This window comes from Manacus vitellinus, unplaced genomic scaffold (genome assembly GCF_001715985.3).
Source record: "Manacus vitellinus isolate BGI_N305 unplaced genomic scaffold, ASM171598v3 scaffold_81_pilon, whole genome shotgun sequence".
NCBI classification, from domain to species: Eukaryota; Metazoa; Chordata; class Aves; order Passeriformes; family Pipridae; genus Manacus; species Manacus vitellinus.
The window spans coordinates 1,981,935-2,037,556 of NW_021940822.1; the positions used below are offsets into that span (position 1 = coordinate 1,981,935).

A 55,622-nucleotide genomic window follows, 5' to 3' on the forward strand; every position below is an offset into this window, starting at 1 on the left:
ATGCACTTCCATGGCCTTGTCTGAGCTTTGATACTTCACAACCAGGAAGCAGCCTGCTGTAGTCACCTTATTGTGCCCATTCATCTGCTATAGCTGAGCTGGGTAAATACTCAGATCATTCTGCATAGTAGTCATTAATTTTGTTGAAGTAATACTTTGCAGTTTACTTTGAAAGAGAAGTCCTGAGTGTCCTGACGTTGCACAAGTGTCAAATGCTTCTTTTCAGACTTCAGATCCAGACTGGGGGCTGAAACAAAAGTCTGCTTGGTCCATTCATTGCCACCTATAGTGTGAGGATGTGCTGCTTTGCAGACCCACCTGCTTGTGATTATAAGCTCTTCGTGAGTGGTTGAGCTAAGCCATCTTTATCACTTGTCTCTGCCAACCTGGTCCACAGAGTTGCTTCCCTCTAGCCCTTGCGTTCTTTCTGGAGGAGACACTGAGCAAACACTGCCTGCTGCATCACACAGCTCAGGAATCTTGAGCTCCCGCTGCTGTGACGGATGAGTAGCCAGGTCGTCCCTGCAAAACCAGCGAGACAAGAGTGCTTCGTCCTGCTTTCTTCTCCAGACAGGCAGCGTTAGCCAGGCAGGGACAGTGAGCTCAGCCGCTCCCGCTGCCCGCGGGAGTGGAAAGGCGGATGCCTGGGGCCAGGAACAAGCAGCCACTGTCGCGGAGGAGCGGGAGCATCCCTGAGCGGGCTTTGCCTCAACAGGAGGGTTGAGGAAAGAGAGTTTCCTGTTGAGGAAGCTGTGCTTCTCTACCAGCTCTGTCAGCACAAAAACCCATGGCACCTTCCTAGGAGTGTAATTAAAAAAAAAAAAAAAAAATCGATCTGGCAAACTTATCCTTCTTCCCCTTGGATTTGTGCTGGGGGCTTTAAAAACCCCACAGAAAACAAAACATTCTTTTTCCTCCTGGCTCATGCTCTCGGACTCTTCGGAATTTCCAAGGCTGCCGCTGGCGCTGGAGGGCGGCAGAACCGCCCCGCTCCCGCCCTGCTCCGCGCCCGCCGCCGTTTGAACAGGGACATGGCGGCCGGCGCGGGGCAGGCGGTGCTGCCCGAGGAATGGCGGCTGTACCTCGTCTCCTCCCGAGTCGCCACCTTCCGCAACTGGCCCTTCACCGAGGGCTGCGCCTGCACGCCCGAGCGGGTGAGCCGGGAGCGGGAGCGCGGGGCCGAGGGAGCGGGGCGGGCAGGCGCTGACGGGACCTTCCCGCCTTCCTTGTGCCCGCAGATGGCGGCAGCGGGTTTCGTGCACTGCCCCAGCGAGAACAGCCCCGACGTGGCGCAGTGCTTCTTCTGCCTCAAGGAGCTGGAGGGGTGGGAGCCCGACGACGATCCCCTGTGAGTACGGGGTGGTTTCCCTGGCCCCCTCTCCGATCGGCGCCGCTCCCGATGGCGGCGCCGCTCCGGCAGCGGGAAGCGCTGCTGGCAACCGAGGTGCTCGGCAGGGGAGAACAGCTGCGTGTGGCTTGTTGGGAGCTACTGTCTTCTATTTTCTCTTTCCCCCCCCCCCGTCTTTTCAGGGAGGAACACAAAAAGCACTCTGCGGGCTGTGGTTTTCTTTCCCTTCCAAAAGAGCCTGCTAACCTGACACTACAGGAGTTCCTGAAGCTGGACAAAATGCGAATAATAAAGGCAATTGTACGTACACAGCGTACACAGAGACCGTAATGTATCTCTAACCCCCTGTAATGTTGGAAGAGTTACTTAGTTTCTAGTCTTGGGATTGTTTAGCTGGACTCCTTGTTCCTTATCACTGCGTTGCCAAAGTGCTTTGTTGCCCCCAGACTGGGGCTGGATGAGGTGGACCATTCCTGGTCCTCAGTCTCTGCTCTGTGCGAGACGTAGCCTGATTTCCCCTTGAAGCTCGACGATACTAAGTCTTCTACTTAGTAGTAGGCAGTAATGTACTATTTTCACTTTCTGCAGAAAAAAGAGATTTCTCAGAAGATGACCGAGGTTGAAGATGCAGCCAAGAGCACACGTTCTAAAATAAAGAATCTGGCCTAGACTGCTGCAGCTTCACACTTGCTAGTGACATCTTTCTTGTAAATGTACTGTGGCACTGCCACTGTGCCTGAATGGCTGTGTTTCCCAAGGCTGCTTCCAGACTTGAGAAGCAGGCTGAATTCTGCTTCACTCACCTGAGTCTGTCTAGGAAGTACCTGTGGTTTGATATATTGCATACATAATCTTTCTCTGCACGGATTCTCCTAATCTTTCTGTTGGTTTTATTAAGGATTACTACTTGTAGGTTTACTTGTTCTCTTTTTTCTTTTTTTGAAACCCAGCTGTTTAGAGATATTGCTGTATTGTAGAGATCCTGGTAGCTCTGGTGTTAAAACATATTTCTGGCAAGAATTGACAGGCATTTCCATTTTTGTACTGGATATACCAATGCTTTAGGATACTTTGGGACATGAAAAGGGGAAGGATTTTTAAAAATCCTTCAGGGATTTAGGATTGTGGCTAATAACATTGCTGTTCTGCCTTCAACTTTTATCTATACATAGATCAACACGAGGCAGCAGCCAACTACAAGTAGAAGTTTACAAGGATACCAGGCACACTAAGCTTTGGTATAATTCAAAGTAGTTTTACTCGATTTTCTGGAGGAAAGGAATCTGACCTTCAATGCAATGGGCTGCACTGAATGCAGTTTTAACATCAAAAGGGAAAATAAGATCATCAGCCTCAGTGCTGTTGCCCAAGTGTCAAACTTTTTTAAGCAGCATTCATTAGGCATTAAAGACATTTCAAAGACATTCAAATTTATTTGTGCCTGGGAAGGTTTGGTTTGTCCCTTTCCTTGCACAAGTTTGGAAAGGAAAAGAAATTTGCAAAACAGAGTGAAGTCAGTCAGAAACTGCTCTGACCTGCTGGAAAGGAATGGGGGGAATCTTGGAGAAAATATTTGACTGTTACAGGGCCCAATCTGATTGTACAGGGTTGTGAATTTTGTGACAGAACTGAACACACATGATTACATGCTCCCAAAGTCAAGGAACCTCCAGCTCTATTTTGGGAAAAAGGTTGTTGTAGTAACACGTTGACGACACCAATGCTCCTGAGTTTCATAAGTTTGTTCACTGTTCTCTGTCCAACCTTACTTGGAACAATGAAATAACCTCATTATTTCCAGTTGTAACAGCCAAATCATATGCTGATTGCCCTTCTGCGTTCTTCTTTTGTATGTTTGCATTGCAGCTGTAAATAAAGAACAAATTGGTTTCAAATACTTAAATTCATTTCAAGTTACTGGACTTTGTGAAGTGGCTTGTAGGTAAATGTTGATGCGGAGTAACTTCAGAATTTCTGCACTTCCTGCAGGGACAGTGATAAGACCACTGAGCCTTGGACAGGCTCTGGCCCTTCAGTAGTGCCAATTAGGTCTGTGCAGGCAGGCTGTGGGTAGCCTGCAGCTGAGCTAGAAGCCCAGCTACAGTACATACCGTAACAGGACTCGGATGCTCTCCTGTCCCTCCAATCCAAGCAGAACTGCCTCATGGAGAGCTGTGTTGTTGTGCCTGCATAGGAGGAAAGAACAATGTACTTATTACCAAAGGAAACTATCCCAGTACACGTCTTAGCATATAAAACTAAGGAAAATTAATAGGATACAGAATACGCTAGAAGTGTGGTGGGCTTTAGTGAGGTTTATCATATTAAATGGATGGGGGAAGGAACTGAATAGAACAGCAGCTTTTGTAACAGCAGTTATGAGAAGTCTTCAAAACTGCCAGCTGAAAGAAAAACTGTGGATACTGTCCTTGAAAGGAGCTCCTCAACTACATATTTGTGTCAAAGGAGGGGTGGGAGGTTAGTTCTAAAATTGGAGCATGTGTGCTTTTTTTTGGTAAAACTTCAAAATACCCAAGGCAGAGAATCAGCGCTCACTCACAGTCCTGACTGCTGGTCTATGTCGGCACCTTTCTGCACAAGGAGGGAGATTGCTTCTGTGTGCTTGTTAAGGACAGCAACTGTGAGAGCAGGTTGATCCTCGTCGCTGATGCAGTTTGGGTCAGCTCCCTAGAATGCACAGCAGAGGGAAGGTGAGCTGTTAAAAACCATACAGATTCTTCAACTTCCATGTTGTTTTAATATTATGCCAATTCAAGTTGGCAAGTGGGCTTTATGCTCAAGACAGAGAAATGTTAAAATTGTGTTGCTTTGCTTCTTCATGTTTCTTCTGAAAATGTTTGTCATCTCCTAGCTCAAGGTCAGAGTAATGTATTTAATAGCAGTCAAATCAGATTCCACAGTCAGGGTGCACCTTACCCTACCACACAGCAAAAACTTAGAGGTTATGCTCGCTTTTTTCCTATAGAGAGGACTTAACCCTAAACTATAAAACTTTCTGCTTGGCCTTGACAAACAGAGAAGAATGCCTTATGCACCCTAGAAATTTGGGGAGAACATATATAAATGTAAAATAGGTTGCATCTTCTCGAAAATGCTCTTTTAATCTGAAGACTATTACGAGACTGTTGCCTCCTAGGCATAAAGCTAAAGTTGCATACCAGGCTTATATTCTGTCAGTAAATGGTCAAAGAATTGAAAAGGGAAACTTCAGCAAGCAATAACTTACTTCACTGAGCAATTGTTCTATAAAGGTGATTCTTCCTTTTCCATTTGGACCCAGTTCATCCAGTAGTTGTCTGGATTCTGGCTGTGGAGACACAGACAGTAACATTTCACATAGTGAAAACTAGGCCATATCCTGCCTTTGAGTAAAGGTGAAAAATGCACACAGTGGCTTGAATGCAATGTATCTGAGCCTCATTATTGCTAATCCATGACTCTTCTTCGGGAATGTCTTTTTCAATATCAGCAAGTGTTCGGTAACCCAGGCTAATACCTCACTATTGAGGTTTTGATTCAGCAAATGTGTCTGAAAAATATTAGGTTTACATCAATGCAGCTCTCCAGGGCTGTATAAAGATCTGCTCAGCCCAGTAAAAGTGCTATATTTAGGATTAAAATTTGAAGCTTCCAGAATTTGTGAAAGTATTTTATTTAAAAAATGCGTATGTTTTTTCTCACAGAAGTTAGTTTACTAAATCTTAAAACAACAAACAATAAAATGTAAAGCCTTTAATTTCTTCCCAGGCTTCCAGCTCGTTCTTCTCATATCACAGAGCTATGTATCTTCTCCCACCTGTTGGGATAGCTAACTGTTCCAAGCTTAGATTAATGTACATTTCCCTTTTGAAACTGACAATCGGTTTAGTAGGCCGTTCTTTCAGGAAGTTTGGTCTCTAGTGGAAGTGAAGCCTTGCTTCTGGAATTAAACTAGGCCTCAATTATGCTGACATCTCAGCTTAATGGGAAAATGGAGTTGACTTAAAAGCTTGTTAGGTAGATCATCTTCTCCCGCCTAGTTCATAGACATACTGTGCCAACAGTAGTTCCAGCACAGTACATCAGTGGAGTCAAACATAGTAAAGTCAAGGGAAGATGACAGTGTCTTCATCTGATACTGCTTCTGAAGAAAACCTATAACAGAATCAGTCTCCAACAGTGTTTTGGCCTAAAGTACATCATCACCATCATGGCTGGGCTTCGTGAACGAAGATTTGGGAAAATACAACGGGTTCAATAATGAGAGAAACAATCTAATTAAGCTATTAGTAGGAAAAAAACATAGTTATTTTCAGTTCTGTAATAAATGTCAGTTACCAATGTTCAGGTTTTATATTAAGCTGGACTTTTATGCCCCGCCCCAGTCAAGGGGCATATTTTAACCCTTAAATGCCCTCCTTCATGTTAGTGCTGCTCCATAAATACTTTTTCTTGTATTTGCAGAAGATACTTACAGAGAGCTTATCTTCTTGTCCTGTAAGTGTTCTTGACTTTGTTCTCTTTATTTTGCCTCTTGAATGGAAAAGATTACAATCATCTTTGCCTACCAGAAAGGAAAACAAGTGTTAATTCAAAGCAAAGTCAGTATCCTAACTAGAACTTGTGGGAGAGGTCTGGAAATAATTTATCCCCAATTAAAGCAATATTTATCAGTTTTCCACACGAGAAAGTGATGAAATATTTGTTGCAGATCATAGTGGTTTTAACAAAAGTTTTATACTCAGGCAGTCTGAAAAACTTGCTATTTTGAAATGAAGATTCAGTGAAATGTGGAGTTTGGGGTGGTGGTTTCTTTTCTAACTAGTTGCAGCTATTCAACAGTTTTGACTCAGATTCATGAATTGTTTTGTCCAAAAACCTTATAATTTTTCAAAGCAGTCTGATTTCCAAATACTTAAGAACAAGGATCATCAGTAGATATGTATGGCCATTATTTTTAAGAGACATAATCTATCCAATGTGCAGGAGGGTTGAGAAGGAAATTATGCAGCATGTGAGGATCATTTGTGAGGATCCAAGTGCCTGGAATCACAGTCACATTATTAACACTCCAAAAAACCAGCTCCCAGCGCCATGGCCGCCTCTTGCCAAGTCTCAGATTGGAAGCACAAAGTGGATGAAACCTATATGGGAATTGAAGCATGTCAAATGATTCTATAGCAATTTCTGAATTCTAATGCTGACTTTACAACTAGTTGATTTAATGAAAATCTAAATCCAATATGAGATGCCTAAAATGCTGAGCTCTTACTGACACCAATGGGAGATGCAAGTTAACATAATCTGTGAAAACCAGGTCTAGAATTAATGTATTTCATCATTTCTTATCTTTGCCAAATATGCCCCAGCTGAAGTCCATGGCACAGCTCACAAGCAGAGATCATATTGATATTTATGGCTCCTATTGTAAAAGAATATGGGAAACATCTAAAGTTTTATCGCTATAATAAAAAAACTGCTATGAGCTATGGCTGCAGTTAACTGGTCTCAGCTGCTCTCTAGGGATGAAGGATTCCTAAGAATTTTTGAGAGAGTCTGTATGTTACTTAAATCTCAACTTGGATACATTTTGAAACTTCAAGATCAAGTTAAGCATGTACAGAATATCCCAATATAGTAGTTTACCCACCTCAGTGTCTAAGCTTCCAAGCTTTACTTCTTTATTCCTGACTGCTATATTTATGGTCTATTGTAAAGACAGGGGAAAAAAAAATCTCACCAAAACTGGTCTGATTCCTATCCTGTCCGTTTCTGACTTCAGTTACAGTATTCAGGTAATGACTGCTGAACTTCACTGGTTTATTAGTATGAATATCCTGTAGAATCATCAAATGCAGGCAGTTAATAAGATTATCATGTAATGCTGTTATAAGCTTGCTGTGGCACAAAACAGTTCTGTTTGCATATAGGAAAATACATAGGCTTTTAATATCAGTGTCAAATTACCACAAGACATTATCATATGTAATTGAACATTGAATTTTGAGGCAATATAATGTAGCAATTTTTTCTAAAATTTGTTTTGATTTAGGAAAAAAAAGGTGATACAACCTGACTTAAAGAAATGAAGATTCTTATCCAAATGACAGTGTTTCTACCACTTGAGAGATTTGATTAACTCCTCAGTTCTGAAATGATGTGATATACCTTTTCAGGCCCCACATCACAAGGTAAGCTGCTAAGTTTCTACAAAAGAGATATAATCTGAATTTCAGATTTTTGAAACAGTAGATTTTCATCTTTGAAATGCTGGAAATGAGGGTGGATTTTGGAACAAGGTAATTCTGGAGATAGGGATTCCAGATTCTGAATACAGTTAACAGGAGCTCCGACAAACATTATCTCCAAACTACTGAAAATTACTAAACTTGTTTCTTAAGAGCACAGTTTGCAGGCTGAAGAGAAGCAGGATCTAAGATCAAAAGCTCACCATCAAAAGCTAGAATCATCAAACAACATCAGCTGAAAGAAGAATGTTAATAGCAACTAACGAAATGCAAGATGATAGCAACATAACCATGAAGTCTGGCTTAATCAGATAAAGATACCTGTTCATCCAGCTCCAACAGAGAAAGAAAAAGATTTTTTTCTCTAAAGTGATATGTTAACACGCTCTGAATAAAAGAATTTCTTGTTTAGACCCAAATTTAAAATGTATCAGCGTTACGCTTGCTGTCTAGTGACAGCTTTATGCCAGCTGCCTATCAACAGGCCTCATCCCCTGAACTGACCTTGTTAATAGCAAGAACATAATTCAGTGTAATAGTGACTTCATAGTCATCCTCACAGATGGTAGCAGAATTAATCTAGAAGGAAAGAGCAGCCATTAGTACCTCTTACAAAAAAAATACACAGAAAGAGTTTTAGGAATAAGTCTTGATGCTGATGTTTCTTATGCAGCCAATACACAAAATCACACATGGCCTTTGCCTGCTTGTGATACTGTAACCAACACTTCCCATGTAACTGAGAAAGGGGTAGGTGTCTTTTGAGCAATTCAGAGTAACTGAAATGCCAAGTGAATCCAAAAGGTGTAATGAGGCTAAATTTCATGATAGTTCAGTCATTCTCCACCAAGATTTTGCAGCTGCATGGAAGGCTGTGTCATTTTTGGGACTCCCAACTCCAGGAGAATTGGTTACTGCTCTAGAAACGCCAGTTTGTGGAAGCACAGTGTGTATTAAAATGTGAGCAACTTTGTATATCAATTCATTCAGACAGTACTACTGGCAACAAGTCTATCAAAGTCATACAAAAATGAGTGCAAGGAGGATTATAAAGAAGTGAAATGAAGCTCACAAACTTATATTGCAGCTGGTTGAAAATTTTGAGATAAGGTTATTTATTATATTTCTAATCCAAATGAAAAACTGAAAAAGTGGCATTAAACCTAGCTAGTTAACATCTGCTTTGAACCATTACTTTTGGGGGCAGTGGTTTCAGGACAATAGAATGACAACAGGTCAAGAAGCAGCAGGAATAGCTTTCTCTAGGCAATTTTATATTTTTCAGGCCTATCTTTTTGAATCCTCTAGCAAAGGAAACAAGTTGCAGTGGACCTATACTCCAATTCTATTAAGCAGATATTCTAGTTATAGTTGTACTACAGCTTCTGAACATACTGGTGGACAGTAGGTCTCAGTGGATATAGATTCAGGTGCAGAGTATCTACTGGAGTCTAATCCCTCCCCAAAGTGTTACTTGACAAATGACAATTACCTTTCTGACCAGTATTCATGAGCCTTTCTGTAGTTGCTTCTATGTGCTAAAATTGGGGGAGAGGGGATGTACTGGTGTGTCACTTCAGTTAGGACAGGCTAAGAAATACTGAGCTTAAATTGTAACAGGGGAGATTGAGATCAGACACTTCTCAGTAATTATGCCAGTTCAAGGAGTTCCCAAACCCACTTCTGCCTGCATCCCACCTCCAGCTGCTCACTGCCAGCTTACTTTGTACTAACACTGCTGCCCCTTTTTACCTTCAGAGCTGTTTTTAGCCTAGGGCAGTCACTGATCCTGTTCACAGGACTTTGCTTCCAGCAATGTGCTGCCGGCACAACCACTTGTGGCAATGTGAGAGGATGCAGCTACCAAAGAAAGCAATACAGTACTGCAGCTGAATAGCAACAATAGCTGAGTGCAAAAAAGGACTGTGTGGGCCAATTGCAAAATCTCCATTGTTGGTAAGTTTGAAAAGCCTCAAGAGAAATATCAGTCGGGAACAGTTTAGACAGTTGATCCTCCCTCAAGTCAGAGGCCAAATGTTCTCTCACTCATACCAGCCCTATCTTCTAGGACTCTGTGGGAAGAATTTCCAGTTTGCACCTTCTTGCTGTCACCCCTTTAATCATTTTAATGCAGTTTGGTGACATCCTGAAGACTACCTCTCCAGTAAGAAAAGCACTATTCTGTTCCTGTAACTGGTATAGTTCACACTAAAAGTAGACTATATAGCCAAAGAGAATAGCTGCTGTCTGCTGCTATCAGCCTGGAGCAGAGGCGAGCACATCACTGAAATCCCATTTCTAGCAGGGCTTATTTAACTGAGCAACTATATAGATGCCACTGATCTCTTCTTTTTCTTGATTGCCTTCTGTGGGGTACTATAAAACAACTGAGCAAGAGCTTTCTCACTTTCCTTACAGCTGTTAGGTAAAAGAAGAATAGAATTAACAATAGGAAAGAAAGGAGAAAAAAATCTTCAATAGAAGACTGAGAAAAAAATAGAACAACAAAACAAGACAAATTACATACACAAACAGGTCAACATCTAAAGAAAAGGGAGACATTTATTTTTCCAGAGTTTATCTAGCAGCTACAATAATCTTTTCATGATCCTTCATAGGAAGATATTACTCACAACCTCCTTCCTACCTTTCCCATTCGAGGTTCTCCAATCAGTGCTCTGAATTCAAGGTTGTTCTGAGCATAGCTTCTAAGGTGAGCACAGACATGATCCAGCTGTTTTCTCCAGTAACCTGATCAGAGAGAGTTAAGCAGGAGAAAAATCCTTAAAATGTGATTAACATTTCTTCTAGTTAAGTGATGGAAGATTTAAAAGATAGCATAGTTTCACCGAGATACAAAAAAAATTTGAATTTTTTTGGTAGAAAGTTCATCTAATCAAGAAAATGAGACAGAAGGTACACCCTAAAAAAACCCAGGTGAAACATTATCTTATTCATAGGTTATAATTCATCCTTAGGGCACCTTTATTCACAACAAAATTATATCTTGGATGTTCCTTGGGAGTCAAAACTAGTCCAATGTGAAGGTAGAATCTCACACTAATCCAGATCATAAGAAAAGAAAAAAGTAAAATATTACAATTAAGCAACCGTGTATTATTGAACCGGTTTTTAGTTGATTTGGAACAACTGACAGGTAACAATAAGCCAAATCTGAAAACTGCAGACACAGAAACTTAGCATATACAGCATTCTGGTCTGTGTAAGTTATTTTCCAAATAAATTCCTTTCAATTATATATGTGAGAGCTTATTAAAAGCTTAAGCATTCCTGCTCTTTTGCCTGTCAGAATCTCTGGGAGAGAGTCAGCATTCCTTTATGTGGATAGAAGGCATGAAATTTGAGAGGCTGAATGCGCCTGGATTAAAAACTCAACCTAAGCCATTTAGAGTTTTTTGCACCTCCTGTCCAAGCATTTTGGGAGCTACATTCTCTCTTCATCAGGGAAAGAAACAAAAGGACTTGTTCTTATTCTTAACTGATTGTTATCAGGATCTGGCTTATTTTCATTTTTTAGCATACTTATGTAAAGTACACAGCATGATTAATTTCATTGTAAATAAATTGTGTAGGCTTGGTAACCTCATTTAACTTACACAGTGAAGCTGTTCTGACCTTATCCTTTCCTTCAAGTTAAGTGAAGCCCCAAACAGTGTAAAGAAACCAAGCCAGAAAGAAAGTGCTGCTCTGACTTTTACAAGAGAAGGCAAGTGCACACAGACTTCTGTGCTTGGAAGACACTTTCAAGATCGAACTGGTGTGTCAAACTAAAACAGCAAGTCTTATTTGTTAAGCAGCTTTAAAGGAATATAAAAAGAAGGATCCACAGTACAACATAAATTTTTCCCTGCCATGGTCTCACAAACAAAAACTAATACAAATAGGAAGTATTAATTAAAAAATCTAAACTAGACTACTACTTGATGAGCAATCTATCCACAGAAGTCAGTAATATTTGCAATAAATTGGTTCATAACTAGATCCCCAGATATTATTTCAAAAAATCCAGATGATTAGAAACATATTCTTGCATGGTTTTATTATAAGTCAATGGAGTTTTTGGCAGCACTGATGGAATACTTGAATCCATGCTGCCAATAGTTGATTACACCTACATCACACTGATTTAATGTTCTAAACTTTACTTCTTTGTAAAGTTTACCTGGTAAATGTTTTGGCTCCTGTTCATAACAGACTGAAAGTACAGCAAAAAAAGAAACAGAGTACACACCAGAGGATTAGTGATTTGATACTGCTGTCGTTTCCCCCTCTCTTAACTGCTCTGTAATTTTTTTAATCTTCACAAAAGGAAAGAAGGTTAGTTAATGGCTGATATGGTCAAGAAATAATAACCCCCACACATCTTATTTAGTCACTTGTATTTAAAAGCTTTAATATCAAATGTCTGATAGTATTTTATTTGAAGAAATAATGGTCATATTTGGCATATATAAACAAGATTTTCCTGGGTGATAGTGTACAGTCTTGTTGATACAGATAGTTTCAAGCCATGTACACAGCTCAGCATCAAGGAAAGGAATAGCATGAACTGACTGTAAGAGATGTTTATTGATTTATGGAATGAAATGTGTTCCTCAGTCCTTGGCCGGGTCTAATGGAGAATACATTACACAGTGCAACTTCAACAAAGTTACCTCTGCTAAATGGATTAACAGAATTCAAAAAGCAGTGCAGAATTTCTTCCCAACCTTTCCCAGTGACAGCAGTTCTCACTCACAAGTCAAGAGCTGTACTTCTGATAGAGTTATACAAACGTTAGTGTTAGTCTTCTCTTGAGACTGTTATGGGCCAATCCTTTATTATCTCTGATGAAATTATGCTTCCTGACATGCTGAGTCAAGTGTTGTATTTCCTACAGTGATGTCTAAGAGAATATGCCACATTTCAGAACAAGGGAGTAGGAACACAGATTTTCTTAGTGATTATTTTAAAAGTAAGAGTGCATGTGGATACAGATACACAGACTTAAAAGAGGAATTTCTAACATTAATTAGCAACCTTTTCTACCCATTCCAATTAATTAATTAATTCCGATAGCAGCCTGAGAGGTTAAATGTCTAATTGTAGAAGAGCTAGAGATGAGAAAGAGGATCTGAAAAAGTAACTGCTCCTCCAAACAATGCTTTGATGCCGTAATGATTTTAAATTAACTTGTCCTATGGATTGCACAGCTGGACTGCCCGGTGAGATTAAAGACAACTTTGCAGTTGGGCCATTTGTTAGATGCCTAATTAATACTGATGGACTGTCTTCAAGGGTTTGTGATCAAGAAAGCTTAAGTTGAAGATTTCCCAGCATAGTGAAACGAAAACCTCTAAAAATTATGAGCATTTAATGACAGCAGTCAAGTCATTCCACAAACAACAAACTGACCACAAAACTCACTGTGAAACAAAGTTGTCTGCAGTACTGATACAGCAGTCTGTGAGTGGACAGACTCTTCAATGAGTGATGTAGATGTACTGATACCCTTGAGGGGCTGGAAGAAGGGGTCTACAAGAGCTCTCAAGGTTTCTACCAACCCTATTTTTTGTAATCCTGTTAAGAATCCCTTCATCTAGTTAGGTTTTCTTTGCTTCCAAAACTTCTAAAATATCCTCCACAACATCACCCCAAAGAAGTTCTTCATGTAGACAAGCTTCATCATATTTTCAAGAGCTATGATCCCCTCAGTTTTGTTAATTGATACTCCCTGCAGGTGCCAGGTCTAACTGAAATTCACATCGGAGGGTGCTGGGAGATGGGGTGGCTGTTCAGTGGTTTCCAATTCAAATGCAGGTTGTCTGCCCCTGTGTGGGATCTGAGGAAATCAAACTACTACCAAATTAGTAAGGCTGCACAGGGGTCAGTAACCACAATTTTGATATAGCTGACAGTTCTCTTTTAGCTATTGATGGAGATCAGTGATTGAATTGTAAGGCGCTGCATTTACAAGTCACTGTAAATGGTGGGAAGAAAGACTTGTAAAGATCTAAATCAGTGTTGTACTGATGCCACATTCCATAGACTATAATATTTTCAAGAAAGAACAAGGTCATACATTGTTTAGAAAACATAAAATCAGAACTTCTAACCTTTTCCAGGACTAATGGCTGTCAGGAGAGGCTTATGATCACTCATCTTTTCCAGCTTTTCTTTTTGTGAAATCAGCTCAAGTTCTTTCTTTTCCAACTGTTTGCTGGACGGGTAAAAAAGTCCTATGGTTTGGGTTCCTTTATCTTCTCTTTCTGTTAGTTCTGGCCTTGATTTGGTCATGGAAACAGGATGAGGTTGCCAGGCAAATTGAGCTTGTAATTGTTTAGCCTGGGGGGTTGAAGGGAAAGTCTAAGTAATATAATTAGATATAATTAAATGGCTTACAAGCATAACTTAACTAGAACAGTACATAAAATTGTAAAGGAATGAAAAAGCTAGCAGGAAGAATCACTAACAATTCTTGATTTTAATTACCAGTCTGTAAGAACAATGCAACTTATCACAAATATTCAAGCAAAGTCAAAATTCTTCACAATTGCCAGAAGACTTGTATGCTTTTGTAGGGCAAAAGCTGGTCTTGCTAAATATTGTGGTCTTTCTTAAAACAGAGTTTTAAAAACACCGTTACCTTTGTATGAAGGAATATCTTGTATCAGCATGCCACAAATAATTCAAAACTAATAGAATAAGCTTAGAGCTAAGTGTTTTGAAAAGCTGATTGTTTCTCACTTGCTATTTAGGATGAGGTTGGATTAAGGCCTTGGGCTAACACTGCTCTTCAGCAGAAAGCAGAACAAACGTATCCTCAGTTTTGCCCTCATGTTCAAAGACCACAACATTGTCTTAAGGAAATGAATGGAGCTGTGCCAATCTATACCCGCAATGGACCAGCCTTTCAGTTGTTTTGAAACCTGGCTTTGTAATACTGTGTGTCTTATTTCAGAAGATCCCAGTGAGTCCCCAGGATCCATAAGACTGCCTTTTGGAGAGCCTCGCCTTGATGGGGGCTCTATGTAAACACCACAGGACACGCAAAAGCGAGCGTATGGCTGGTTGCTTGTACCACACTTGAAACAAGCAAAGTAGGATGGAGGAGGTCCAGGCTGGAAAGTTCAATGCAACACTTGTCACTAGAGAAGCATATGATGCATGGTTCAGGAATGATAAGAGCAGAGGAATGAATTAAAAGGAAGTAAAGTACCACTCCCTAAAGCTGTTAGATTAGGAATATTAATCAGGATACCAGATTGCTACTACACAGGCAGTTGCAACACAGTAAATCTTCAGGTATTTCAGCACTATACCATGAAGGCAAACATTTTTTCAGACAGATCTAGCATTATGGTACGTTCAGTTTAAACATATACTTTCAAAATTACTTATTTTATTTGACAAAGCCCTGTAATTACTAGTCTGGTGCTCTGACACTGAATACTGACTGCAATTCTTTCCAGTTCAATTCTATCACCACTCCCACCCCCCGCATTCCCTGGTACAGTACAGGAGCAATGGTTATTGGATATAGGATAGTGTTTCAAATTTTATGTGCACTCATCTAACAGAAAATAAATTCTCCTTGAGTGTGTTCTTAGATTGACACACTATAGAAGGGGAAATTTTTTGCACAAGCTCTATTGAGCAGCAGTTAAGTACTTGTCTTTACCCAAGTTAATGAGGTCTTCAGCCAAAATGATTGCATGCATCATCTCATATCTGTAATTGCCCGTATAGGTGATTATAGCACAGTGCAGTTATGGGAAAACTTGCATTAGGTTAGCCTATACTTTAACCTTTGATGGATAAGTTACTGTGGCTGAGTACAGGGCTATTGCATGTCAGCTGATGTAATGAGCGATGCTCTTGACCCATGGTAATTTGTTAAGTTCTAAAACCTTAAGTCACTGACTGATGTGGGGTCAGGATGTCATCTAAGATTTTCATTTTTCCATACATAATCCTATGTGCTCTAAGCAAGTATCTTGACAATAATAATCTGTCTACTAGCTGACAAGAATTTTGCAAAGAGAAGCTTGAAATTGCTGCAGGTCACAGATAAGTGAAATCAGATTTGTACACACAAGCATCAAGTGCACATCCCTTGGCTCCACACCAGTCACAGAAACAGGCATCACACTAGTTAACACGGTGCCATTTTGAGCACAAAACTGTCTTCCTTAGCTGGCTGTGGTAAGGTAGGGGGGTGTCTCCTCCAAACATGGGCTAATAAAGCAAAACAAGCATTAGGGAGAAAATGCTGCTTATGAAGAAAAGCTCACAAGCCTAATAAGGGGAAAGATGAAAGCAAGCTACTCTGATAACATAAAGTAATATGCAGCCTAAAAGAATTATTGCAACTAAGAATTACTGCAACTTAAAATGAGCAACAGAGTGGCTTGGATCTAACCTGTAATTTTTTTCATTACAAAACCATGGTAAAATGTGGCATTAACTAATTTAAAAATATTTTTAGCAGAACTAGTACCAAAAAATAAAAACCTTATCAATGGCATCCTTTTACACTATGTATTTATTATTGATCAGCCCCATGTGTAAGTACAGTTGAAATTAAGAGTGAGGGTTCTCTGCTGATAATCTTATGTTTTCAAATCCAACACACAACAGCTATTTTTCTTCGTACCTGGAGTATGGCAGGAAGAATGTGTTAAGGCAGGGAGTTTTCTCACAGTTTGGAATTTGCTGTATAAATATTCTTTTTGCACTCTTTTACCTTATATGCAAGTTATATATTACTTTGTTTTTCTACTACAATCAAATTATAAGGGTAAGCAAATAAAACGGGTTTTTCATCTGAAACTGCTAGAGGTTTAGTATAGATCCCAGTTAGGACAAATAGGACTTAAAGCTGCTTTGTAAGGTTTGGCTTCAAGGCTTATGCAGTTTATTTTCTCTGCAAGTCAGGAATACGGATAAGGAATACAACCCGAGGAAAATTATTTGTATTACACAACAGCAAGTAAGCAAACATGAAATAGCCCAGGGAATGCGGGGGGTGGGAGTGGTGATAGAATTGAACTGGAAAGAATTGCAGTCAGTATTCAGTGTCAGAGCACCAGACTAGTAATTACAGGGCTTTGTCAAATAAAATAAGTAATTTTGAAAGTATATGTTTAAACTGAACGTACCATAATGCTAGATCTGTCTGAAAAAATGTTTACCTTCATGGTATAGTGCTGAAATACCTGAAGATTTACTGTGTTGCAACTGCCTGTGTAGTAGCAATCTGGTATCCTGATTAATATTCCTAATCTAACAGCTTTAGGGAGTGGTACTTTACTTCCTATTTTCATCTGTGGCCTGTATTTCAACTGAAACTAAGTAATTTAAGGGCTTAATTGGAAGATAAAATTTACGAAGGCACAAATCTAAATGTCTTCTAAATCTATATTATTTAATAACCATTCATAATAATATCAGAATTACTATTATTAATTATTTAGAAATTACTAATGTTTATCACTAATTAATCTATATTATTAGTAAAATTTCTGATTACTATTAATAATTCTTAGTAAGCAATTAACTTTCTCTCTTAGCTGTTACAAGACATGAATGCTCCATATGCCTAACTTACATATGCAGCTACATATTACATATCTACATGTCTACATTCAGTGAAGCAGCTAAACATATATTTGTCTTAGGTAAGTACAGAATCCTACTGAAATTCACTTTGAAATGACACTCCAGTGGCTACACAAGAGACTTTTGCCTCTAGCAACAGTTTTAGAACTCAGGATGTTAGCCATTATAATCAGATTTTAACTTGCGAATCATTATTTTTCTCTCATTTCTGTATTTATCACAACGTGGAGAAGTGAAATGTACCATAAGTTACCATAAGTAACATTTACTACCGCTTTTCTCACCTCAGTGCAGAGTCACAGCCAAATACAAGCATACTAGCTGTATGCACATAGAAGAGGCAGCAAATGGAGATAAGAAAAATAATGTAAAAGTGGAGATAAGAAAAATAATGTAAAAGCATATTTTGTTTTCAGAAAATAATTGAAATCAGTGTGAATGATCTTCCTCATGTATATACTCAACTTTTCTATTGCAATTGAAAATAATCTGAACAAAAACAAGACTTCCTTGGAGTCAAGACTACCCATTTTCTAAGAGCCTTTTGAGCTTTCTCAATGGCATTCATAATCCTGACTTCCATGGGAGAAACTTGAAGGTACATGATACACTTCTGTTTAGCTGGACGTTTGTGATGGAGCATCTGTGGCAGTACTGGGCTTGAATATGACATGGGGGAGGAAATCTCTGTCCTTGTGATATAGGGACACAGGGATATACCTTCAGTTTTCCAAAGATAAAGAATGTTATGCTTTCATTTCATTGATGCAAGAAGCCTTACCGTCTGTATTTCAGGCAGTTTGCTTTCACAAGTTGCACAGTGTTTATGGTGAAGAGGATTTCTTGTGCCACACACCTGACAAAACTGTAAACAACGAAAAGAACAAGAGGACTTGATCTTACAAAGTGCTGTGGTTATTCAGCCCTGCAGATAGAAGAGATACTTAAACTCTGTGCTGTAGGTTTCACACTTTAGTTAGGCCATATTGCCTGGTCATCACAAATCTGTGTATCTTGGTGACTAATTTTTTAAAACTATGGCATAGTTTCCTCAGGAGATCCAGTATCAATAGCTCCAGATATTTGTATATACTAGTGTCAGTTTGCTTAGTCACTACACTCACGAAAAACAGACAGTCCAGTACCTGCAAGGAAAATTATTAATAATATAATAACTGTTAATAATACAATACCATCATATCATTAGGTGCCTTAAAATATCCTTAAAAGGTCTTAGCACAGTCACTATTAACAACTGAGTTTCTACCAGGGCTAAGAATAATGACACTGCTATTTTGATTGTTGCCACCAAATAGTTCAGGTCTGCCTTTGCACCTACATCAGGTCTACCATAAAACATTCCATTTGGGCCAGTGGCTATAAACTACCTTTGGTGGGTTGACCCTGGCTGGAGGCCAGGTGCCCACCAAAGCCGCTCTACCACTCCCCTCCTCAGATGGACAGGGAAGAGAAAATATAATGAAAAGCTCATGAATTGAGATAAGGGCACTGATAACTGATTACTGTTATGGGAAAAAAGAACTCAGCTTGGGGAAATTAACTGAATTTATTACCAATCAAATCACAGTAGGATAATGAGAAATAAACCCAAATCTTAACCCCACTGCTCACTCCTTCTGAGGCTTAACTTTTCTCCTGATTCTCTACCTCCTGCCCTCCTCAAGAGCACAGGGAAATGGGGAATGGGGGTTAGTCAGTAACCTTCCTTCCTTCTCAGGGGGAAGACTCCTCGCAGTCTTCCCCTGCTTCAGCATTGGGTCCTTCCCAGGGAAGAGAGTTCTCCATGAACGTCTCCAACATGAGTCCTTCCACAGACTACAGTTCTTCATTAACTGCTCCAGTACGGGTCCCTTTCCATGAGCTGCAGTCCTTCAGAAACAGGCTACTCCAGCATGGGTCCCCCATGGAGTCACAAGTCCTGCCAGCAAACCTGCTCCAGATCTATTCATGGGGCCACAGGTCCTGCCAGGAGCCTGCTCCAGTGTGGGCTTACCATGGGGGCACATCTGCCTTTAGGCATCCATCTGGTCCAGTGTGGGGTCCTCCATGAGCTGCTTCCCCATGAACCTCTCTGGGCTGCAGGGGGACTGCCTGCCTCACCATGGTCTTCACCAAGGGCTGCAGGATAATCTCAGCTCCTGTGCCTGGAGCACCTCCTCTCCATCCTTCTTCACTGATCTTGGTGTATGCATAGTTGTTTCTCTCACTTCTCACTTCTCTCACTTCTCACTTCTCTCATCTCTGGCTGCAATTTGCTTCTGTGCAATAACTTCCCCCCCCCCTTTAAATATGTTATCCCAGAGGCCCTCCCTCTGTTGCTTATTGATTCAGCCTTGGCCAGCAGTGGGTCCCTCTTGGAACCAGCTGACATTGGCTTCATTGGACAAAGGGAAAGCTTCCAGCAGCTTCTCAGAGAAGCCCCCCTATAGCCCCCCCACCTTGCTACCAAAACCTTGCCATGAAAACAAAGTATCTCTGTCAATCACATATTAATGTGGATTTTAATGATAATTCTTAAAAGTCAAAATAACATCACAATACTGAATGAAAGTGGAAGATTTACACACAATCCACCCCTCTTCCTTTCACCACAATTACAACATGAGAAATTCTCCATGATCATTCCACTCTCTAACACTGTGCAGTTCATATTTTGTCTGTTACCTCTTCCAATTACTATCCTTATCTCAAATTCCTCATGCCCCACATAGGGCACCAAAAAGGACTGTGATGGATTGACCTTGGTTGGATGCCAGGTGCCCACCAGGCCACTCTATCACTCCCCTCAGCAGGACAGGGGAAGAAAATAAGATGGAAAAAACCTCATCAGTCGAGATAAAGGCAGTTTACTAAAGCAAAAGTGAAGGTCATGCGTGCACAAGCAAAGTTAAAAACTCAGAGATTTTCTGTTTTCCATCAGCAAGTGATGTCTAGCCACTTCCTGGGAAGCAGGGCTTCAGCATGCATAGAGGTTGATCTGCAAGGCAAATATTGTAAATAATGAATGCCCACCCTACCCTTCCTTCTCCTCTTTCTTAGCTTTTATATCTGAGCTGATGCCATATGGCATGGGATTTCCCTTTGGTCAGTTTGAGTCAGCTGTCCTGACTATGTTGGCTCCCAAGATTTTGCCCACCCCCAGCCTACTGGAGATGTTGGAGAGATAGTGCTGGTGCTTGCCAGCACTGCTCAGCAGTAGCCAAAACACCAGTGTGTTATGGACACCTTTCTAGTTGCCTGTGCAAAGCACAGCACTGTGAGAGCTGCTGTGCGAAAAATGAACTCCATTTCAGCCAGGCCCAATACAGACATCAAGCTGGTAACTGCCTCACATTATGAATCTCCTTTGTTATCTGATTAGTCTCCAGATAGTAATTTTCTTTCATCATCCTTCTCCTTCCAAAAATGTTTGCTTGCTATTATCACAGAATCCCACTGAATGGCTGAGGTTGGAAGGGACCTCTGGAGGTCACCTGGTCCAATCCCTCTGCTCTGCCCTCTAGAAGGGCCACCTAGAGCTGCTTGCCCAGGGCCATGTTCAGATGGCTTTCGAATATCTCTAAGGATGGAGAATCTACAACCTCTCTGGGCAACCTGTGCAGGTGCTCAGTCACCATCACAGTAAAAAAGTGTTTCCTGATGTTCAGATGGAACCTTCTGTGTTTCAGTTTGTGCCCATTACCTCTGGTCCTGTTACTGGGCACTACCGAAAAGAGCCTGGGTTTATCTTCCTCCACTTTGGCCACAACAACCTCATGCAGCACTACAGGCTGGGCACAGAGTGGCTGGACAGCAGCCAGGCAGAGAGGGATCTGGGAGTTTGGATTGACAGGAAGCTGAACATGAGCCAGCGGTGTGCCCAGGTGGCCAAGAAGGCAAATGGCATCCTGGCCTGTATCACGAACAGTGTGGCAAACAGGTCCAGGGAAGTGATTCTTCCCCTGTACTCAGTTCTGGTGAGGCCACAGCTCGAGTACTGTGTTCTCTTCTGGGTCCCTCAGTTCAGGAAGGATATTGAGGTGCTGGAGCAGGTCCAGAGAAGAGCAACAAGGTTGGTGAAGGGACTGCAGCACAAGTCCTATGAGGAGAGGTTGAGGAAGCTGGGGTTATTCAGCCTGGAGAAGAGGAGGCTCAGAGGAGACCTCATCATTCTCTACAACTACCTGAAAGGAGGTTGTAGCCAGGTGGGGGTTGGTCTCTTCTCCCAGGCAGCTATCAGTAAGACAAGAGAGCATGGTCTTAAGCTCTGCCAGGGGAGGTTTAGGTTAGATATTAGGAAGAAATTCTTTACAGAGAGGGTAATCAGGCATTGGAATGGGCTGCCCAGGGAAGTGGTGGATTCTCTGTCCCCGGAGGCTTTTAAGATGAGACTGGATGTGGCACTTAGTGCCATGGTCTAGTAACCACAGTGGTAGTGGACCATTGGACTTGATGATCTCAGAGGTCCCTTCCAACCCAGCTGATTCTATGATTCTATGATCTTCTTGCACCCTACCTTCAGGTATTTATATACATTGATGAGATTGCCTCTGAGCCTTCTTTTCTCTAAGCTAAGCAGTCTCTGCTTTCTCAGTCTTTCCTTTAGACGCTCCAGTCCCTTAATCATCTCTGTGGACCTTCACTGGACTCTCTCCATTATGTCCATGTCTCTCTTGTACTGGGGAGCCCAGAACTGGACACAGTACTCCAGATACAGGCTCACCACAGCTGAGTAGTGGGGAAGGATCACCTCCCTTGACCTGCTGGCAACACAGTTCCTAGGGGCTTTGGCTTTCCTAACAATGCCTCTGCATATTCCTCCCAGGTTACCTGTCCCTGCTTCCACCTTCTGTATATTTCCTTCTTATATATCTAAGTTTTGACAGGAACTCCTTGTTTATCCATGCAAGGCTGCTGGCACTTCTGCCTGTCTTCCAGCTCATAAGGACGGACTCCTCTTGACCTTGGAGGAGGTGATCCTTGAATCACCTTAAATCATCACTACTTTTCTTGGACTCCTCTTTCTGCAAGGCCTTATCCCATGGACTTTTTCAAGCAGATTCCTGAAGAGGCCAAAGTCCATTCTCCTGAATTCCAGGGCTGTGATCTTGCTTTTGTCTCTGCTCTTTCCTCTCAGGGTCCTGAACTCCTGTTTTGTGGTCACTACAGCCAAGGCTGTCTTCGACCTTCACATCTCCAAGAAGGCCTTCTTTCCTTCTAAGTATAACGTCCAGCAGAGCACCCTTCTTCTCTGGCTTCTCAACCACTTGTGCCAGGGAGTTATCTTTGATATTTTCCAGGAAGTGCTGGATTGCTTATGCTCTGCTTTGTTGTTTGTCCAGTAGATATCGGGTGCCTAAAATCTCCCATGAGGACCAGGGCTTGTAAATGTGAACCTACTTCTACCTGTCTCCAGAAGGCCTCATCCACTGTTTTTTCCTGGTGAGGGGGCCTACAGCAGACACCACTACAATGCCACCCATAGAGGCACAGAATCATAGAATCATTTAGGTGGGAGAAGACCTTTAAGATCATCAAGTCCAACTGCTAACCTAACATGCGAGTCATCGCTCCACACTCCACTGCTACATCATGTGCTCTTCAGCATGCATTCCTGAGCTTATGTTGTTCACTTTTAATCCTTAGTTCTATTCTAGGTGCTTTTAATCCTACTAACTCTTAAAGCTCTCATAATATAATTATACAAAGCCAAGTTGGATCAAAATATTTCTAATGAAGTAATTTGTTAGAAGAATGCATGCCAGGAGTTAAATCACTTTTATGTTACATTTGTTCTCAATTACCTTTATGCAGGTGTTGTTTTGGGACTGCAGCTGTGGAGCTATTGGTGACTCACATACAATGCAAGTGGGTGTATTCATTGGCACAGAATGTCTGCATTCAAGACATGGTGCCATCTGAAGAAAAAGCCACAACACAGCATGTTAAGGACCTCAATGAAATCATTAAAGTTATAATGAGATTTCAGTATTTTCCTATCTGGAGTCTACATCAGCAGCAAAGTCACTTGAAACAAAGAAACTGACAACAACTGATGCTGATATTGATCCCTAAAGATCAAAGGCTATTGAGAAAATATGAACACATCTGGAAAGACAATGCTGAAAAGGTACTAAGTTAATTTTCAGTAAAATTAAAATGCTACTATAAAATATGTACAGGTAATTGAAATCCTCCTAATTATGAATCTCCTAAATTTTCGTTCGCGAAGCCTAGCCATGATGATGATGAATTATGAATCTAATCTAAACAGGCAGTGAATCTTCTCAGTCATTACTTAAAACTACAGCATTGCCCCAGACAAGATATCTTTCTGATGATATAGGAAAGGAGACACACCATTGACTTGTTAGATCAGGTTATTATCTCCTGGGAGGGGCTTAGGGAAGACAGTTACAGGCACCACTGCAAAAACTTGGTGCTCTTACATATGCCCACACATGCCACTGTTTAAGGTTTCAGGAATATTAGATCGATCTTCTAAAGCTATGACATAAGCACTAGTTATTAGCTAACTAACTGCACTAGTTAGCATTGGAATAAAACACATATTCGACACAGGCAAATAAAACACAATTTACTTTTTCATTGTTTTCCCTATTAAAAAACATGGCACTTGAAGAAATCTATGGTTAATTTTGCTCATCATTTGAGAGTTTCATCAGCTCTACTGCTAAAGGTATTGAGCAGAACAAAACAATTAGAACAGAACTTCCAAATGAAAGTGCGACTAAGTAACAGGTTTGCCAGCACTGAGTGTGTAACTTGCAGAGGATGTTGTTTACTCCAAAGACGATGTGTTGATTGTTACGACATTTTGCTGACCTGCCTTCCTTCAGGGAGTGGGAAGCGATGTACCGGCACAGGTGGGATAGGAGATCCACATTTCTGACAGAAGTGAGCCAACGGATTAGACAGGCGAGGTGCAGAACAGTGTGCACATCTGAAAATAAGACCAAACTAGCTGAGCTTGTTTTAGTATTGCACTGGTGCATAATAATTAATAATCTGGAACTTGTTGTGACAAGACTTAGGCCACAGATTTCTCAGTTGTGGTTTCCAAGCTGTGGTGGTCTACCAGACCATACCCCAGCATTCATGATATGAAGTTCTGAATTCTAAACAGCTTTGCAGAGTAGAAAGCTCTCTGGCTGCTATGGAATTTCATACTTTCTTCCTCACCATGAGGAGGTAAACATGTGAGGTAAACAGGTCTCCTGACATGCAGTCTGTATCAGGCCTCACTGCTGCAGCATGGGGAACCACTGATGTAAATCACAGAACCCTTCCAATACTGATAAGCATTACTATTCTGTGAGACTACTCCAGTGAGCAGTTTTCACCTGCAGCAGTAAGGCTGTAGTATAATTTGAAAAGATAGTTTATCCTCTGACTCTACAGGTCTTAGAAATTTTTTTTAAGAGATGATAAGACAGTTGATAATTGTGTATGGTAAAATGTAAATAAAACGACATTTAAGAGAAGGCCTTACCTAGATTATATTATTCAGTTATGAGCCAGTGTCTGTCTTTGCTTTCCTAATGTTTATAGAGACCCACAGTATTACCAACTTGCTTGCAAAAGGTTCAGACACTTTCCGAAGGACAAATATGTTAAAAGGAGAAGTCACTTACTTAAGGAAATCTGTTTCCCTCTGGATCCTTGACACTTGTGTGCTTGCTAAGCTTTTCTGGTTTGTCACTGCAGAAGAACTTGCAAACTGAAATGAAGTTACTTCTTTAGCCCTTAGAAGCAAATATTTGCAAAATGCATATAAAAGTAGCAAAATCAGCTGAAGATGCTATTTGAAGCAACAGGAAACAGTGCACTGAAATGCACTGCTTTAAGGAGCATCAACTGTACTCGATTCCCCCATTAGCTGCCTTAAGGACCCAGAGCTTCTTCCAATAAAAATAAATCAATCTCTTGCTATTTACTTTTCATGACAGCACTACTGGATATTGAGTTTCGAATATTAACTTGACAACATACAGCAGTAGGTATTTGCTAATTGCACATTCAGTAACATAGCAGAAAAGAATTAGTAGGAATGTCAATTTTCTTTGCCTGGTTTTGTCTATACTGATAACTGTAAAGTGCTTTGGGCATTCCTATTCTAGTATGTCATTACCATTAAATTTAAATCAGGACTGTAAAATACAGACAAAGGCTGAGAGATCTGAGAAATCACAAATCTTCATATCTTCATTTTTTTAGACCTCTGTCCTGATGACAGTCTTATACAGTTTTCTTCAGCACCCCTTTGCTTACCTGTAATGATTCTGTTGGTGGTGCTGAGACAGATTCTTCTCTGTACTCTGTTGTTTCCAAATGACTGGCAAGGAGCTGTGGTCCTTGCAGGGATCTATGAGAAGTCTTTCTTTCTGTTTCCAAGATTAAAATTACAATTCTGTTATTCCACTGTCATTCACTTCATGCAGCTAATATATATCTTAACATGAATATTACATACTCTCTAAGCATATTAAAAATGTATCTGACATCCAGATTTTGGGTTCAAATAAGCTGCACGAAATTACAGGAAACTGAACTAGAAGAAAAATCATGTCTCTCTGAAAAAGCCTACTTTTGTATTTTTCTTTATTTACAGTTTTATTCCTTCCTTCATGCTCAGAAAAACTCCAGCTCCTAAAAGTAAATTAATGAGTAAACAGTAGTACAATTCCCTGCTCTTAAATAGTCCCATTGCCATTGCCATGGAATAACAGACTTTATCTACTGCGAAAATCTGGGTTAAACTCTAATTTGTGCTTTGTGTATTTATTTTGGAATCTTACTGCACAAACATAGTAAAGAACTCTGTAAAGGATTTGTAATCCCACCAATTTAACAGCATTTTCTGGCACAAAGAGAAATACAGACTTGGGCCTTGTCATGTCGCTGAGAAATTAATGACATTTTAATAAGTTTTTAAGAAGTAATGTGAAATGTATGGAAGGTAAGTTTTGCTCTATTTGCAGTGTTGAGCAGAGGATGTTTTGTCCTCTGAGATGGTTTTAAAATTACCTATCTGATACAAGAGGAAAAGGTTACACTATTTTCTGCTAAAACAGAAGACTATCTCAGTTTTATGAGGTAATACTATACCTTGAAAGTCTTGGGGTATTTCACCCCAGGCGGGCTTGATTTCCACTTTCAGTCCATTCTTCCTTGATTTTGTAGTAAACATTCCACCTTCCTTATTCTAAAAGGTAATTCCATTTGAATTCCAGACGAAATTTTTGCTTTTGCTCAAAACCTCTCTTGCTACATATTTAAGCTATTTATTTTCAATGCAAGCATTTGAAAAACTCCTATTATAAATGTATTTTTAAAACATTTGATGTGAATTGTTCATAAAATACCACTGGGGAAAAAAAGTGTCCCCTCGAAATTTTAATATTACAAAAAGGACCAAAGCAGCAAAGATGGGCAGACAGAGAAAATAAATATATTAATAGTATAGACAGTTTAATCTCTAAGTAACATATATATAATATTTTATATTCACATAAGGGGTTACAATTGCTAAAACTTACCCGTGCGGCTATATCTTTTAGAAAATTCTTGTCATCATCTTCAACAGAAAAAAGGATGTTTGGTTGCTTGTACTCTACCAGAAACACCTTTGTTACGACTGTACTCTTCCTGCAGTCCCTGAAAATCAATGTTCACAAACCCATGTGCAGCAACAAGCCACTGATGAACATGGCTCATCTGGTTGAACATCTTTTCCAAGGTTGCCAGTTACTACTTCAGTTGATAAGTATAATCCTGGGCAATATTTAGGTAATAAAAAATCTTCAATTCACTAATACATGTTAAATTACAACAGTATCATTGAAATTGCTGTAAATGTGCAAACCACTCAGGATAAAAACATACTGGAAACAAGTGTTAATCTAGGTAGTGATAAAAAGAAAATACACATAGGCCTAGGTTTTGCATGTCCCTGCACAGGGAATATAATGCTGTTATATTCCAGCACAAACACAAATGAAGGCTACCTGCAGGTGCTAACAACAGGGAACAGCAAGCACAAATCTCCAAGTGGAGTGGGAGTTTCTGCTCTGTTGGAAATAAAAGATAATGCAACACAGTCCAGACAGAGAATTTATGTGTCCTCTCTCTGTCTCTAAGTATGAAGTTAGTTTGGACAAAGTCAGTGGCTGTGCAGCAAAATCCAGTTTTCTTTCTATGTATTGTATTTTCACCTTACCCAACATTGTACTTAAGCTGTGAGGTTTGGCATTCTGTACTCCTTTGGGAGAAACTAAGCAAGTTCCTGGAAAGACCAGCCTCTATAAATCCATTGAAACACTGGATGACCCCAGAAAACACCATACTGGTTCCTCTGGTGTTTCTGATGACCACACTCAAAAAGATGAGCTCTAAGTGTTAGCTTCTCGCCCACAGCCTCTATGGATCATTGGCCCACACCCACAGCCCAGGAGATAAACATCAGAGAGATAATTCAACCACACAAACACTTGGTGGATAAATAGTATTATGAGAATGCAATGTCAATGCAATTCCTAAAGATCATTTCAATTGCAAACTGGCTGTGGAAAGGGGCATTTCTCATGGAGTGCCTTAAACAACATGGCTACAAGCTATGACTGAGATATCTGTCCCTTGCCAAAACAGGACTAAAATAAATAAGTTACTTACTTTGTAACTGCTAGTGCCTTGACCACTATTTTCCCAACTGGTAATATGATAGGACTCTTATACTTAAAAGTGTTACACTCTCCATAGCCAGGTTTTCTAATGAGTTCTGGTTTACTTCCATCTAAAGTGTAATAAATAGAGACTTCAGGTGTATCTGAAACAGAGAAAGTAATTATTCAAACTGTATTCAACCTTGGAAAAACAAGCTCTACACTCCAGAGTACTCACTACTGTGCTTGATTTTTGTCACATAAACAAAATAGAGCAGTTCCATAAATGACTGAATATTTGGGAACAAAACTCTTTCTGCCATGAAATATCTGTTACTCAATAGACACAATTTCATTATGAGCAACATTTCTTATATCAAAGTAGCTGGGCATTGGTTTTGTATGAAAACATTACAGCAGCTTATCCATTCCAGTGACAGAAAAGATATTTTCTGCCATGGTGAAAGGTGACATTTTAAAACACGTAAGGAAAACATTGGGGGTGAGCCTGGCACATGATATTTTTAAGCACTGGTTTTGCAGTCAAAGCAAAATGTAACAGCTTAAAACTTCGACCTTGGAAGCAATTAAGACTGCTAACACATATAACCTGTATGTTGGTAATATTACTTGAATGCATAAAATTACACGCAAGTATATTTGGCGCATCAAAAGCTGTTGGTTAATTTTGTAAGTTCCTTAATGAAATGCACACTCATAAAAATCATAATCAAACGTGAAGAAAAGTATAGAGGCTAAACAAGTCAAATGACCACAGAAATAAAGACTCTTATTCGTACCTGATTTTATTTCTACGAGAGTATTTGTGTCTATTTCATGTTTAGCCTTCCCTGGAAGAGGGATTCGAAGTGGTATGACCTGAGGAACTGAGACAGAGCCAGCTGTCATTTTTCTCAACAGCAATCTTTAAAATAGAAAAATAAAAAGGCAGATAATAATTTTCCTAAACAGAAGAATGCACTGAGAAATACAGTCTTTTAACATGATCTCTTGTCCTCGTTTTTTTCTCTTAAGAGAGAACATTGGATTCTTTAAACTGTTATTTGTCATTAATATTTGCATGATTTTCACACTGAAAAGGGGCAACATCCTACTTCCAACTCATTCTCCTGTTGCAGAACTGTGAACAAAACTTGAGATGAGTACTGTGAGGGAGACTCCACAGCCTCTCTGGGCAATCTGTGCTCGATCACCCGCACGGGCAAAGTTGTTCTTCCTCATGTTCAGGTGGTACACCACCGAGAAGAGCCTGGCTCCATCCTCTTGACATCCACTCACCAACTACGGGCGGATCAGACCTTTACCTGACCCGAGGGAGCTGATAGGTTTTCCCTCAAGGCCCCGCCTGCTCTTGGCACACCTGGACCAAGGCACGCTGTGCTCTGTTTCAGCCTCCTGGGACCGCATCCCTGGCGGGAGACGCACGGTCCTAGCGGCATCCCCAGCGCGCCGGGCTCCCGCCACAGGGCGCCGCCAAGCCCCGCTTTCCGTCCCGCTCCCGGCCAGCCTGGTCCCCGCCCCCCTCCATCCCTGCTGTGCCAGCCCCGCTGCCTCCCGCGTGCCAGCCCCGCTCCATCCTGCTGTGCCAGCCCCGCCTCCATCCCCGCGTGCCAGCCCCGCTCCATCCTGCTGTGCAAGCCCCGCCTCCCTGCCTGTGCAGCCCCGCTCCAGTCGCTGTGCAGCCCCGCTCCATCCCTGCGGTGCCAGCCCGCTTGCCTGCCACCCGCCCGGCCCCGCGCCGCTCCGTTTCCACGGCCGCCGCGCGCCGGCTCTCCCGGCTCCCATTGGTCGTTGCGCCCCCCTCCATTGCCCGTCTCAAACGTCATCTCGCCGCGCCAGGCCGGCCGCGCCATGGCGGAGGTGAAGGTAAAGCCGGAGGTGCCCGACTCCATGGATATCGAGAGCAGGTGCGGGGCGGGCGGCCCTGGGGGGCTCTCTCGTGGCAGATGGAGAGACTGCCGGGTGAGAGGAGAGGCAGGACGCAGTAGGGGTGTGTGAAGGCCGGCAAGGGGCCAGGGAGACTTGTTTTGGCGTGGGGGAGACAGGCGTGGGGCGTGTCGGTGCCTTGAGGGGTGTTGTTCAAGGCCTGGGGGCTGTGGTTCGAGGCCTGAGTGTGGTCAGGAAGTAGGTGCTGAAGGAGAGAGTTGCAGTTGTTTGAGGTACTGAGAGTTTCGTGCTGAGAGATGCTTAGGTGGCAGTGGGAGACGGGGTCAGGTCACCTTTGGCTGCCTTGGTGTTTTTTCTGGTCTTGGAAAAGGGAATTGTGGTTTTTTTACATGAATTTTTTTTTTCTTAAAGGTATTTCATCACTATTTGCCTTCTCTGACTAGTCACCAGTTCCTTTCCATTGGAACCTTTTGTATAATAAAACATACAGGGAGCTTTAAATCCATGTTGTTAATAATGAAAACAACACAAAAGTAAAATAGAGCACCACACTCAGTGTTGTCAGCAAGAGCAGAGGTAGTTGGTCCAGCAGCTGGGGCAGGTTTGTATTTGTCAGCACAAGGGAGTAGATGCTGGGTTCCCTCAAGAGACATGACCAAGAAACAGTCGCTGGATACTTTTGCCCTGAGTTTTTCTTGTCACTCTCTTCCATCCTGACTCTAATACTTGAATTTGGTTTCAGGTGCAACAGAACATGACTTTAAACTCACTTTTCTCCTCCCGCAGGATTATTGAGCTGTGCCACCAATTCCCTCATGGTATCACAGACCAGGTGATCCAGAATGACATGCCTCACATGGAAGCCCAGCAGCGAGCTGTGGCCATCAACAGGCTGCTCTCCATGGTAGGGGGATCTCACCTTCCTCATTCTATCTCAGCCAACCCAGAGCATGTACATACATACTCTGTATGTACAGTCTGCATGTTGGGCAGGGCTAGCAGATTGATTCCGTTGGATTTAGCAGCATTTGCCATGATATACAGTTGCCATAGTTTACTTTTGGTAGCCATAAGCACTAATGATTGCTAAAGTTAATTAAGGTGTGCCTCAACTGACTCTTTCTAGTCTGCAATACAAAGTTAACATGGAGGTGTATATCGATGTGGATCACTGGGTGAGGAAGCTACCACTGAGAAGTACGACATTTGGGTTTTTTGATGTGTTTAGAGTTTTTTGGTCTTTTCACTAAGTGTTACTTTGTAAAGCAAAATGTGTTACAATGGTCTAGAGTACCAGTTGGGTGCAAGTATAGTTGCAGGGGTTCATCAGGTGGAAAGATGGCCATGGGTGATAACCACAAGGCCCATTAATGATCGAGAATGAATTAGCTGGAGAGAAAAGGATGGATGTTAGCCCATGCTCTTATATGTCTTCTCACAAAATCCCAAGGTTGTGGATTACTCTGATAACATGCAGGTGAAACATGTCAAGGAATTTTTTTGTATTTTCTGTAAATTTCCCGTGCCTCACTGGACATTTCTCTTTACTGTATCAGGAGTCAGCCTAAGATAGGAGCAAGGATCACACTCGGCTACTCCGGCCAAGTGTTCAAGAATACACCACACTGACCCAACAAGACTGAACAGCTACTCTCTAAACTTGAGTAGCAGCTAAATGTTCAGGCTCTTTAAAAGATCAAGGTTCCTTTTGGTTCCATACCTAGCTGCTTCCTGAGCATGTGGAGTCAGGAAATAAAACAGTCGGAGCGGTGCAGTCCAGAGAGCACTTTGAAAAAGAGGGCAACTTGCTTCTTAGAAAGAAGGATAGTGGAAAGTATCCAAACTGAGTAAGGTGTGGTGGTTGGCTTTTGTTGTTTTGTTTGGGTTTAGTTTTTTTTACTAGCTGAAGAAACTTCTTAACTTTGATCCTATGATCCATACTAGGTATCACTGGAAGTAATCTTTCTCTTTTTTGTCTTTCTGTTATAAATGAGTTCTGTTATAGATGTTACTAAGTGTGTTCAATAACTTTGAAAGGGCTGTCCAGATTTCATAATGAGGCTTCAAAGATAGTTAAGTCTTTGGAATTTGTTTAAAATTGATGCTTAGAAGTGGGGAGTATGTGGGAAGATCTAGAAAGTACTTCAGACATGGGGGTAAATGGCAGTGAGAGCTCAGCCTTAATAAGCATCTGGTACTTTGATTTAATCTTCAAGTACCTCATCTGTAGCAGAGCACTGAAGTGTAAGCTTCAATCAGCCAGGTAATGTAAATCTCTAAGAAACAAGATTGTAACTGTAGGAAAGGATCAGCTGGCAATGAAAATATTAATTAATGCTGTTACACAGGGTTATGCTCTTAGGCTTGTCTAATTGCTTGCCTCTTCAAAATAGGAAATAAGGATTTTCCTGGCCTAGGCACAAGTGTCCAGAGCAGAAGAATTTTTCTGTGTGTGAGAGATGCCCTTAACTTGCTTCTGAGAGTCACTGCCTATCCTAGTTGGCAGCTTTCCAGTGATGTCCACTTAGCAAAAAGTAGAACTTTGAACAATTCCAAGTTCCAGTAGCAAAGCTTATGCAGTAGAACTCCACTGTGATTTTTGGATTGCCATGCAAATGAGTGTTTTGTTGGAAAGTGAGAGTAAAGTACACAAGAACTTGATATCCCTCCTACCATATGAAAGTTAGGAGAAGTAATAGGAAGTGCATAGATGTTGTGGGAAGGGTCAGGAACTATTTGTTATTTCTGATAGCTGATGATGAGTGGATACATGTCAAGGGAAAAAAAGATCCTCAAGAGTATTATTGTACTTGTAGGGAGAAAATATTCTCAAGGCTATTATTGTTTCCAGTAGTTAGAAATGTTGGTTTTCTTTCTTTATTATTTAGTTGACATTAAATAAGTTTTTTATTTTAGAACTTAAGAATATCCTTTGCCACCTTCCGAAACAAGCTCTTTGAAGAAAAGTAAATGCATTGTGCCCATCTCTCCTAGGGGCAACTGGACCTTCTCAGGAGCAATACAGGTCTCCTGTATAGAATCAAAGATTCTCAAAATGCGAGGTAAGCTTGTGTTTGCTGGATAAATATATTTGGAACACAATTCTGCAACTCATGCAGCATAGCTGAGAAGTCAGTCAGCAGTGTAATGTGGATTCTGTCACATGGATGTCGCAGAACATAACTGCTTGTTTCAGGAGGGTACATTTAACTCCCCTGAGCTCACCCTGAAATCTGTTTTAGGTATAGTGTTCTCTACTGAGCAGAAGGTACCATGGGACTACAGCTCTAACTTCCTAGCAGAGTTCCTGGTCTAAATGACAGCAAAGTGATCTCTGCAGACATATGTATGTATATGCTCAGGTGAAACCCAGCTGAAACCTGACCAAACCTTCTCCTAACTGGAGTTCTGTGAACTTCCTCACTGCTCGTGTTACACGATCAGCACTGATATTTACAGCTGTCCCAGGAGGCCACTTGAACTCATGCTCTTTGATTTATTAAAATGTACCTCCAAACCATGTCTTGCAATGGCTATGTAAACCTAAGTAAAAGATGCCTAGACATACTTCTGGAAGGAAATATGCTTCAAAATTATCCTTAGTGCAGGTGTATCATCCTTTCTTTCAAATGCTTTAGAAAAGGATTGCTGAATTTATGCTTTCTTGGACCAGTGAAAAGGCATGTTCTAGAGTTAGGAGCATTCTACTATCCTTCTGAAGATGTTCTGTCTAGAGACAGATTATCTTAAATTCTGTTTCGTGCTGTGTTTGACTTTCTGAAGTTGTGTTAGTATGTGACCCCAAGTTCCCCATTGTTATGACAAGTTGAGTGATTCTTGCTTAGTCACTTTTTTTCTTTCATATTCTTTCATTTTTCTTTCTCTTTTCTCTTTTCTGTGGCTTCTCACTGGCAAGCTTGACTTGATCCAGAGTGGTTTACTGTCATGTATTATATTTGCCAATGGCTGGCTTACTGTGTAGAGGTTTTTTTTGTGCATTGTTTTTTGGGTTTTATAGTACTTGTTTGTAGTTTTAAAAAAAATCTCCATTTTCTTTCAATTTTGGACCTTTCAAAAATCTTGATATGTCTTTTTTTACAGTAAAATGAAAGGCTCTGACAATCAAGAGAAGCTGGTTTACCAAATTATAGAAGATGCAGGCAACAAAGGTAGTTTAAATTATGATTGTGAATGGTACTAACTCTGTTTGCTTATGGAACCATTCCTATCCAAATTTGTAAATGCTTCCCATACAATACAAATATAAAATTTTGAGTCCCCATACCTGATCTGTAACTAATGTTTCATATATCTGCTTTTTTAAAAATGAAAGAGAAGGTGACATGTTTCTCTGTTAAAATAACCTGTCCTGGTTGACTTTTGGGAGGGGCTCTTTTAGAAGACTTGGAGTAAGAATTGCAAGTTATCTGTGGGACTGTCAAGCCAAAGTATCTGCAGAACACTCCCTACTTAAAAGAAAATGCAGAACCAGGATTTAACAGGTGTCCTGCTGGCAGAAATCACTGCTAATGACAGGGCTTTCTTAGCGTTCATTGCACACTGTGGTTGAGAGTCAGAAGGTAGAACTAGTTCTCGTATTTTTGTTGAAGCAAACACTAGTTAGTTACAAAGAAGTACTAGTCAGTAAGAGCGTTTCTGTGGTGCATTCATGTTGGCAGTGAATGGAGTTTGCTTGTAAGTGCTCTGGGAGGAGAGGTGAAGGGCAAGAGGACAGTATGGTGGTTGTGATATGTATGTCTTGCTTTTTTCACTTGTTTGTTTTGTCCAAATCCCCTCTGTCAGTTCCCTCCCTTCTGCTGGGAGTGATAGGGATCAAGGATACATCCTGTGGTAGGCAAGTGAGTTAAACAGTGTTGTGGCTTTTGGTTTGTGAGTATGTACAGAAACAAATGGTTCTGTCTATTTATTTTCTGTTCATTTCTCTGTTTTTAAACAGGTATTTGGAGCAGGGACATTAGATACAAAAGTAATTTGCCTTTAACAGAGATCAACAAGATACTGAAAAATTTGGAAAGCAAGAAACTAATTAAAGCAGTTAAATCTGTGGCAGTGAGTATTTTGTGACTTTTTAAAAACAATTTCAAACACTTGCTGCATTCTTTTGTATGCTTTTAAGAGAGGACTGGGAGCAGAGAAACCTCATCCTACCTCCAGCTCTTTCACTGTGCACCAGTGTTTGACTCTGCCTTTAGTGTGCAGGTTTGAGGTGCAACAGATAAGAGAGGCTATAATGTTTATTAAATAACCAATATACTATTAATAAACATCACTATTAATATACAATTCTGTCAATCTTCTCCACTATTAATTATATGCCATTATCAAATTGGAGTTTTAGTTCTCTCAGTTCTTTGTTGCACACAACTGTTGTTACAGTTCTGCTACCCTTCACAAACCTCCTTGCACTGCTTGTTGCTAATCTGCAGTTCTGTCACTGTTTTCCCCTGCACTCCCATACCTGGTCTTTAGGACATAAACCTAGGGCAGAGCCTGCTGGGTTTCCCCCAGCATCCCAGTGGACTTGGGTCCACAGGTCAGCTTCTCTGCTGTCTGTATGCATCCACAGTCCTGCTGTCTGCTTATCCTGCCCTCTCTTGTTCTGACTTTTACACCTAATTCTCTTCTTGTGTTTGTTAACTCTCTTTTCTACCACTCTTTCCTCCTTTCTCCACTCAGTCTCCACCCAAATAAGCAACCTGTCCATAATTACTCTTTCTCAATTGGTCCCAATGTTGCTGTTGCACAATTAGGTAGGTATTTCTGATATTGAAGCAAACTCAGCCACACTAGTGATATAGTTACCTAGCTGCAAGTGGCTTTGCAAGGTTCCTCTGGATCTCCTGAAACTTCCTTCAGTTATCTGGTTCATACTGGATTTCTATTGTTTACTTCAAACAATTTCCAAGACATTTGATTCTGTTTCAGTCTTGGTTCCTCTACTTTGTTGCAGTTATTCAAGTTCCAGCTACTTTCCTATTGCAAACAGTCCACGTACTGGAGTAGGGCTTATCCTTTTCTGTGTTTATCACACTGTTACAATACTTATGCAGTATCCTGTTCTCCCTTACCTGCCTATTTACAAATCATTTGTGTTAGCCTGTTCTTTGGACATTCTTCTAGTTTTCAGCAGAGATTCTGTTTTGTTGTGGGGTCTGGTAAACCAGATGGAAATAGAGAAGTTTGACATAGAAAAGGAGTAGCTTTTTCATGTTCTTTTGAGGGATGCTGGCTTTATCTAATCATTCAGGGGATGTAACACTGCTGAAACTGCTTCAGTTGTTGAGTAATTCTTTGGACAACTTTTGGATAACCGTTGTCCTTTAACTGACTGCTACTCTCAGGACTGAAGCAGCATTCATTCCCATTGCCCCCGTCTAGGTGTGGCAGGAAAGAGTGGGCTCACAAGGGCTAACATTAGCTGCAGGGTTTAATCACATAAATCCTTGTCATCCATGCATGGGTTCAATCCTGCAGAAACAGTCAAAAGCTTCTCCATTACATTTGTCTTTGCTGTCTCTTAAGGACACTTTCCTGCTCTCCTTTGACTGCAGAGAGGGATTAGAGTCAATAGAGTAAAATTAAACTCAGATCTTCTGTGAGGTTTGTATTGTGTCCATATTGTTAGCAGGGTTCTCTCCTCTAACACTATGTTATGAAATGATTAGGAATCGAAATGCAGTGATTGTCTCTTTATCTCTCTTTTACCAGAGGGTCAAACATGTTAAAGATAGCTTGAGTCAGCTGAATTGCTGTGCCTGAGGTATAGGAGCAATGAATTATCTGCTTAGATTTTCCTTTCTCGAGGAATACTTTCACCTGTTGAGAGCTGTACCCTTTTCTCTAACAGGCATCCAAGAAGAAGGTCTATATGCTGTATAACCTGCAGCCTGACCGGTCAGTGACTGGTGGCGCTTGGTACAGCGACCAAGACTTTGAGTCTGAATTTGTGGAGGTGTTAAATCAGCAGTGTTTTAAATTTCTGCAAAGTAAGGTGAGTGTCAATATTCGAACCACCTTCCATTTGTGTTGTGCAAGTAATTATTTTCTTTATAAAACTGGTACCAAACAAGGCTTAAATTTTCCATAGGTGTTAGCCATTATTGCAGCTAGATTGGCAGTCTGTACTGGACTATTATTTTTGTCACAGCACATGTGATGGTGTTGCATTTTAATGATGGATATTCTTATAACCTGTCCATGGAGTGAAGCCTTTTATCGCCGACGTCCAATGACAAACTAGGCACCAAAGTACACAGGACCAAAAAATCTAGCAAAAATCACTGTGTTTCCTGCAGAGCTCCTCATTTCTGAGAGGGTAGAAGACAAATCAGCTAGCTCTGCTTAGAAGACAATTGTCCCTCGTCTAACTGCAGGAGAAGCCTGCTGTTCATTAAATATGTCTGCAGTTTGCAGCATTTGTCTATTCCATTAAAATATGTTTTAACTGGCACTAGGTACAGCAGAAATTTTTTTTTTGTCAACAAAATGCCAAATGCTGATATTCCTTCATATTAATCAAATTGCAGTGTAAATTTTGTGTCATTTAGTATAAAATTATATTTGATTGTGCACTGCATTGTCTCATATACATCAGTCTTAAGGATATGGCTTTAAATGCTAAACATGTCCCAGAAATGGTTTGGAAATCAACTTTTATACTTTAGTCTGCCTGAAACGGAACCATGAAGCAGGCTCTTGGCAGTGAGTACTGACTATAACTAATCTTCGCTTTTTTTCTCAGGCAGAGGCAGCTCGAGAAAGCAAACAGAACCCCATGATACAGCGAAACAGTTCATTCGCCTCATCGCATGAGGTGTGGAAATACATCTGTGAACTGGGAATCAGTAAGGTCAGAACAGATTAATCTTATTACAGTTCAAATTGTCAGTGCATGACTTGCTATGGGAGTTGGGTACTGCAGATTATGTGAAGGTCTTGTAAGTGCCTTAGAACCCTACAGTTTAGTGGAGGTGAGCTTTGAAGCTTTATTGCTTTTTGGGGAGGATCACTGATGCATGGGATTCCAGGATAGCTTGTACATCTTGGTTTTCAAAGATGTATAAAAGAATTAGCATTCACGTCCTTGTTAATCGTCTCAGCTTGTTTATATTTTATCATTTCTCTGAAGTTTACCTGTGCATTTCAAGGAGTTTTAGGGGAGAGAAAAAGAAAAGGAGGGGAAAAAAACCTTCACAATTATTGGTCACCATCAATAAGTGTATCTTCAGCAGTCTTGTCTTTTTCTTCTTTCACAATTATTTTCCTGCAAAACTGGAACTGTATCATGCTAGGATGATGTAGACACTTCAGATGCATAGTGAAGTTCTTTTTGGTATACCAAGGCTAGTGCAATTCATAAGTGCTTGGTAGGTAGGAGGTAGTATTAGTATTTGCTTTTATTTTTGCATCTGCACAATCCCATAAAGTTCCCAAGTAAGAATGGTGCCTTTTTCTGAGCTAGTTTAGAATTCTAAGGATTTGTTACTCATGGTGTTTGCTTATTTTCTCCTTGCAGGACTTACTGGCATCCATCTTTCCTAATATTTCTTTTACATATTGTTTCTTAGGTAGAGTTGTCAATGGAAGACATTGAAACTATTTTAAATACGCTGATATATGATGGAAAAGTGGAGATGACGATTATTGCTGCAAAGGAAGGGACAGTAGGCAGTGTGGATGGACAGATGAAGTTGTACAGAGCCGTTAGTCCTCTCATACAACCCACTGGATTAGTCAGGACACCCTGTGGACTCTGCCCTGTGAGTAGCTAATTCTGTGTATGGTTAGATGTGTGCATGCAGATCTTGAATATAGTCCTGCAAATGGCCATTGCAAGGTTCTGCCCATGAGCGAGCCTCATGGTTTTCTAAGCCAACTGTGCTTAAGAGTTACCCATGATGCCTTAGCTATGGTGTAAGAGGAAGGTTCTTTAGTTGGTCTAAAGCACCTGGTCTACCAGGGTATTTCCTACTTACATCCAGTCTCTTTACTGGACAGTATGTGAAAGAATGCTGTCAAATATAGCCCGTTCCAAATTATATTTCTGATCCCAAGTGTGCCAATGTTTTTCACAAGCTAGCTTATTTCTATCTAGCTTTTGGTCTCTCTGCCCTGGACTGTAAACTGGTAGGTAGGTAAAACTTGCCAGCATGTCTGTTTGCAGCATTTACTATGGGAGGATCTGTTTTGCTCTTCTTCCTCAGAGCTGGCTAGATTTTTGGCTGTGTTAGACTAATGCTTTCCTACTGGGGAAGAAGCAGAAAACATGTAAGCACTATCTAACAAAGTAATTACTCTGCTGACACAGGGCTTTCCTTTGCAGGTTTTTGATGATTGTCATGAAGGTGGTGAGATTTCTCCATCAAACTGTATTTATATGACAGAGTGGTTGGAGTTTTAAAGTGAAAGAAAACTGTAAACTTGATTCACAGCCAAAGTGACAAAGCAGCTTGCTTTTTTTTGAAAGTGGACTTGTAAATTTGTAAGGAATTTCAGGACATGGGCAACTTTGTTTTAATGATATATAAACCAGTAATGTATCTGTTGTGTGAGCTGTCCTGTGAGTGGACTGAAGATCAAAGCTGAAGTGGAAATGTAAAGCCATTCTCATACAAAAAGTTGATTGTGTGGCTTGAAAAGTGCCACAGAACATGAGTGGTGATGCATCACTTCTGAAGATTGTGTTGGGTGCTCCACAGATGCTTATTCTGAATGAGAGAAAAGAAGCCATTAGCTGATCAGAAAAACTTGCTAACAAGTGGTACCAAGAATGAAATCCCAAACTTTGCTTTCAGACTGATACTGCTGGTGGATGCTGAAGTGCTAAAGCTCACACTTTTTTCCCATGATAGCTTCCATCTAATTGAAGACTAAGAATCTGATGTGGAAAAGATATGTCAAACAGAACTCATGGATTCTTTATTATCTTTCTTACCTGTTAATTTATCATTAAAACTCTGACTTTTGTGATGTATATCTTTGCTTTATTTCCTGTATTGATGCCTGGTGCTGCATCTGTTGCATTTATTCCTAATCAAATTTCTAGTAGTGTGTTCTGCAGCTGCATCACATACGTGGATACTGTCATAGTTTAACAAGATTACAACTTAGAAATCAAGAAACTTCAGGTGGAAGTGTGGAAAAGGAAAAGAACAGCTTTTTATTAACAAAAGCTGAATAAACAACAAATGGTGCAATCAAAAACTTTCAGAAGAAACAATACAAAGTCCCAATTCCCCAGGTGGGGGGAGAGAAACCCGTGGCAACCCGGCGGGGGGGGGGAGGGAAGGTTGGGGAAGGAAAAGACGGTCCGCAAGTTCAACAGCTGCCGGCAGTTCAACAGCTGCTCGTAGCCTTGTGTGCCCGCAGCAGCCAGCAGCCGATGGTTTCACAGTCAGCAATGAAGGAGTCCTTTTTCCCACAGGCAGTCCTGAAGGCAGAATACCTCGCTCTGAGATAGGTCGGTCTCTCTCTCTCAGTCGTTTTCTGCGAGGTGTCCCGTGGGAAAAAAAATTTCCTCTCAGGAAAAGAGAAGGAGTCAGCCGAAACCGGACTCCCTGCTCTGTCCGGTCGGCCATCCAAAACAAAAAAAAACCTCCAAACAAAGAGCCTCTCGAGGCGTGCTCTCCCAGCAACCGCGCTTCCCTGGGGAACCTCCCCCTTCCCCTACTCCTGCGCTGCCAAGCGCGTGCAGCTTCGCTCCGTCCCCCACTCCCTCCCGGACTCCCCCCATCCCGGAAGAAACAGATGAGGAGCGCGGGGGGGAACGGGAAAAACGGGACACTAGGGAAAAAATTCCAACATCTCTTTTCAAACCTATGACAGATACCTCTGCCGAAAGTTTGATTAGAGGTATTCTGGGAAGATATGTTTTTTGCAAGAGAAAGAGTTCTGGCCTGATGATACAGGGAGAAATTTTATAGATTATCTGAATACTATCAGGGTTGAAAAAGATGCCAATGACAGATCCATAAATACAGCCTCTAGCCTTGGTTTGTGATCTGAAAAAGGCACAATACTGGCTTGTCATTGAAAGAGCACAATCTTCTTTTCCTGTGATATGGAGCAAACTTGTGTTTCTCTTGAATGTGACCTTTGGCTCCTCTATGTGACTCTGGAGTGTTGTCATAAGTCTTATGCCCAGGTTAAGTGTGGCCATGGCCTTCTTTAGAGAGAGCTGAGTCTGGTTTTCTCTGGTAGGGATGTCCATCTGGCAGTATTACAAAGGTAATTGTCTTTGTAGGTTCAAATCCCCATGAGGAAGTAAACAGATTTTCGTGCCAACTATGTTGTGCTAATTAGTTACTCCACCTCTTTCTTAACAGATAATCAAACAAACCATTAGGGAAAATAGGTCAGTTCCTTTTTCATAAATATGAATATTGTGCATGTGTGGTACAGGCAGCTCTTCCATCATCCAGAGTAACAGAGGGCTGCAATGACATATTAGCAGGCACAGCAGTGTGCACATGAACTGTCAGGTCCCTGTACAGCTTCCTGCCCATGGCTTCATCTGGCTGTGTCCGGCCTGTATCTCTACACAATTACTCAGTATCTTAATGATAGTCTCCCAGCACAGGGAAACAATCAGGGAGTCAAGTACAGGGCCTGTTGCATCTAGTTAATTTCAAATTTGCCTGTCTGAATATAAGCCCTCCTAGACACTGTCGAGAGGGCAATGGACAAGCACCTCTACAGCTGAGTTAGCAACGTGCCAGGTAATCTCAAAGTGGGTTATCATAGGTTTTGTAAGACAGTTTGCCAAATAAGGGTAGCATTCTCAATACTGTCCAGGAGTTTGCAGTCTCTAAAAGCAGTCTGGATGACATGTACCCTTCAGGGTACATCTAGCTGAGAAGAATGCACCATGTGGGAAGTGTACCAAGAGAGAAAGCTTTTGGTGACCTACCCCTTCTAATTCCAAACTTCTATGCAGTCACAATGGAGTGGCAGCCCCTTTCCACTTGCAGCCTTTCAACTGTAGAGACACCAACCTGCACTGCACCGTCTTCTCAGCTAACTGTTCCCTGAAGCACTTTAAGGCTGGCAGAGTCCAGAGTGTCCTCTACAGCTCCCTCCCAGTAAAGCGGGCCAGGACAAAACCAGGTGCTGGATTCGCCCTTCTCCTTGCAGCCTATCAAATCCACACTACACCCTGGGGCTAGGCACTTTCCTTCTCACATATGTGCACTCTCCTCTTCCACTCTCGCAGATCTGTCTTGGGAACCATAAAGAATCTCGCAGCTGAGCCCATGCAAAATGTCCTAACCTGCTGGAGAATCCTATAAACTTTAGATAAGAGACAGAGTTTTTAAGCTTGAAAGTATTAACCAATCAGCATCCAACATTCACGGCTGTGAAACTACTCACTGGAAGAGAAAAGATGTAACAGTAATTTATGGACTAAGATCAAGAGATGTGTGCTACTAAGACCACGAAAAGGACTGTAAGTGCAAAAAAAGGACGCCAGATGGCAGTAAAGACCGTGTAAGAATTCCAGCTTTTCTCTGCAAATTTCCCTGGGAGAAGTGGAGCTGAAAAATTTTCGCCAGACAAGAACACTGCAAGAGAGACAGAACGAGATAGCTGGGAAAGCTGAGAAGGGAAGTGGAAGGCACCAGCCTTAAACTGCACACCTCCAAGGACCACACTGCATGTTTTCCTCAGCTCCATATAACCTGAAGCACTTTTGGGCTGGCAGAGTTCAGAGCGTCCACTACAGCTCCCGCACAGTAAAACCAACCAGACCCAAACCCTTTGCTGGATTAGCCCTTCTCCTTGCAGCTGAGTAGAAGGCGTAGCGCTGTGTGGGGTGTGACAGTTGAAAGGATGCAAGGGAAAACTGCCTGCCACTCAACTGGGAGTGCCTAGAAGTTTGCAATTAGAAAGGGTCACCCAAAGCCTCTCTTGGCACGCTTCTCTTTTTGAGCTGTAGTCTGAAACTGCTTGCTTTCCATCTAGGCTGTGAGATTGAGAGTTTTGCTGGTAGGAAGAGGTGAGAAGTGCAATGCAGTCATGAGCTTGGTGTAGTTCTTAGGTTTCAGGGGAAGAGTAAAATCAGCTGTGAATTCTCCTTCTAGGCTATTTCGCATGGGCTCAGTTGCTGGAATCTTTTCGGTTAGTGAGATCTGTGAGAGTGGAAGAGGAGGTGAGAGTCCATCTATGTGAGAAGGAAAGTGCCTAGTCCCAGGGTGTAGATTTGAAAGGCTGCAAGGAGAAGAGCGAATTCAGCAACGACTTTTGGCCTTGCCGGTTTTATTGTGTGGGAGCTTGTAGTGGACGCTCTGAACTCTGCCAGCCCAAAAGTGCTTCAGGTTACATGGAGCTGAGGAAAACATGCAGTGTGGTTCTTGGAGGTGTGCAGTTTAAGGCTGGTGCCTTCCACTTCCCTTCTCAGCTTTCCCAGCTATCTCGTTCTGTCTCTCTTGCAGTGTTTTTGTCTGGCAAAAATTTTTCAGCTCCACTTCTCCCAGGGAAATTTGCAGAGAAAAGTTGAATTCTTACACGGTCTTTACTGCCATCTGGCATCCTTTTTTTGCACTTACAGTCCTTTTCCTGCTTTTAGCACATATCTCTTGATCCTAGTCCCTAAATTATTGTTGTATCTTCTTGCTTCTAATGAGTTGTTTCACAGCCTTGAGTGTTGGAGGCCCCTCTTAAGCTTACAAAGCAACTCTACCCCTTATCTAAACTTAATAGGATGGTCAGGCAGATTAGGACATTTTACAGGGTCTCAGCTGCTGGGCTCTTTATGGTTAGCAACTCAGATGTGTGACAGTGGAAGAGGGTTTTGGGTTAGGGTTAGGGTTACAGTTAGGCTTAGGATTTAGGGTTAGAGTTAGGGTTAGGATTGGGGTTAGGATTAGGATTTAGGGTTAGGTTTAGCGTTAGGGTTAGGATTTAGGGTTAGGGTTAGGTTAGGGTTAGAGTTAAGGTTGATGTTAGGGTTAGGGTTATACTTGGAGTTAGGGTCAGGGCTAGGGTTTGGGTTATGGTTAAGATTTAGTAGTAGGTTTAGGGTTAGGTTTAGAGTTATGGGTTTGGATTCAGGTTAGGGTTACGGTTTAGGATTAGGGTTAGCGTTAGGATTGGGGTTAGGATTAGGTTTTAGGATTAGGTTTAAGGTTAGGATTTAGGATTAGGTTTAGGGTTAGGATTTAGGGTTAGGGTTTATGGTTAGGGTTAGGGTTATGGTAAGGGTTAGGGTTAGGGTTGATGTTAGTGTTAGGGTTAGGATTTAGGGTTAACGTTAGGGTTTGAATTGGGGTTGATGTTAGGGTTATGGTTAGGTTTATAGTTGGGGTTAGGTTCAGGGTTAGGGTTAAAGTTACAGTTAGGTTTTGGTGTTAGGTTTAGGGTTAGGTATAGAGTTAGGGTTTTGGGTTAGGGTTAGGGTTACGCTTGGGATTGGGGTTAGGTTTAGGATTCAGGGTTATGGGTAGGGTTAGGGTTAGGATTGGCCTTAGTGTTAGGGTTGGGGTTAGGGTTAGAGTTGGTTAGTGTTAGGATTAGAGTTTAAGGTTAGGGTTCGCTTCAGGTTAGGGTTAGGGTTGATGTTAGGGTTAGGGAAATAGTTGCGGTTAGGTTCAGGGTTAGAGTTAGGGTTATGGTTAGGATTTAGTGTTAGGTTTAGGGTTAGGGTTTAGGGTTAGGACTAGGATTACGGTTAGGGTTTGGGTTACGGTTAGGGTTAGAATTTAGTGTTAGGTTTAGGGTTAAAGTTAGGGTTGATGTTAGGGTTTAGGTTACGGTTAAGATTTAGTGTTAGGTTTAGGGTTAGGTTTACAGTTAGGGTTTCTGTTAGGGTAGGGTTGGGATTTAGGGTTAGGGTTAGGATTTAGGGTTAGGGTTAGGGGTTAGTAATTGAGGTTAGGGTTAGGGTTAGCATTAGGGTTAGGATTTATGGTTAGGGTTAGAGTTTTGCTTTCTGGTGCAGTTCGTGGGCCAGCTCAGGCACTCCATGGGGAGCAAGAGCTTTTGGTCCTGGCAGCTTTGGTCTGGGAGGAATATTCGTCTGTATTCAATTTTAGGACTCCGTCTGGCAGATTCATCACAAGGTTGAAAAAAGCAAAAACAGCCCTTCTCCCCAGGAAAGAAAGCCTGGAAGCTTTGCCTTTCTGGTGCAGTTGGTGTGCTAACCTGGGCACTCCATGGGCAGCAAGAGCTTTCTGTCCTGGCACCTTTGACTTGGAAGGAATCTTTGTCCATATGCAATTTTAGGACTCCATCTGGCAGATTCATCACAAGGTTGAAAAAAATGAAAGGAAACCTGGAACCTTTGGCTTTCTTTCGCAGTTGGTGTGCCAACCTGGGCAATCCATAGGTAGCAAAAGCTTTCCGTCCAGGAAGCTTTGATCAAGGAAGAATCTTCCTTCGTATTCAATTTTGAGAGCAGGGCTGGCAGTTCTGAGGTAGGTCTGAAAAAAGCACACAACAGCCCTTCTCCCCAGGAAAGGAAACCTGGAAACTTTGGCTTTCTGGTGCAGTTGGTGGGTCAGCCTGGGCACTCCATGGGCAGCAAGAGCTTTTGGTCCTGCCAGGTTTTATCTGGGATGAATCTTCGTCCCTATTCAATTTTATGACTCCATCTGACAGTTTCATCAGAGAACTGAAAAAAGCCAAAACAGCCATTCTCCACAGGAAAGAAAGCCTGTAACCTTTGACTTTCTGGTGTAGTTGGTGGGCCAACCTGGGCACTTGATGGGCAGCAAAATTTTCCTGGTGTGGCACTTTTTGCCTTGGAGGAATCTTTGTCCGTTTGCAATTTTGGGAGTCAGGCTGGCAGTTGGGAGGCAGGTCTGGAAACAGGAAACAACAACCCTTATCGCCAGTAGAGAAAAACTGGAAGCTTTTGCTTTGTTGTGCAGTTGGTTTGTCAGCCTGGAGACTCCATTGGCAGGAAGAGCTTTCTGAGCTGGCACCTTTGGTGTGGGAGGAATCTTTGTCCGTTTGCAATTTTGGGAGTAGGGCTGGAAGTTGGGAGGTAAGGCTGGAAAGAGGAAACAACAGCCCATATCTCCAGGAAAGAAAGCCTGGAAGCTTTGGCTTTGTGGTGCAGTTGGTGGGCCAGCCTGGGCACTCCATGGACAGCAAGAGCTTTCTGTGCTGGCAACTTTAGTCTGGGGGGAATCTTTGTCCATATGCAATTTTGGGAGTTGGGCTGGCAGTTGGGAGGCAGGGCTGAAAACAGGAAACAACAGCCCTTATCCCCAGGAAGGAAAGCCTGGAAGCTTTGGCTTTGTGGTGCAGTTGGTGTGTCAGCCTGGGCAATCCATGGGGAGCAAGAGCTTTCTGTGCTGACACCTTTGGTGTGGGAGGAGTCCTTGTCCGTAGGCAATTTTGGGAGTCAGGCTGTCAGTTGTGAGGTAGGGCTGAAAACAGGAAACAACAGCCCTTATCGCTGGGAAAGAAAGCCTGGAAGCTTTGGCTTTGTGGTGCTGTTTGTGGGCCAACCTGGGCACTCCATGAGCAGCAAGAGATTTCTGTGCTGGCACCTTTGTTCTGGAAGGAATCTTAATCCGTATGCAATTTTGGGAGTTGGGCTGGAAGTTGGGAGGTAAGGCTGGAAAGAGGAAACAACAGCCCATATCTCCAGGAAAGAAAGCCTGGAACCTTTGCCTTTCTGGTGTACTTGGTGGGTCAGCCTGGGCATGCTATTGTCAGCAAGGGCTATCTGTGCTGACACCTTTGGTGTGAGAGGAATCTTTGTTTGTATGCAATTTTGGGAACTGGGCTGTCAATTGCGAGGCAGGGGTGAAAACAGGAAAACACAGCCCTTATCCCCAAAAAGAAATCCTGGAAGCTTTTGCTTTGTGTTGCAGTTGGTTTGTCACCATGGAGACTCCATTGGCAGGAAGAGCTTTCAGTTCTGGCAATTTTAGTCTGGGGGGAATCTTCATCCATATGCAATTTTGGGAGTCGGGCTGGCAGTTGGGAGGCAGGTCTGAAAACAGGAAACAACAGCCTTTATCTCCAGGAAAGAAAGCCTGGAAGCTCTGGTTTTGTGGTACAGCTGGTGTGTCATTCTGGGCACTCCATGGGCTGCAAGAACTTTCTGTGCTGGCAACTTTGGTGTGGGAGGAGTCCTCGTCCATATGTAATTTTGGGAGTCAGGCTGGCAGTTGGGAGGCAGGGTTGAAAACTGGAAACACCAGCCCTTATCCCCAGGAAAGAAAGCCTGGAAGCTTTGGCTTTGTGGTGCTGTTTGTGGGCCAACCTGGGCACTCCATGAGCAGCAAGAGATTTCTGTGCTGGCACCTTTGTTCTGGAAGGAATCTTAATCCGTATGCAATTTTGGGAGTTGGGCTGGAAGTTGGGAGGTAAGGCTGGAAAGAGGAAACAACAGCCCATATCTCCAGGAAAGAAAGCCTGGAACCTTTGCCTTTCTGGTGTACTTGGTGGGTCAGCCTGGGCATGCTATTGTCAGCAAGGGCTATCTGTGCTGACACCTTTGGTGTGAGAGGAATCTTTGTTTGTATGCAATTTTGGGAACTGGGCTGTCAATTGCGAGGCAGGGGTGAAAACAGGAAAACACAGCCCTTATCCCCAAAAAGAAATCCTGGAAGCTTTTGCTTTGTGTTGCAGTTGGTTTGTCACCATGGAGACTCCATTGGCAGGAAGAGCTTTCAGTTCTGGCAATTTTAGTCTGGGGGGAATCTTCATCCATATGCAATTTTGGGAGTCGGGCTGGCAGTTGGGAGGCAGGTCTGAAAACAGGAAACAACAGCCTTTATCTCCAGGAAAGAAAGCCTGGAAGCTCTGGTTTTGTGGTACAGCTGGTGTGTCATTCTGGGCACTCCATGGGCTGCAAGAACTTTCTGTGCTGGCAACTTTGGTGTGGGAGGAGTCCTCGTCCATATGTAATTTTGGGAGTCAGGCTGGCAGTTGGGAGGCAGGGTTGAAAACTGGAAACACCAGCCCTTATCCCCAGGAAAGAAAACCTGGAAGCTTTGGCTTTGTGGTGCAGTTTGAGTTAGCCTGGGGACTCCATGGGCAGCAAGAGCTTTCTCTCCATGTACCTTTCTTCTGGGAGGAATCTTTGTGTCCATTTGCAATTTTGGGAGTCAAACTGGCAGTTGGGAGGCAGGTCTGAAAACAGGAAAAAACAGGCCTTATCGCTGGGAAAGAAAGCCTGGAAGCTTTTGCTTTGTGGTGCTGTTGGTTGGCTAGCCTGGGGACTCCATGGGCAGCAAGAGCTTTCTGTGCTGGCACCTTTCTTCTTGAAGGAATCTTTGTATGCAATTTTGGGAGTTGGGCTGGCAGTTGGGAGGCAGATCTGAGAAAATGAAACAATAGCTATTTCCCCAAGAAAGAAAGATTGGAAGCTTTGGTTTTTTGTGGTGTACTTGGTAGGTCAGCCTGGACACTCTATGGGAAGCAAGAACTTTCTGTGCTGGCACCTTTGTTGTGGGAGGAATCTTAGTTTGTATGTAATTTTGGGAGTCGGTCTGGCAGTTGTGAGGCAGGGCTCAAAACAGGAAACAACAGCCCTTATCACCAGGAAAGAACCTGGAAGCTTTGGCTTTGTGGTGCAGTTGGTGGGCCAGGCTGAGCACTCCATGAGCAGCAAGAGCTTTCTGTTCTGGTACTGTTATTCTGGGAGGAATCTTCTTCCATTTTCAATTTTGGGAGTCAGGCTGGCAGTTGTGAGGCAGGGCTGGAAACAGGAAACAACAGCTTTTATCCCCAAGAAAGAAAGACTTTAGGCTTTGGCTTTGTGGCGCAGTTGGTTGGCCAGGCTGGACAGTTGATGAGCAGCAAGAGCTTTCTGTGCTGGCACCTTGGGTGTGGGAGGAATCTTTGTTTGTATGCAATTTTCGGAGTTGGGCTGGTAGATGTGAGGCAGGGCTGAAAACAGGAAACAATAGCCCATATCTCCAGGAAAGAAAGCCTGGAAGCTTTGGCTTTGTGGTGCAGCTGGTGTGTCATTCTGGGCAATCCATGGGCAGCAAGCGCTTCCTGTACTGGTAACTTTAGACTGGGAGGAATCTTTGTTTGTATGCAGTTTCGGCAGTCGTGTTGGCAGTTGGGAGGCATGGTTTAAAACAGGAAACAATAACCCTTATGCTCAGGAAGGAAAACCTGGAAGGTATGCCCTGTGTTGTCACTGCCAGCCAGACTCCCAAAATTGAATACGGATGAAGATTCCTTTCAGAGAAAAGGTGCTACACCAGGAAGCTCTTGCTGTCCATCGAGTGCCAAGGCTGGCCAACAAACTGAACCAGAAAGCCGAACCTTCTAGACTTCCTTTGCTGGGGAGAAGGCCCGTTGTGTTCTTTTTTCAGCCCTGCGTTCAAACTGCCAGCCCGACTCCCAAAATTCCATACGGACAAAGATTCTACCCACACAAAAGTGCCACACCAGGAAGCTCTTGCTGCCCATGGAATGCTCAGGCTGCACCACCAACTGCACCAGTAAGCCAATGCTTCCAGGCGTCCTTTATTTAGGATAAGGGCTGTTGTTTGATATTTCCAGACCTGCCTCAGAACTGCCAGCTCGACTCCCAAAATTGCATACGGATGAAGATTCTTTCTTGATCAAAGGTTCCAGGATGGAAAGCTTTTGTTACCATGGAGGTCTCAGGCTGGTCCAACAACTGCAGCAGAAAGCCAAGTCTTTCAAGGTTTATGTCCCTGGAAAAAGGGCTGTTGTTTTCCTTTTTTCAGCTTTGCCCTGCATAGGGACGAAGATTCCTCCCAGATCAAAGGTGCCACACCAGAAAGCTCTAACTGCCCATGGAGTGCCCTGGCTGACCCACCAACTGCACCAGAAAACAAATCCTTCCAACCTCTTTTATTTAGGATAAGAGCTGTTGTTTGCTTATTCCAGACATGCCTCAGAACTGCCAGCCCAGCTCACAAAATTGAATATGGACGAAGATTCTTCCTTGATCAAAGCTTCCAGGATGGAAAGCTTTTGCTACCCATGGAGTGCTCAGGCTGGCCCACCAAATGCACCAGAATGCCAAGGCTTCCAGGTTTTATTTCCCAAGAAAAGAGCTGTTGTTTCCTTTTTTCAGCCCTACCCTGCATAGGGACAAAGATACCTCCGAGATCAAAGGTACCACAGTGCTCTTGGAAATGAGCTGGTGTGATCTGGATCTGTGAGCAGCCCTGACCTCACACAGCACTCATCCAACGGCAGGAAGACCCTGCCTGGCCCCTGCTGGGGTTCTTGCAACCCCACCTGCAGAGGTGTGGGCAACTACCCAGGCAGGATTAGACCCGACCCTGGTAGGCAGCAAAGTCCCTGCCCTGGCACAAAGAACCCCGGGGCACAGGGACCCTGCTCTGCAGGACAGCCCCGGGCACCCCTGGCTGCACCCCCACCTTCCCACCCCGCAACCATCTCTGGGAGAAGGAGCCCACCTGCGCTGTCCCTCTGACGGTGCTGCAGGGAAGGCCTGCCCTGGAGAACATCCTCCTCCTGTGCCACAGAGAAACTGGGAGAGTCCGGACAGATGCGCAAGGCTGTGGGATGTGGTAGCTTTAGGAGATTCCTCCAGGAACATAAGTGACATTGCCCTGCACCTGTAGATTCACTCTGCAGAGGACTGTGAAGTTGTGTCCCCAAGGGAAGTCTCAACTAAACACCTCCCATCTTTCCGCTGCCTTTAACCTCCCTCTGCCTTGCTTCTCTTCTCTCGTGGCTACAGGCAGTGCCCTCCACCCTGCTGGGCTGTGCAGAGGAGCTGCTCCTGGGCAGAGCTGTCTCTCTGCAGTGCTGCCCGCTTGCCAGGAGCTCCCTGTGTGCCCGGAGCCAGGCCCAGCTGAGCAGCACAGCAAGAGCCAAAGGCAACCCTTTCTCTGCCCCTCTGGGTTCCCTGCAGGTGTGCCTGGGGCTTCAGGGGAACCTGCTGTGGAGCAGGCTGAAGGAAACAATGATGTTCCCTCTTCTCACCTCTTCAGTGACACTTCTTTCCAGCAGTGACATTTCTCCTCTTAGAAAATTAACAGGGTATGATGATCACCTTTTCTAGTTTCATCATTACACAGGACACCAGGAGGGTGACAGCAAAGGCTCTAATAACTCCCTGGCACAGTGGGGGTTTTCCTGGAGTCACACACAGAAATGTGTCAGGGCTCTGAGAGGTGTCCACCCCTGAGCTGGACTGATGCACTGCTCACACACGTGAGAGACACGAGTGCTTCCCTCACACACACATGGGCAGTTCATTGCAGCAGGGGCAGTGTCTCCCTGGGCTCCTGCTGCCACTCCCAGAGCCTGGAGCCACCTCAGCCCTGTAGTGCTCCCACCCTGCCCACTCCAACACTTCAGATGAACATTGGGGTTTTCTACTCACTGGAACTGTCCAGTCCAGCCCCTCCCCAGTCCCCCCATCTCCCTGCCCCGCCCCAGCCCAGCAGAGCAGCACAGTCGTTTCTGGTCCTGCAGCAAGAAAGGGAGGAAATAGAGGACAGAGACAGTGACTCTGCATCTGGACTGCTCAGGAGATCATCAGCTCAGGCGGAAGCTCCTGCAGCCCCAGGACCAGACCCGCTTCCCAGTGGCCTAGGCAGCTGCTGCCACGTGGGCACAAGCTCTGCTGCCCAGGATGGTCCTGTAGTGCAGGGCTTTGCAGATGGCCACGTAGCAGTCGTAGGACATGATGGTGAGAAGGGCAACCTCCGCTGTGATCAAGGAGAAAAGCAAAAAACACCTGTGCAGCTCATCCTGAGTAGGAGATGACCCTGGTGTTCCAGAGGGAACTGGCCATGGCTTTGGGGACAGTGGTGCAGATGCAACCCAGGTGTGTGAAGGAGAGGTGGAGCAGGAAGAAGTCCCTGGGGGTGTGCAGGTGGTGGTGGCAGGCTACGGTGCTGAGGATGAGGCCGTTGCCCAGGAGGGCAGCCAGGGAGATGCCCAGGAAGAAGCAGAAGTGCAAGAGCTGCAGCCCTCGCATGCCAGGAGGAGGAAGTGGGGGATGGAGGTGCTGTTGGACATGAACTTCCTCTGGGCATCAGGAACTGTCCAAGGAAGAAAAGGCAGTGAAAACTTAGGGACAGCTGAGTCACTGTGACACGGGGGGCATCATGGAACCAAACGAACCCTGAGACATTTCAGAATCCCACGTGTGTTGGGTCTGTCTGAGTTGGAGTTCATTTTCTCACTGAAGCAGTCACAGTGCTGTGCTTGGTATTGAGAGCTACAAAGGGGTTAATCACGCTATGATTTTGGGGTCAAATAGCATCTTAGATTTTATTCGTGGAGCAAGACTGCCATCTAGTGTCCGTTTCTTCGGGGGGTGGGGGGGGCAGTCATTTCCGCAGAGTGGTCTTGCTTAGCAGACCTCCTAGTTTTGGCAACTGCTGAGCAGGGCTGGCACAGCATCTGCATTGTCAGCTTCCTCCCTTGAATCGGGGGTAAGATCATGGGAGGGGATACTGACAGGCCAGTTGAGCCAAATTGACGAAAGGGATATTGCAGAATATATGGTGGCAGATCAGCTGCAAAAGCTCAGGAAAGGAACAGGAAAGGGGGGAAATCCATTTTTTTTACAATACTTGCCTTCTGAGTGACCTCGCTGTGTGGTGAAGCCCTGCTTCCTGTGATGTGGCCAGGCATCGCTGCTGACGAGAAGAAGAGAATAAACCTTTTTATTTTTCTCTTCACTTATTCATGCACAAACTTTGGCTTTTGCTTTAGTAAAGTGCCTGATCTCAAGGTAGAAGTCATTTTCCATCTTATTCTGTCTCTCCTGTCTGACTGGGAAGGGCAGTGATAGAGCGACTTGGTGGGCACCTGGCATCCAGGCAAGGTCAACCCACTGCAATATTGCAGGGTCTCATGGAACAAAAGGACTGCTGGGACACTGGGGAAATTCACGGAAAAAAGTGGTCGTCGTGACACTGCCCTGCACCATGGAACCAAATGTTCCCTGGGAAACTACAGAAAACCAGGGAATTAAGGAACGTCATTGGGACGTGCGGAACCTCATGGAATTAAACAAACCCTGGGATATCTTTGAAACTTCCTGGAATCAAAGGGAGAAACAAAAGAATTAAACACAATGACCAGAAACCATTGCATAGAACATTTCTTTAAGATGCCAGCTGGGGATTCATGGGGGTACTCTGCCATGCATGAATCAAAGAATCAGTATAAATTTCGGAATATAAATACAGTGATACTTGAAAGAATCCCCACTCACAAGCAGTCCATAATAAGGTTATGATTTTGGAGTCAAAGAGCATCTTGGGTTTTATTCGTGGAGCAAGACTGCCATCTAGTGTCCGTTTCTTATGGGGGGAGCAGTCATGTTCGCAGAGTGGTCTTTTCGCTTAGGAGGCCTCGTAGCACCTCTGATTGATCTATCCGACCTCTAACCCTAAAATGAATGTTCTAGGACCAGCTAAGACATGTGTCTTAGAACTTCCCGTTTGCTTAAACAATATTTAATTGACTTTCTTCTTAAGAGAACGTCTTATTAAACAAGTTTTCTGAGGCATGTAAGCTAATTTCTTGAAGATGGCCATGCGATACATGCTCTATTAGTTTCCATGTATCATCGACATTCGCTCTCCTAAAACTATTTGTAGTCTTAAAAGAAAAGACCACTACCATGCCAAGAAAGCAAATCCCTTTGTTGATTAGGATATCATTTTTATTTTAGTTAAATCTTCCGATTTACTAAGTCGTTCAGAAAGGAGATCCTCCATCATTTCAGTGCCATTGTGACAATATGGGGCCTCATGTTACCCATGGAACACTGAACACTGCAGACTCCCCTGGAATCGAGGGGTTATTTTGACACTCTCGGGCCTCATGTAAGAGGGAGGCCCTGCAGAGAGACCTCAAAGCAGAGGTTTGGGCAATCATCAACCAGAGGAAGTTCAATAAGGGGAAGTGCCAGATTATGTCCTCAGGATGGGGCAACCCAGGATGTCTGGACAGACTGGGAACGACGTGCTGCATAGCAGTGCTGGAAAATGGCCCCTGGGGTCCTGGTTGATGGCCAGTTGGCCAGTGGTGCCCTGGCAGGGACTCACTGCTCAGTCACAGGAGGGTTTTCAGACACACGAGTCCTTCCCTTGCACACACACACAGAGACAGTTCATGGCAGAAGGGGCAGTATCTCCTGGGGCTCCTATTGCCGCGCCCGGAGCCTGGATGCACATCAGACCTCTTGGGGTGCCACCTGCTCTGCCACTATCTGAGATGCCCCACGGCCTGAGGGATAGACACGGGGAGCTCTGTCCACAGAAGCACATCCCAGAACTGCATCCAGGGGCGTTGCCAGGGTTTAGTACCATAAATGCAAAGTGACACTGAGACACTCTTTGTACCACTTAGCTTCAAGGCCCCCCCAGGAGGCCGATGGCAATTGTACTTGCTCAGAGTCATGTCCCCACACCAACACCAGGTATGTGCTCAAGACTTGTCTGTTCAATGCAAAGAGAGACACCCTGTCTAGTCCTTCCGCTTCTCTCCAGGGAAGGCTAAAGAACCTCTGCGGACTGGTGAGAAACCAGTACTGGAAGTAGAGGTTCCATTGTGAGTGCCAACCAAGAGTGGTTTGCAGGTCTGCGATGCATGCCCTGGGGTTATCGAGTGCACAAGGGAATAGCTCACACCCTTCCCTGGTTTTCCTTCATATCCTCCTACGGAGGTGACAAAGATGGGAAAGAGAATGAAATTTTTGGCTGTGCCTCTGAGTGCCCCTCAACCTGCTGCAGATATGCTGGTTCCAGCAAATCCAGTTCAGGAGTGACAGGCAGTTCCCTGGTCCTCTGAGCAAGAGTAGCAGGAGGAGGGAAACAGCAGAGCTTTCCTCACGGAGACTGCATCTCCATGGGTCCAAAGCAGGAGGGAGATGCCATGCCACTTCTGAGCTTTCTCTGGGGAAGGTGCTTCTCCAGTGCACTGCCTCACCATAGCATTGGTGCCAGAGGCCCTGAAAAAAGCCCAAGTAGTCTTTGTCACCAGCAGAAGTTCTCCTGCTGCCAGCAGGGATGATCCCCAGGATGGACCAGGAGAGGCTGAGCCCGGGCTGCTGAGCCTGGAGGGATTGTCTTCCTCTCGTGCCCTGGACCATTCTCACAATTACGTGCCCTGGAGGACAATTCGGGAGTCTCCAGGTGCCAGCAAAGGAGGGATAAGAACGATGAGATGATGGCAATGAAAAAAACTCATGGCCTGCCCTCCGCATCCAGCCCTCACCCGAGGAGAGACCGAGCGACGCGGAGGTCGAGCTCAGCCCCGGGGCGGAGTTGGCGGAGGAGGGCAGCAGAGAGAGAAGAAGGCAGAGGAGGGAGAGGAGGTGGAGAAGAAGGGGCCCGGCCGGAGCAGAGAGCCGGTGCTGTCGGGGGCAGTGAGAGGTCGGGCAGTGGATCGGCAGATGTGGCGCTGTAGAAGAGCCTGTGGGCTCCTGGCATAGTTCTACCCTCTTAGGCATCAGAGCAGAGACAACACATTTAAAGGAAGGTGAGTATTTTGCAATTGTACTGAAGGAACATTGGAGAAGGAATGAAGGATGGTCAGAAAAATAACATTCCATGCATGGTCCATCAACCAGTCTTCATGAGCCCTGGGCCACATGGATGGAAGTCTTTCCTTTCTTACTGGTTTTTTTTGCTCTCTCACCACCTCTAACACTTGTTCTGGCTTGGCTGCACCTCACTCTGTCGCACTTTCTGCGTCCGCAGATTCTTCAACACACCTCCGAGATTTAGTGTTCAGATCCTTGAAGAGTGACAATCCAAGTCTTGCAGACCATTACCGTGTCTTTTCCACCCTCAAGGCAAGGCTAGACTCGTCCTCCTATCCAAAGAGAAAGATCTTCATGAACCAGAGAAT

General features: G+C 43.2%; 3 protein-coding genes across 4 annotated transcripts; 2 read left to right on the plus strand and 1 right to left on the minus strand.

Moving 5' to 3' along the window:
- The first annotated feature begins 1,009 nt into the window (after positions 1-1,009).
- On the plus strand, positions 1,010-2,833 carry BIRC5 (baculoviral IAP repeat containing 5). Its single transcript, XM_029964863.1, has 4 exons — positions 1,010-1,154; positions 1,239-1,348; positions 1,531-1,648; positions 1,937-2,833. Exons 1-4 carry the CDS (start codon positions 1,032-1,034, stop codon positions 2,015-2,017), a joined length of 432 nt encoding a protein of 143 aa, XP_029820723.1. The 5' UTR covers positions 1,010-1,031; the 3' UTR covers positions 2,018-2,833.
- On the minus strand, positions 2,676-29,684 carry DZANK1 (double zinc ribbon and ankyrin repeat domains 1). The gene is given in 23 exon segments (XM_029964864.1): positions 2,676-3,120; positions 3,123-3,214; positions 3,460-3,534; positions 3,909-4,036; positions 4,596-4,676; positions 5,824-5,912; positions 7,089-7,185; positions 8,101-8,175; positions 10,244-10,347; positions 13,713-13,941; positions 14,541-14,717; positions 15,691-15,834; positions 17,999-18,082; positions 19,806-19,814; positions 23,022-23,135; positions 24,064-24,181; positions 24,873-24,958; positions 25,510-25,622; positions 26,347-26,443; positions 26,778-26,895; positions 27,910-28,063; positions 28,700-28,824; positions 29,644-29,684. Coding segments are annotated over 22 exon segments (2,547 nt in total). The 5' UTR covers positions 28,809-28,824; positions 29,644-29,684; the 3' UTR covers positions 2,676-2,866.
- A 58-nt stretch (positions 29,685-29,742) lies between these two features.
- On the plus strand, positions 29,743-39,801 carry POLR3F (RNA polymerase III subunit F). 2 transcript variants are annotated; one of them, XM_018085506.1, is made up of 9 exons: positions 29,743-29,827; positions 30,594-30,711; positions 32,802-32,869; positions 33,909-33,976; positions 34,765-34,877; positions 36,676-36,819; positions 37,570-37,677; positions 38,396-38,587; positions 39,151-39,801. In XM_018085506.1, the coding sequence occupies exons 1-9, from the start codon at positions 29,772-29,774 to the stop codon at positions 39,226-39,228; spliced, it is 945 nt and encodes a 314-aa protein (XP_017940995.1). In that variant the 5' UTR covers positions 29,743-29,771; the 3' UTR covers positions 39,229-39,801. The 2 variants fall into 2 exon arrangements, with proteins under 2 accessions (XP_017940995.1, XP_017940996.1); XM_018085507.1 differs by having other exon boundaries at positions 29,744-29,786.
- The last annotated feature ends 15,821 nt before the right edge of the window (positions 39,802-55,622 follow it).

Coding starts and splice junctions, on each gene's coding strand:
- BIRC5 (XM_029964863.1), top strand. CDS start 1,032: ATGGCGGCCGGCGCGGGGCAGGCGGTGCTGCCCGAGGAATGGCGGCTG. Junction 1,155..1,238: donor GCGCCTGCACGCCCGAGCGG/GTGAGCCGGGAG, acceptor TTGTGCCCGCAG/ATGGCGGCAGCGGGTTTCGT. Junction 1,349..1,530: donor GAGCCCGACGACGATCCCCT/GTGAGTACGGGG, acceptor CCGTCTTTTCAG/GGAGGAACACAAAAAGCACT.
- POLR3F (XM_018085506.1), top strand. CDS start 29,772: ATGGCGGAGGTGAAGGTAAAGCCGGAGGTGCCCGACTCCATGGATATC. Junction 32,870..33,908: donor AAAGATTCTCAAAATGCGAG/GTAAGCTTGTGT, acceptor CTTTTTTTACAG/TAAAATGAAAGGCTCTGACA. Junction 36,820..37,569: donor TTAAATTTCTGCAAAGTAAG/GTGAGTGTCAAT, acceptor TTTTTTTCTCAG/GCAGAGGCAGCTCGAGAAAG.